Genomic DNA, 72,089 nt, shown 5'->3' on the forward strand with positions numbered 1-72,089 from the left:
ATACACAACTATAAAATTAATAAATAGCCGAACTTTAGTAAATACAGAAAACTTAATTCTTAAATATCACTAAAAAAGTACTAAATATCACTAATAATTTATATAGAACTATAAAAATACTGAACTTATTATCAAACTAATTAACTAATAGGTTGCAAATATGAAATAATGAGAAGTAAGAGGATTACAAATAAGAACTTACAGTTGGTTTTTTAGTAACAATTCCTTCTTTCAGACAAACCTAAATCTTATCTGCAAAACACTAACTCAAGATCTTAAACTCAAAAACACAAACTAAAGACTTATTTTGGCGCTCATAGTTTTTTATGACTATTTTGTCATAAAACAGTCTATCAATACACTATCTTTCTCAAAAGTCTATTTTAGAATTTCTGCTAAGGTTTCCTAAAGCATTTAAGGTCAACTAGAAGTTCGAAATATGCTAGAAAACAAAACTTTAAAACTTAAACTTGTACACTTTCTAAAATAAAGACAAATATCTAAAGCAACATAAAATTCTGAAAACTCCGTACAGCCAATACTTTAAACATAAATAAAATAAAACATAAATATAATCACTAGTACAAAATAAAACGTGCGGTTAAACAACTAATTTGTAGGGAAATGAATGTTAAATAGCAATACACTGCTTTCATGTATAAAAAATGAGCAACAATTTAAGATAAAAATGAATCAAAGCATAAAACTAAATTTTTACATTTGAAATCAAAAAATTAATTCCATAACAAAACAAATGATGCAGTCAATCAATTAAATAGCTAATTGGACTAAAAAAATTCAAATACACTGCTTTCATGTACTAAAAATTAAAGTAACATTTTAACACTAATCTCAAAACAAAAATTTTAACTATACAATATTAGATTTATATGTTTAAACTATAAACTGACTAGTACGTTTTAGAACACATGTAGTATTTAATGCAATTAAAAAACTAAGCTATAATAAAAGTTTAGTTTCAAAATATTCTTCATTGACAGTGAAATCTATATTGAAACAGTTTATTTAAGTGTAACACTAAAATAATATTGTTTTAAACTGGAAATAATTAAATGAATAGCTGTTTACTTTTTTTATGTACCGAAATTTTAAAGTAAAATATTAGGTTTATACTAAAATTAAAGATATTTAAGCACAAACTTTAATTTTATAGATTTGGATTTTAAAATACAACCTAGAAAAAAATTAGTAGTATCATTAATTCACAGTGATAAACTTGCATAATGTCACCATTTCACGATCAGAATTTCCAAAACGCCATTTCACTGACGCTCCTCCTCAGATCAGTGACCCGCTGCCGGCTCCAACATCGTTGCTCCACTACAGGTCATCTCCGATGTCTTAGCCTGGTTATCTCTCACTGTGTTGATATTTTGGAGTACTGGACTGCTGCCATCATCTTGCAGTAGACTGCTTCCTAACACTGCGACTAGTTGATAAAATGCAACTGCAACGTCATCTTACAGTGGCTGTCTGTGACAAAGGACCTTTTCATCACACTGTCGACTCGCTGATGAAATGCGACTGTTACTGTCATCTTGCAGTGGCTGTCTGTGACAACGGACTGTTTCATCACACTGTCGACTCGCTGATGAAATGCGACTGTTACTGTCATCTTGCAGTGGCTGTCTGTGACAACGGACTGTTTCATCACACTGTCGACTCGCTGATAAAATGCAACTATTGCTGTCATCTTGCAGTGAAGTTTTTTTTTTTTAATATGAATGTTATAGCTATAGAATTGAGGCATACTGCTATCTTTTGCCTTGAAAGGTTTGTAGCAGACTGTTAGACACTTTGAAAAATTATAAAAAAATTATAAAATTACTACAAAAAACTAAGAACTTTGATTAACAAACATTATGTTAGTTTTCGATGTGCTCCAGACCATAATAAAATAGAATAGAATAAAATTAGTCGATATTTTGACAAGAAGTATTTTAGGAAAACCAATTACATCATATTTAAATGCTTCATTCTTTACAAAAGTACTAATTACTTCTGATAAATTTAGCATTTCACAGCAAAACACGCCTATCACTTTTGAGTAGACTGCAACAATGAACTATAACATCAAACTAGATTAGTTATAATATAACTATCACATCACGTTAAAACGATGCAACTATAACATTACAGTAGATTGCAACAATATAAATATGCCATCTAGTAGTCCGCAATGATACAACTATTACATTACAATAGAAAGCAATAAAAAAACTATCACATTAGAACAGGTATCAATTATACAACTATCACAGGACAATAGACTGCAATAATACAACTACAACATAACAGTAGATTGCAACAATGTAACTATCAAATCACAGTAGACTGCAAGAATACAATTAACACATCAAAGTAGATTGCAACAATATAACTATCATATCATAAAAAATTGCAACAATATAACTATCACATCACAGCAGATTGTAACATTACAACTATCTTTTACATAAGATTGTAACGATACAACTATAACATCACAGTAGATTACAGTAATACGACTACCACATCACAGTAGAACGCAACAATAAAACTATCACATCACAGTAGACTGCAAGAACACAAGTAACATATCAAATTAGATTGCAACAATATAATTATCAAATCATAATAGATTTCAACAATACAACTATCACATCATAGTAGATCGAAAAAATACAACTATCATAAAACATAAGATAACAATGATGCAACCATCACAAGACAATAGATCGCAACAATGCAACTATCCCATCAAAGTAATTCGCAACTATAAAACTTATAAGCATTTCTAAAAAGACGTAGAGTTTATATAAATGTTATCGAATGTTCTTACAATCTCAAAAATTAAATTTAGAGTAAGTTTAATTTAGTTCATATAGAAAATCCAACAGTTAAATAAGTTAAATAAGTTTTCGACATATCATATATTTTCAAAATAAGATGAAACATTAATTACTATTGACGTTAATTAAATTTAATTTTAAAACTAATCAAGAAATCAAATTTTAGATTATTTTGTATTTAAAATATTACAACAATCTGCATAATCATGACTTAAAACTTTAAATTTTTCAAAAAAGACCTACTATCAGTCTACAAATATTTATAACTGTTGGCTGCAACACAATGGAATTAACTACAATCACACTAAATATGTCCGCAACACTATGGAGCTACATTTATTTATTTAATATTGTTTAATTATTAAAAAGAACGAATTTTGACGCAACTCCTTTGTCTTACGTTAACATAAATGTTTTTCTTAATATGTTTTGTCAATTAAAAGTGACTGTAAACGCTGCAATGCTCTTATATTTTATACATTGATGACTACCAAAACTTAACATTTAATCTTTAGAACACAGAAGTCTTTTACTTTTCGTAATGCTTATCAAAACTTATTAACCACAGTTAATTTATAGTCTATTTTTGAATCTAATTAAATTAACTAATTACCACTAATAACTAATTATCTTTAAATTAAAATTTTGAAATATATTTTTAACAAAACTAATCTTTGAGAAATTATTGAACAATTTTGTTTTAAGTTTACTCAATAAATTTGGATTCTTTATAAATGCTATTAGTAGTTTATCAAAATTTAAACTTATAAACCATTGTTTATTATATAGTTTGATTTCATTAACAGCACCTTTTCTCTGTAAATAAAAATCTGTTTTTCAATATTTGTTTTAGAAATTTATTTGACCTGTATTGCTAATGTGCTTTAGACTTTAGGTTTTAAATTTATTGGTTATTCAATGCACTTAAATTCTAGTATTTTATTTTTAATTGTTTGTTCCTATACTAATAATTAATTTAGTTGTATGGTTTATGCTTTGACAAAGCCACAAAACAGTTTATAAAAAAAATCAGATACCAAACGGTTGCACAAATGTGCAGAAGCTAATTCTTAAAATTAGAATGTGTACATCCGGTAGATGTTTGGATAACAATAAAATTTATTCATAAATTTTTGTAGTTTGTTTAAATTCTGACATTGTAGTATGTTTTAAACGGATTTAATAAAAGTAACCTTGAACCTTATTTAAGTTTAGAAGTACGTGATTTAGACTATTTTGCTAATTTTTGCACTAAAATAAACTAAATAATGTTCCAAATCGTCCTAATATATGTTGCTAAATTTTGAAAATGTTTTTTGTTGAAAAAAAATTTGAAGTTGATTTTAAAATGAAAGATTGTGCAGCTGTATTCATTTTTATTAAAACTCACTGATCGTTGTAAGAGTTGATGTTAAAATTGTTTATTATGAAGTTAAAACAAAATTTGTTAAAAAGCTTCTACTTTAAATCATTAATAACCTAATTAAGTTATTTTTAAGGCTTTTGTTCTTATACTATTCTATATGCATATACTTTATCTATAAAAGCTAGATAAAACTAAAGTTTTTAATTTTAAACTGTATAAATTTTCCTTACTTCGCTATGTGTCATTCAGTTTGAGTGGCCCAGATATTGAAGCCTGGTCCTAGCGTAGGATAACAAACTTTCAATAGCAATAAAATTAAAAATTTTAAGTAAAACTATCCAAACATTAAGTTTTATTTTTAACAAAATAAACTAAATATCCATAAAAAAAAATTTGTTGAGATTATCTGTTTTTCAAAACCTATCCTTAATTTAAAACAGGATTAATAATACAAATTGATACTGTTCAGGTTGAAATTGTCGGGTTAGACTGGGTTAGAAGTGATCAGGTTAGAAGTGATCGGGTTAGAAATGATCGGGTTAAAAGTTATTGAATTAGAAATAATCAGTTTAGAAATAATCGAGTTAGAAGTAATCGGGTTAGAAGTGATCGGGTCAGAAATGATCGGGTTAGAAGTGATCGGGTCAGAAATGATCGGGCTAAAAGTGATCAGGTTAGAAGTTATCTGGTTAGAAGTGATCAGTTAAGAAATAATCGAGTTAGAAGTGATCGGGTCAGAAGTGATCAGGTTAGATATGATCGAGTTAGAAGTAATCAGTTTAAAAATGATCGGGTAAGAAATAATCGTAAGTTAGAAATGATCGTAAACGGATTGTAGTAGACTCCATTGTGTTGCAGACCACAGTTATAAGTATTTGTAGACGAATAGTATGTCCTTTTTAAAAAGTTTCAAGTTTTAGGTTATGATTATACCGTTTGCTGTAATACATGCAATACAAAATAATCTAAAATTTTATTTTTTGATTGTTTTGAATTTAATACTAACTAGTATTAATCAAAATCTAAGTTTCATCTTATTTTAAAAAGCTATGGTTTGTTAAAAACTCATTTAACTGTTAGGTTTTTTATATGAACTAATTTTAAATTACTTTAAATTTAGTATTGGAGGTTAAAAGAACATTTGATAACATTATAATAAATTCTACGTCTTTTTATAACTGAGTAAAAGCTTGATTTTAATTATAAAACACCTATGATAGTTGTATTGTGCGATCTACTGTGATGTGATAGTTGTGTTGTTACAATCTACTGTGATGTGATAGTTGTATGGTTGCAATCTACTGTGATTTGATAGTTGTATAGTTGCGATCTACTGTGATGTGATAGTTGTATGGTTGCAATCTACTGTGATGAAATAGTTGTGTTGTTGCAATCTACTGTGATGAGATAGTTGTATTGTTACAATCTATAAATCTTATAAAGCTATAAAACATGCTTTTTTTAAATTTTAAATTTTAGGGTAGTTTTCGGTCACTAAGGCTGGATTTTTTTGCTTTGTTTAGTGGTAACAAAATTTTATAATCTCTTTTATATTAAATTAACAGTTGTTTAACTTCATGTAAAATTTTAAGCCTTGCATGTACCCTAATTTAAAATAATGTTTTTACTAGTTGTATCAATAAAAGTGTGAACAATGCTCACTGGCTAAAATCATTGGAGTTTAAACATGAAGACCTTTTTTGAGCTGATTTCGATTAAATTAAGCTGACTTAAGCTAGTTTTTAGTCAACAAGACTAGTTTTTCTTTTCTTAAGATATTAGACAAATAATTGAAAGCCTTTGCACTCTGATTAATTTCAATTATTCATTTCAAAAACATAGTTTACAAGATGTATACTTTAAAATTTTATTTTTAAAACAATGTTTCACTCAAAAAAAACGAGATCATTAGTGGATGACAAAATCTGGAAAAAATAAGGCAAACATAAAAAAAAAGGCTTATAAGTTAAAACTGTCAATATGATATGAAACCAAACAAAACAAAAAAAAGATTTTCATTTTGTTATTATCTTAACACTAGGTACAATACCCCGGATTCTTCCGTACGATTTCGTCTTCCAACCAACTACCGCGCAAAAGTTACACCAACTGATTTTTTGATTATTTTTCACTGTAAAATAGTGCTTTACTCTTGTATACTGTGATACTGTTATACTATTAATTCACTTCAAAAGACATAATCAAAGTTTCAAACTTGATTGAAAATTGGAAAATAAAAGTTTATTAGTTCAAAAATTTGTTCGCGAAACAAAGTTTTACTAAACTAATCATTAAGATTAATGAGGTTCTCAGTTACAACTAAATTATTTTAAAGTCAGAAGTTGTTTACTATAAAAACTACTTTAAGATTGTTTTATCAAACTTTATAAATCAACAAACCTTCACTGCTTTCCTTTGCTAAAATTTTTGAATACAATAAATTATTTAAACTTAACCTACAAAGTATTTCGCTTTTAGAGTTATTATTATAGAACATAAGCATTTGAGTAAAGACTATAAGATTGAATCTCGATTGTTTCACAGTAACTTATCACTTTATTTATCTAATGTTTCAATGTTTGCATGAATATATAGATCAACTTAGAATAAAATAAACAAATATAAGTTAGTGTTTTTACTGTACTAAAAACAAATTTTTTCGCTTCCCTTATAAAATATCGAGGACTTTTAACTAAATAAAAGTATTAGGAAATAATATTCATATGTCTGCACATCTTTAAGTATATATAAAGTATAAACTTATGTATTTATGGATAAAAGAGTTATGCAAAAAAAAAATCTTTGTTTACTCTAAAACAAATGTACAAGGTGTAACGTTTTTTTTTTCTAACTTTATAAGTATATATTTAAATTAGTTTTTTTATAAATTTTAAATTTAAAATCTTAATAAAAAGTTCATGAAAATCTATCTTCAGCCATTATCAAACTTTAAAAATTTTACATTATATAAAACAAATTTACAATTACGACTTATTTATTTTGAAAGCAAATTATTTTAAAAAACATATTTTAGTGGGCTTAGTGAAACGTTTATTTTACTAATTTCACTCTGAATTTCACATGTATAATTTTTTATTTGTTTACATATACATGTTCATTTATTTACATATTTATATTCAATTTTCACCTATAGGTGTACATTTGTTTACATATTCATTTGTTTACATATACATGTTCATTTATTTACATGTGTATGTTCATTTATTTACATATACATAATCATTTATTTACATGTTCACTTGTTTATATAAACTTGTTCAATTTTTACCTATATGTGTTCATTTGTTTTCATATATATTTTGATTCTTTACAGATATGTAGACATATGTATACAAGTAAACAACTTATTAAATGAGCGTAAAATTCGCTCAAAAACATCTTTTTTGTTGTACTATATTTAATTTAATTAACAAAATTCATCATATTCAGATAAATATTTACCTGTTTATATAAATATGTAAACGTACAAATAACTAACGGTAGAGTGTAATATCGGGTCTTTTAATACTTCTATTTTTGCGCTTTACATTGGTTCGACCGGCTACAGACCTTCTTTTTCTGTCGGGCGTAGTATCGGAAACACAATGGTTTGGAATGTTGTGAAAAAAATGCATATTTCCTCAATTTCTCTTTCGCAAGCTATCAAATCTAATTTGTTGATTGGGACTTGCCTTAGGGACTTCGCCCATTTCAAATATACATATTATATGGTTATATAATCGTACAGCTTATAATTTTTTTTTAATTAACACATAAATTTTAATAAAACATAATATTTTCAAAACACTTTTGTTACTATTTTAATCGTATTATAATTTATGCTTTGTTTATAAAAAAAAAAATTATATAACTTTTATTACAAAATATTTAGAAATGTTTTTGTGTGACAAAAAAGATATAATCTTTTGAAAGTTTTTCAATATAAAAGTATACTTTAAAGTTAAAAACTATACAATACTGTTATGGTATGTAAAAATTGTTCATAAACATTTAGATAATGTTTGGTAGTTTTTATTCACATATTTTAAAATTCAACGATAAATTCCTTAAAAATTACAAATTACAAAGCCACTTTAACATAACGTTAAACAGCACAACTTATAGTAAGCTCAAAATGTCAAGAAAAACGATCTATATACATATTACTACAACGAGTAAAATAGCGCGATAACGACAACAAACTATTATAAAGCCGGACAAACATAAAATGTTTATATTTTTTCGGAAAAAAACTTTCAGATGATATTTTAGAATATTGTTGATTCTACATGCTTGTTTTTGACATTAATCATCACTTTTTGCATTTCTTTGAAACAAAAAATTATCATATCCACCAGACTAAGTAAAAATCCTGTCGAGTTATTTAATACGTAGCTATTATCTGCTGAAGACTTTAAAAGGTCGTGTTCTCCAAACGGAAAATAACGTACTTTACCAAATAGTTGAATTAAATAGTAAGTTAGTAAAACGCTTTTTACATATTGACATTCAGAACTCAGGAGTTACAAATTTCTTTCCACTATTTTCATCTTAGTCTAGATATTTACTATTACGATGTTCTTAATAAAAATATATTTAAATTATTGTAAAAATATTTATATTAAAGTGTAAAAAAATGTAGCTTCAAATATAATCAATGTTTGTGAAACGTAAATATTTAAATGTCACTATGTATTTCTAATTTAGCAAAAATTTAAAATATAAAGAATAAATAATAATTGTAATAATATTGATTTATATTGATATTAAGTTTCTTTTTATTGTTTTAATAAAAACTGCTCAAAAAATGTTGTAAAATGTATCATGTTAGGCTTAATGATCAAAATGTCTTTTTCAAAACCAATTCATTGACCATAAAAGTGAGCGTTCACATTTTTTTCCTTTCATATACTAATTATTGAAAGATCTTTAAATATATTTTTTTGTCTCGCGACAACTTTATGTGAAATCGCTTAATCTACAAACTGTTTTCATTTCACACAGGTAAAGAAAGTTAATTCAAAGGTTATCGCATTTACTTAATTATTTAACATAATTTATATGATTATCAGTTTATTCATGCTCGTCTGATTCGGTTTTTTAATTGTTCTAATAAACATGAAACCATTTATTTTTCTAAAATTTTAAAGATATATTAAAATATTAAAAAGTGTTGCTTTATTTGTAGTATTAGTTATTTTAAAAGTTTAATCTGTTTGCTTTCATATATTGGTTATATAATTTGTAGATGATAATTTGTATTATTTAATTCAAACTATTCATTTTAAACTTAAGCTAATAATATAGTTTTACATCTTTTAACAATAATGCAAATAAATTTTAAAAAGCTTTACTTAATAATCAATTTACTAAAACAACTTGATATAAGCAGGACAAAATATTTTTAAATGTCCATCTTTTTATATATATTTTTTTAAACTTTTTAGTTTTTTATCTTTACAACTACTATAAAAATTTTTATATATGTTGAATTAAACAATAATAAAAACGTTTAACAAATTTAAAAAGAACTGATTAAACAATAAAACTAAGTATAATTATAACTTATAATAAGACTGATGATTTTTAAAGCAATTTATTAAGCTAGAGTTATAAAGTATTACCTGACAATTCGAAATCATTCTTATATTTAGTATAACAGTATCTATTAATATTATAAATATGTTTATTTTAAAACAAATTTTCATTATTATTTGATTGTTATTAAATTTTTTAAAATCATTTATTTTTTTATGTTTATTTATCTTCTTTTATCAAACTTATAGTTTTTTTAAAACAAAGACTTTTAGTCAAACTAAAATACTTTAATAATCAGCATTTTTATGAAAAATAAATTACAAAAAAAGGAAATTTAAAAAATAAAAAAAAATCAAATAATTTTTTAAATTCAAAGCTTAAATTCTTAATATTTATTAATTACAAAATACAGTTGCTTTATTTTTCTTATTGGTTATTGTCCTTTGTTATGCAACTGTTATTTTTATTGTTTAACTTTTGTCTACTAAACACTTGTTGTTAATTTATAAATTCAAAATTTTTAATCTTTTAATTTGTTTTTTCTTACTAATAATATTTCCACATGCGGTTTATTATACTATTATTTATTTAGGATAAGGATTTATTTTCAAACTTTTTTTTATATTTCAACACAGAACAAAAATAGTCAAGCTACGTATTAATATTGACTTTCTTCTAAATTAGTTTAACTTAAATTAGCTATTGGCTATCTTTGGTTTAACTTACTTTAATTATGAATCAAAATCTATGCTAGAGTTATATAAGATTGTTTTACTAAGAAGTTAATAACCAAATATCAACAAGATATAACTAATGAAATTGTTGTTAAAATTATCATATTTATTTTTATTCCAATAAAAAAACATCACTATAAACAAAAAAATACAATTGTTAACTAAACTCTCAACAAAAAAAGGTTATAGAAAACTTATGTAACGAAGGTTTTTTATTTACTTCAAAAATAAAAGATAATTATTCTTTAGGCATAATGTCTCCCTTCAGACTTTATTGTTTTGGTACTTTGTGAAGCTCTACTCCATGCAAGTTCTCATTATTTATAACTTGATTAAATACCCACTTTTGTACATGTACATTGTACATACATATTCTGCAATATCTACTAGAAAAGCATCCACATAAAACTACTATTTTGTTATTGAAACTCACCATTTTACATCCATCTGAGTAACACGGTAGTTTGAAACTGAACATAGTAAACTTTCTTGATACACTATCGAAAACCTCAGAACTTAATTTCCCAGCTCCACCTATCACAAACAATTTGTTACCAATTGTAACTGAAGAATGTTTGTACCTACTTTCAATCATATCAGGTAAAACTATCCATTTATTTTCATGGTGATCATATGCTTCTACTGATTTTAAATAGTAAGCGTTATAGGAACGGTTATATCCTCCTGTAACCACAATTTTGCCTTCAAAAACTGAACATGTTGTATAGGACTTCTTATCATTCAAGTTTGCTATTTCACACCAATTTTTTTTAAATTTATCATATTTATAACATTTGTTTGAATAGTACGATAACCACCGATTATTATAAAGATAACCACCAATTACATAAACAGAACTCATAAATGAACAAACGCTAAAATTGTTTAGATATCTTTCCATAAACTTCAGTTCTTTACAGACTTTAGTCGTTTCAGAATATACTTTAAAGATATTTGTATTAACTCCTTTCTTGATGTCTCTATTAAAAATGTATACTTCAGAACCAATTAAAACAGTTTTATCAAATTTTGTTTCTAGTGGTATTAAACTGCGTTCGACAGAAAGTTCAAAATTAGTACAGCTTATTTTAACAACATTATTTTTAAGCTTATCGATTTCTTCAAAAACAGCAATATCAAATTCATCTTGTTTGCAACAACGATTTTCATACAAAACTGTATACTTCGCACTAGGAATCATTACTTTATTAGATAATAAAACCTGTAATAATAATATTTTAATAAACATTCCTTTAAAGAATTTTGGCTTAAATTTAATTTTTTTTGGTAAAATCCTTTTAATTTAAACTATTTTTTTTTATTAAACTTACAGTTTTTATAAAACTAGAACATATTCAACAAATTAACAAGTTTTGAATTTATCTTAAATTTTTTCAATCATGCTTTAAAAGGTTTAAAAAAATTAACATCTTCCTTATTTTATAAAATCAAATATAGCAAAAGAAACAATAATCATTTCTTTCTAATATAACAATACTTTTAAACCTAAACTTAAATAATATTTTTATCCTCTCGTCAAAAAGCTTTTGCAGCTGTTTGAAATAAAATATAACTTTTATACTTTCTTATTATAGCTTTTTAAAATAAAAACTACTTTGATATAAACAAAAAACAACAAATTTAATTGTTATAGTTGTTTTGTAATATGAAAAATATCAAGTATATGCCGTATAATAAATATTTCTCAAATAAAACAAAAAAAAATCAAATGTTTTTATATAACAAACCTATTCCATATCATCACAAAAGCTAAACAATTTAGTCTGATTTTATTTTGATTTGACATTTATTAAATAAATTTAGATAACTTATATTTGCTACTTACCATAAAGTTCTTCTTATTGATATCTTAGAATAATAATTAACATTTTTTGCTGTATTATCAACACTTCTAGTTAAATTGAAGTTATAGTTTATATACAAAAGAAATGGAAATGGTAGTTTTGTTTGTAGATATCAACTAACAGAGTTTATTCTATATCTATTAAATACTTGCTGAAAACAATTTATACATAACAATTATATGCGTTCGATAGAAATTTAAAATCAGAACACCTTATTGTAACAATTTTGTTTGTAAGCTTTTTCTTTTCTTCAAAAACAGCAATACCAAAATCATTTTGATTGCAACAACGATTTTTAAACAAAACTGTAGACTTTGAACAAAAATCATTACTTTATTAGATAATAAAACCTATTATAACAATACTAAAATTACAATTCCTCAGTTTTTTTAATTTGAAAAAATTCAACAAATTAAAAAAAAATAAATTTTCCGTAATTTTTTTTATCTTATTCAAAAAGGTTAAAAAAATTAACATCTTTCTTATCTTATAGAAACAAATGTAGCAATAGAAATAAAATCATTTCAATTTGTTATAACATTCGTTTTTAAGCTAAACTTATAAGATATTCGTTAAAAAATTTTTTTTTTGTTTCTACGTTGATTATCAAATTTTCATAAAGGTATTACAGATGTTTAAAATAGAATAAAATTTTTATACTTTTTTATTATACATTTTTTAAAGAAAGACAAATAAAACTAATATGATATAAATAAAAAAATTTAATTATTAATTCAATTTTTAAAGTTTTTTTTAAATAAGAAATATCAAACATCTATTGCCGTATAATAAGTATTTCTCAAGTAATGAAGTATAGCCTAATTCATATCATTACAAAAACTAGCAATTTAGTCCAACTTTATTTTAAAGTGACATTTCATGAAGTATATATAGATAACTTATATTTGCTACTTACCATAAAGTTAGAACTTACATTTTTAGCTGTATGATCAACACTTCTCGGTTAATTGTAATGATAGTTTCAAAAGTAATGAAAATGGTCTTTTTTTTTTGTAGAATTCAACTAACAGAATTTGTTCTAGATCTACTAAATATTTGTTCAAATCAATTGATAGATTAAATAGGTTATTAAAATATATGACTAAATTATCTAGTTGGTATAAGTTAGCAGCACATTTTTATTAAGAATTATTTTTTTACAGTTAAAAAAATATAAAAACTCTATTTCATACACTTACTTATAGAATCGTTACTTTAAAGTGATAAAAACTGCAATATAACATTTTTTATTAATGAGGCCTTATTTTTTCTAAGATTGCTGTTAGGAATTTTTTAATTGTTTGAAACAGGATGTCTTTGTTTTAGTTTTTATTTCTACAAACTAGTATATCAAAAGTGATGGTTCCACGTATGAAGTCTACAATTTTGTATTGAAAATGTTATTGCAGTCAGGAAAAATTTAATATTGCTGTTTTTATAAAACAAAATAAATTAACAAATAAAATTTATACAATAAGCTGTCCTGACTTATAAAAAAGTAACAAATTTAAAAAACTTTAAAGTGGTTTAGCTCAATTTTTTTTTCATTAATTAAAAACAACTTAATGTTTAAAAACCAAACAAATACATGACGTTTTCTAAATACTCATTAAAACAAAAATTTAGTTTTATAACTTTTTAACTTGACTAACATTTTCAAAAAGAAATATTTTAGCTGTTCTTATATTTCTTATTTCATACATTTTCATCTGTTTATTTATTCAGTTTTTTAAATAAGTTTAAATTATGTTTTTAAATAACGTTCTTCGAATAAGCTAAAACATTGTTTTAAAAACCTTCTATCGTTTATACTTTAGTAAACCATTAAAAAAAACGGTTTAAAAAAATATTGTACATTTGTGCAATTACTTTTACCAGTTTATTTAATATACCTTTTTTCTTATTTTATACTAAATAATTATAGTTTTTAACGTTTTGAGTTATGTTTACAGACAACTTCAAAAAGTTTTAACCTCATGTTTAGAAGCCTACTAAGTAGATAAACTATGTAAAGTAATTGTTGACAAACTGTTCACTATCAAGATGAGGACATAGGCCCGCTAAAATTTAAGCAACTCGATAGATACAAAATAGTTTAAAAGTTTCTAGTTAATACGTATTATTCATGGACTCTTAATTTGGGTGCAAGTTAACATAATTAACAAAAATAAGCGAATAATTAAAAACAAAATATATGAAGTTTTATTTAGTCAATGTTTTTTTAATAAGTGTGACAAATTACTTACATATAAGAATTAGTTTGAACTAGATCGCGAAAACACAAACATTAAAAAAAATCTACTTAATATTTTGATGAGTATTGGTATAAAAATAAAACTACCTCTGAAAACTGTATTTTAAAACTAAGTAACTTAAAGTTATAATTTTTTATTTTTTATTAAGAACTTTTTTTTTCTCAAACTTAAAAACATTTTTTATTTTTTTAATTCTAAATAAACATTAAACATAAATAAAGTTTGTTAGTCCAATTTTCAAAAAAAAAAAAAATCTAAACTTTTCTTTAATAAAAATATAATAACTACAATTTATTCAGAAATATCGATTACACAGCTGAAAGTTTAATAGTTAAATTGTAAATAAAAGATCAATAAAAAGAAATTGATGTTAAGTAGTGAATATAAATTATCAAAATATAATTCAAAATGTCACTTTAAATTTAAATTAGAACTTATAAGTTTTTGAATCTATTAAAATTTGATCAAAAGTACTGATTATAGATAAATATATTACAAGTTTAACAACGATTGTTGTAATATACAAATTAAACGTACTTCATTTTTAAACAGAGTGTACAAAAATAGTTAAAGTTTTAAATAAAATATTATTGAAAATTAGTTTAATCTTACTTTAAAATAATAACTTTATATCTCTTATTGTTTTAAATATAACATACTAAAACTTTTGATTACTTGTGTAAAGTATTTAATTTTGTATGACAATCATTATTGAGGTTTTCATTTTACTAAAATGCTAGGTATTTTAGTTTAAAAAATGTCTTAAATGTGTATGGTACTATTTGTAAATAAAGACGTACTTTTTCTAAGGTTCTATGTGCGTACATTATCAATATTATTACTGTGCTTAATTCTTAAAACTTTGTTAAACTTATTCGCAATTAAAAAAAAAAAACTCAAGATTAGGTAACTCTAGCAAACAAAATTAATTTTACAAACTTTTTATTGTAATATTTAGGTCAAATTGGTCTTTAATTAACATCACCAAGTTAAATTTTCGAAAGCCATTCCAATGCAAACCGCATAACACCCAAAATACAATGAAAACAAAGTTTTACAACTAATTAAACTTCAAGTAGTAGAAATTTAAGAAAACATTTTTTTAACCACAATATATCTTTGGTTTTTTTACTGATTATAAGCAATACGTTGCTCTATAAAGTCATATTTTTATTTGTATGTTAGTTTTAAAACTAAAATTTACAAAAATAGCAAACTTTATTTCCTTAAGTATTATTACTGACAATTAGAGATTTTTTTTGTTGTTTAATGTAGAGTTCTATTTTTAAAATTAAGTTACCTTGATTAGCAATTTTTGATCTAAATTACAAGCAGTAAAATGTATTACAGTTTTATACATTATGAAACATATTTCTCTTAGAATTGAAAGTGTAAAAGTTTTGACGACATTTAAAGCAATTTCTAAATTTGATAATTTTTATTTTTAGAAAGTTTTTGAAATTCTTTTTTAATACAACATGTTTATTCTTTGTAACAGTTAAATAAAACCAAGACAGTACCTTAAAGAACTATATTTATTAGCCTATTACCTTTTATTTTTAAAGCATTGTTTTATTTCGTATTATAGAATTTAATTTCTATTATACGACTATAACACCATTCAGATAAGTCTGAAAGTTTTTTCTAAATTAATCCTAATTAATAATTTAAAGATTTTATTACTTGACTAACTGTTTTAAAATGTTATGAGAAAAGCTTGTGAACGCTTTTAAAATGTTTAAAAACCTCTAATTGGCTAAAATTACTAGATAATTTAGCAGAAACGTAAATACAGAAATAGAACAAATTAACTTTATATTATATTTTAACTAAATTTTATACAAAGTCTAAACCCTGTTAATTTTCAACATAACGAAAAAGCATTATCTGTACTGAAGATTTAAGTACAAGCATTAAGATAATTTATTTAACACTTAAAAAATGCTACATTATGTTAATTGATGAAGTATAAGAGTTTTTAAGTAACAGAAAATAATTAAACCAATTTTCAAATAAAATTATTTTATCTCTTTTTTGATATGACGGTTTTTATTACTAATTAGAACTTATCTAATTTATAGTAATTGTATGTTTTAATTAGACTTCTTTCATCTTTAAAAATAATTAGGTGATACTAACTCTGAAAATAAAATGCTTGATAATTTAGTTAACTAAAACAAAAACATCATTTTTGCTACTAAAAATCAAATCTCAAACAATAAAATGAGATTTATCAAGTAAAACAACGTTAGACATTTAAAAAAAATCGACAACATATTCCATATTCAACACGTAATCAAAATTAAGAGTGGAATTTAAATATGGGCCGAAATTTATCAATTCGATTTTCTAAACTTTTTGTTGTATTAATAATCTTAAATAAAAATAACTCTCAATTGTATTACTAGTCAGCTATAGTTACAATTGGTTGTTACAAACTCTAAATATTCAATGCTGAAAAATTTATTAAACTTACGCAAGTTACTAATGTCATTGAATTAACTAAAACAAAAATCTCTAAAATAGCCATGATATTAAGTTTTATTATGATTTGTCAAAAGTTTTTTAAATTATCGGGCAGCCAATAAATATTATTTTACCAGATATTTCTTTTTTAAAAGAGACCGCTGTAAAATATGTCAAATGGTAAATACTTCCTATATTAAATAAAAAGCAACTTTAAATAAAAGTTTTATTTACAAACTACCACTACATCAACACTAACACATATAATCCGGACAAATTATGAAAAATTAACATTAATAAGTTCTTAACAAAACCAGCGTGTTTCTTGTGATTCTTTTGATGTAAATTATTTCATGCTTAAAATAAGAATTTTCTTCTTATCAAAAACAAGAAACCTGAAATTACATGGCAGTTAAACTAGTTTAGCTATGTGTAGTTGTTTAAAATGCTAGACTTTAAGCTATAGGCTTCACTTGATTTGGATAATGTTAAGTATTATTTGTTAAGATTTACGAAGCATTTTTTACAGAAAATTTCTGATATATATTAACTTGTATACAAAATTCTCAAAATAATAATTTTAGATTATCTTATATTCAAAATAAATACAGCAAAAACAAGACACAGATTATAAACTTATTTTATAAAATAAAAATAGTCGTACGAAACATATGTAAATGAAATTGTTCCAACTACTATCATAAAGATCGAATTGTACTCAGTTCAATTGCATCTCTATTTATTTCTACTGTTTAGGTAATTTCCGCAATTGCACACCAGGAAGTTTCATTTCAATTTCTTTTGTTATCCACTTCTGTTCATCTACATTATACACATATAATTGACTAAAACGGTTGGAAGAATATCCATGAAATACCATTTTGTTATCATAACATACCGCTTTGCTATGCACACATATATCAGGATTTAATGGTAGTTTTAGACTAAACATAGTAAAATTCCTAGAAATACTATCATAAACCTCGGAGCATATTCTGTAATATCCACCAATAACAAACAATTTGTCACCAATTGTCACTGAAGAGTGGCTACATATAGTTTTAATCATGTCAGATAAAATACTCCATTTATTTTTATGATAATCAAATGATTCTACTGATTTTAACATTCCTTCTTTATTACCATCAGTGACGAAAATTTTGCCTTCAAAAACTGAGCAAGTTGGTGTACGCTTTTTACTGTGCAAACTCGCTAATTGTCGCCAGTTTTTGTCTATTTTATCATACTTGTAACAATGCTCTGTATAATCATCTCTAAAATAACCTCCAATCACGTAAATAGAACTCATAAACAAACACTAAAATATTTAAGATGATTATCTATAAACTTAAGTTGTTTACAGACTTTTTTCTTTTTAGAATAAACCTCAAAAATGTTTGTGTGAATTCCTTTCTCGCGTATTTTATCAAACATGTAAATATCACGACCTAAAACAATAGTTTTCCTAAAATTTCTTGATGGTGGAATGCAATTGCGTGTCACAGAAATTTTAAAGTCACTACATCTTAATGTAACATTTTCATTAGTACAATTGTTTCTTGAATTAATAACACATAAATCAAATTCATTCTGATTGCAATAACGAATTTCATACAAAACTGACGACTTCACTCTAGGAATCATAACTTTTGACTTGCTAGTTTGTAAAACTGAATAACGTCAACCTGTTTTAATTAGTATTCCTAGTCCTTCAGCGTTACAATTTAATTAAAAAAGAGGCAAAGAGTATTTGAATAAAGTTAAGGTTCTGTTATATTAACAAGTATTTATTCTAATAAGTAAAGCCATTTTTCATTTACTCAAAAACTTAATTTTTAATGAATATTGTACCGCTCGCTTAGATAAAGTATATAGTTTCACTAAACTCATACTATCTCACTTGCTCAAGCTGAAAAAATGGTAGCAAAATTTAAATAAATGTTTTTTAATTATAAGAATGAAAAAAATTAGGCTGTAAATATGTTGGGAACGGGTCAAAATTGCATGAAGACAAAACTGCACCAAGACAAATTTGCTCCAAGGGTCATTTTAGCACGAGTTACAATTTCTACGGGTCACATTTACACAAGAGTAAAATTTAAAGTAAAAGTATTTAAAATAAACAATAAAAAAACTAAAAGATAAAATTAATAAAAAAAAAAAAAAAAGGTTAAAGAACTGAATAAGGTTTAGAGGTAAAAATGATTGTAAAAAAAAATGAAATAAATAAATAAGATACCGACTGAGTGTAAGCTTTAGGAATTACAATGATTGTAAGACAAAAAATTAAAATTAAAAGTTTTAACCCGTGAAAAAGTTTCTTCATGCAAAAGTATCTTAGTACAGTTTTGTGCCATCTTGCAATTTTATTTCCTCGTGCAATTTTGTGCGCTCGTGCAAATTTGACAGCTACCCAAAATTAGTAGTTTATATATTTAACTAACCATTTTATATTATCTTATACTATTGAAAAACGGTAAATTCTAAATCGTAAGAACCCTTGTTTAAGCATATAAATATTCTAATAGAAATGTTTTGAATTTTTCTTATCAATTCCATTTAAGTTGTTAAATTTTATATACGAACAGCTAATTAGAGAAGTCCAAATGCAAATTCATACAAATTTAATCACTACAAATAGTAAACAAAAATTATGCTTAACTCTATTACTGCAGTCTTAAAACACACAAGTCTATAGATACTTTTCAGTTTTATATTGAGTTTAATCACGGAAACACTTTATAGAAAATTAAAATCTCTCCCAACAAATCTTCTCAAAGCTGTTATAGAAGCTCATTTGAAATAAACTTAATTTTAGAATAAATTCTCACTAATTTATACATTTACTTTTGATCCTTGTTTTAAATAAGTATAATTTTAGAGTTGTGTTTAGTTCCAAATACTTTGAATATATAAGTTAGAAGTTACTATTTTATTTATATTGTTAATATAATTTAAATAAGTCAGCTTTACAAGTACAAATGTTATAGTTGACTAGAAATAGTCGTTCCAATAAAATATTCACGTCTTTAAAACCATTTCTCTGGACTAACTATTAAATGATTCTGAAAACAATTTATTTACTTTATATGTAGTTCAGTTTGAATAATGATTGTATTTATGACTTTTACAATTGTTGTTAAAAAAATATTATATTGGTATATTGACGATCTTAATTATTTGAGTAGATGCGCATTTTAAGTTAAAAGTTAAGAAGCAAATTAAATACACACCAACTTATAAATCAAATAAGAAAATCTTATCAACCAATATAGTGTTTTGATTTACGATAGTTATAAAGAGTCTACAATTTAGGTTATGTTTTATTAAATAAAATTTTAGAGCCTTTCGTTTGTTTTATATATGATTAAAAAATTACTTTTTTGTGATAATTGTGTTAGTAATAATAATACTGCATAACTATATTTTTATGAAGTAAGTTTTAGGTTAGTTTATTATTTGAAAAAAAGTTATTATTTTTTAATACAATTTGTTGTTTTTATGTTTTTAGACGTGTAACGCTTCTACTTATATACAAAACTCAAACTTGCTATATATGCAGTTTCAATGAGACTCATTAAAGTATTTAAGTATTTTCTTATATAGAAAATTACATCTTTAGTCCACTCTAGATCTTCCTTTAAAAAAGTTTTGACGACATTTTTTTAAATTACAAGCCGTTTTAATTGATTAAACTACTAAAAACCCAATAAAGTTTATTAAAATAAAAGTATTATCGTTTTATCTATTTCTATTAACCTCGTAAAATAAACTACAACGGTTGTATTTTTACAAAAATTAACTTAATTTGTATGTTAATCAGTGTAAATGTTTGAAATTTGTCACAAAAGGAAATTTGGTAAACTTCAGTTCCTCACAAACTTTTGTTTTTTAGAGTACACCTCAAAAATATTTATGTAAACTCCTATATTAAAGTCTTCATCAAAAATTTAAACATCAGAACCAATTGAAACAGTTTTTCTTAAATTTTAGTGGTGGAATAAAACTGCGTCCTAGTGTCGTTTTAAAACAAGGACAGCAATTGAATATTTTTTTTTTTAACAAAAAGATTTATTTTTTGTTTGAAAACAGAAAAAAAAAAAAGGTTAAAATATTAATTATTTATTACACCACATTTTCGAACTTAAAGCAATTTATTTTTATTCTCATATGGTTTTTTAGTATGATATGCTGATGTTATTTTTACATTTTCACAAAAATATATTTTATCAGTTTATTGTTTCATCTTTTTCTAATAACCAAAATAAAATTTTTATTACTTAACTATTGTAAATCTAGGGTTTAAAAACTCAATAGTACAGTTCTTCGTTTGGAAGAAACATAAAACAATAGTCATTTTAAATATTCGAAGTGGCCATTCACTTATTTAATATTCTACCCTATTTTAAAGCCCCTTGTAGCTAAAATTGTGTATAATGTGGCTATTTACCATTATCGTGATGAAATAGCATATGTAATAAAATAACTAATTGACTGTTTTATTGTAGTATAAAAGCTCAGTAAAACTAAAGTTATGGATAAAAAGATAAATATAAAATTGTTATATATAATCAAAATTTTAAAGTTTCATGTTACAATATAAGTTGTATGCTCGATTAATTTATGGTAAATACGGAATGGGATTCTGAAATACAACTTAAGGCTAATTTATAAAGTTGCTGCATACGAAAAAGTTTAACACGTCCGGATGCTCATCATGATGACGAGTTAGGTAAATTTATTATTTATTAGTCTTATTATATTTGCTTTAATTTGATTTTTAATCTAAAATATTATCAAAAATAATATAAAACTTTTTAATTATTTCTTATTTTAAAACTAATTCTCTATAAAAGAATATCAATTGTAGTGTCAGTTTTGAATACACCTAAGAGAAATTAAAGTTTAATTCAAAAAACGATAGTTTTTAAATGATATTTAAAATTTTTCAATGTTTAAATAAAAACTATTCTTCTATAGGCTATAATACCTAATTAAAATATATTTATCAAATTTATGAAATCAGCAATTCTAAATGATAATTTAATTTTTATATTTATTTTATAACACTTTGCACAAATTCAACTGGTTATTTTAATGTACCTTTTTTACTTTAATCAATTTATAATAGATGTTTAATGTTAAAAATACAATTTTATAAACAAATAATAAAAATGTTTCACAAGAACTGGTATCTACACACTAAACATAAATAACAACTACTTGTAATCAATTTCTTTATTGTTGCAAAATACGTTTTAACAAAACTTATGCCTACATAAAGGACATGTATTGTGTTTAGCAATACATCTGTCTATACACTCCTGGCAAAAATAATGCTGACCATCGCAAGTGAGACGTCTTATTCTTTAATCTTATTTTGTTTTGAACGCAATTTTCGGCAAATGACGCTTTTTTTGACTTAAAAAACTGCTGCTTTCATTTTTTTATAATAAACCTTTAAAATTCTTGTGTAAACTTATTTACTGTAATCTTTTAGTGTTTCTTTATAATATTTTTGTAGTAAATGTATAATTATATATATTTTTATACTTTAGATAATTATTGTAATCAACAATAGCTTTAAAATAATAGCTGTAATAATAAAATTAAAAAAATTATAATCTTAAACTAATTGAAAATAATTATTCTGTTTGTAGTAATTTTTAAATAACTGTTTTTAATTGGAATACATTACAATACAACAAATTATCTTTATGTTTTTGATTTCAACAAATCACAATATTTGAGTTATTATAAGAACTTAAATTATTATTTTAGTTTTTATTTGAATCAAAGTATCTATTTTTTAAATATATGCACTACACACACTTGATTAGAGAGTTAATTTACTGTAAAAGTAACACTCAATAAACAAAACTACTTTTAAGTAACAATACTGATCTGTCATAGAATTTATGACAATCAACAAAATCGGCGAAAGTCTGCAGAACAAGTCCGGACTTTCGTTTGCCGTGAGACAAGCTCAAATTTAACAAAAGCCAAATTGCCAGCAAATGGTTGCTTCATGCGAAAGCATGATAAACCGTTTGTAGATTGAAGACTACAAGTTTTTCGGTTGTGACTGACTGATGAGTCCTAATAAGGACGAAACCGGTCTCAGTCTACCGAAACTTGTGGTCTGATGATTGAATTGGCATGATCAACCCTTTTGTAGAATTTATGACAACTAGAATTTTAATGTTTTGCTAAATAATTCAGTATATGACTAAATCAAAAAACTAAAAGGTGCTTTTTTAGTAGTTAATAGAAAGTTAATTATAGACTAGTAATCATATTACATGATAAAAAATAAACATTTTAATATCTCTATTGTTATGCTTGCTTTTTTCAACTATGTCTATCAAATAAAAGGTTAAACTGGTTTGCTATCAGAAGTTTTCTTAGTTTTACAAATAAGTTATCATAGTAGTTTACCTATATTGACTTAAAAAAATAATGATAAAATCAGTAAGTTTATAAAACAAAAAGGTAAATACGCAAATATCTTTAAGAATCTTATCAAACTAAATAATATAAATAAGATAAGTTATTATTAATATACAAAAAATATATACGATTCAACTAACTAAGGAGCTGTAAACTTTAAGCTACTAGGCTTTTTTGGTTTTGTTGAAACTTGAAGTAATATTTAGGTAAACTTTTAAGATGAAGTTTTCTACCAAAAATAAAATAATTCGATAAATAACAAAAAAATACTTTTGTTTTTTTTTCTAATAATTGTTAAATCAGCATTAAAAAGATACAGATTGTCAATTAATTTTTCTAAAACAAAAATACTACAAAGCTTATATAAATGAGTTATATAAAAAATGAGTCTCAAAACATTAATATGTCTGATTTTATTCTATTTTTCGTACTATATAAATGTATGCTCCAAACAAAATATTTTCTATTATAAATTCTTATGTTATTTTGCACTTATGTTTATCTACACTGTACACACACATTTTTATAGAAGTACTTGAGGACTATCCACAAAAATTTAACATTTTGTTATTAAAACCCACCGGTTTGCACTGGATATACTAAAAGGTAATTGCGGAAATTGAGATTAAACATAATAAGCTTTTTTTGAAACTCTATCACAAACCTCAGAGCATGTTCCGGTATTTCCACTGATCATAAACAACTTGTTACCAATAGTAAGTGAAACTTGCATTTTTCTACTTTAATTCTACCAGGTACTATATTCTATTTGATATCAACATGATCAAATGCTTCTACTGTTTTTAAATACCCGTTATTATCTTTACTCCAGTATTTAGAAATTTGCTATCAATGAACAAGTTGTATCACACCTTTTAGCATTCAAATTGCCGCTATCTGATTATTTATAATTTTTTAAACAATCACCAGTTACATAAACAGAACTCATGAACATACACACAAAAAAGTATTTTAGTTGATTGCCAAAAACTTTCAGATAATTTGACTTTTGTCCTTTTAAAATGCTTATTTAAAAGAATTGAGTCAGTCCTTTTCTTAAATATTCTATCAAAAATGCAAATATTACCACCATTAACAGCAGTTTTTAAATTGCAGTCCGCAGAAATTTTAGAATCAGAAAAACTTATTTAAACTATTAAATGAAGAAATTTATTACTATTTCCAAAAACAGCAATATCAAATTCACCCTGGTTGTAATAGCGATTTTTATACAAATCTGAACACTTAACACTAGGAATCATAATTTTTGATTTGCTAGTTTGTAATAGATTGTAAAACTAAATTAATACTGTCAACCTGTATTAAATAATTTTTCATATTTTTTAAATGTTTGAATACCTTTTAAGTAGTTAGAGGGAAGAAAAAAACAATGTTTGAATATTATATCAATATTATATCGCAACTTTGTAAAAATTTTAAATATTAAAAGGCTTGGTTTTCTGATTATTCAACAATTAAGCTATTCAAACTAAGTTTTGTGTTTACTTGTATCAATTAGATGTTTTTTGAATCACATTACTAGCTAACTTACTCGAAATAGACTAAAATGAACGTATGTTAAAAACAAAAAAGAAAACTTTTAGTTTTATTTTAGTAATTTCTAAGTGAAAATGATTATTTATATGGAATTGCTGATGAGTGTTTTAAAGTTTATGACTTATTGTATGTTTGTTTAAATGTTATGTTTTCTAAATATCACAAATTTATTTGATTGATCAAATAAAGTTTATAAGGTTTATTTAACCTTTATTAAAAATTACTTGTATTCAAATTCAAAACCTCAGATAAATTTAAAGTTTACAAAAAAATATCTTCATTTGTATTTTCTAAGTGGACAGTTTTGGTTAAAACATACTAGATTTTATTTAAACAAAAAATTCCTAAATATTGTAAACGAAAAAGTTACTACATTAGCAGGTAAAAATATTGAATAAATTTCATTCAAACTAGGTTAAAAAGACTTTAAAACTACTAGTTAAACAGACCAAGAAAAGTTACCTTTTATACTTAATTAAGTAATTAAAACAATTTAATCGTAAAAAAATTTGTTGCCAATGTGTGAAGTACAATATGTACCTATAGAACAAACTTTTTCCTGGACTAAATATTTGTAAATTATTAATCTTTTTACTGTACTAACCTTTTTTAAAACTTCATCAACAACTTTATTAAAAAATAAAAAGTTCTAGAAACGTAGATTTGAAAAAAAAAAAAAATAATTAAATATTTTCTAATATTTACAATTGAAACTAGTCTTAAATTGATAAGATAATTGTAACATAATAAGTTGTTGAACAAATAATGCATATAATTAAATAGAACTTAAAATCAGTAAGTTAAAAAAAATAAACTGGCTGTAAAACCGAAAATAATTCCATCACTTAATAAAAATTTTAAGTAATAATTAAAAAAAAAGTCAAAAATACAAAGTTTAAGTAATTAATGAATAAATTACAAATTAAAAGCATTTTAATATACAAAAGAGCTGAATGAATTTGAAACATATGTATTAGTTGTTTTTTACTTAGTTTTTGCAAAAAAAAAAGAACTTTAAAAAGCTAATAAATATATGTTAATTAATCTTAAAATTTATATCTTTAAAATATTATTTTGTAAAAAGATCAAACGTTTAAACGATCGTAGATGGCTTAGTTGTTAGAATAATGTTAAAGATAAAATTTAATAAAGTCTAAGAAAGTAGCAATGCTTTGTCAGATGTACTGTAAACAACGTCACAAAAAAATTATTTTGAGAGTATATTTAGCTCCATAAAAATTCTTAATATGATAGTTTTAAGTTAAATAGGTCACATATTTTTAAATTTTAAACAAAAAATTACTTTATAGAAAACAAACTTTTATTTTCTAATTAAATATGTTTAAATACTTGTATGTCATACAATTATAATATTTTACAGACTATCAATATTTGTTTCCAATGTTTGTTATGAATCGTAAAGCTAGAGCAAGTTGGCCGGAGAAGACAGAATAATAAGCAAATGCAGAAGAAAACATTTTTTGGATAAGCATTTATTTAAGTAAAGTATAGTGTTTAATGTATATGTTGCTACACTAAAACGTTACTTTATAAACACTTTGCAAAAGAACAGTATTCATACATTGCTTAATTAAAGCATGCTTAATACAAAAGATAGTAAGATTAACACAGCGTTTATAACAAAAGAGCTATGTAAATATGTTTTTGTATTTAATTTTCGTTACTATTAGATGAATGTAGTTTGAATAGTTATTTCTATAATAACAAAAAGTTATAAAAATGTGAAGCGCATCTATTGCTAGATATTAAAAGTGTAGCACAAAAGTTTTAAAGTTAAACTAGTATTTGAAACAAAAGTGTTTGTATTGATATATGAATTGTGAAAAAGTATATAAGAATATGTATAAATTTGTTTCTATTATCTTTTTTATAGTTACCAATTCAGTTTTTATAAGTTAATTTTTAAAAACAGACTACTTTATGTATAATAAGTATAGCATAACTAAAATAAATTTTACAGTTGAAATTCAGAGTATAATAATAGAATTTCAAATATATATGACTTAAATAATTAGAAGTAAAAACAAAAATAACTTAGTTATTTATAGCATAAAATTTTATGTTTTTACCAGCATTTTCTTTATTTAGGATTAGTTTCAAAAAATTAGTTTACAACAACTCTACATTTAAAAAACTAATCAACAACGTATAAAAAACGTTATATAAACTATGTTTGATACAAAGTTGTAAACTGTTAAAAAATTAATATTATTTAAAACTTTTAGGCTTTTTAAATTTTCTTGAATTGATAATTATATATCGAAAAATACTTACTTTCAAAACTTTAATCTCAGATTTTTAAGATTTATTTATTGCAAATATGTATAAGAATGGAAGATTTTCTGTTTTGTTTTTTCTTGGCTCAATTATGATAATTCTTTTGGTTGCAAACAAAAACGGAGTTGAAGCTAAAAGAGGAATTAAGTTTTTAATTTATATATATATATTTGTTTTACTTTTTAGTTAATGTACTGCTATAGTTTTAATACCATAAAATTTTTAACAACAACTAAAGCTTACTAAAAAGAACTTTTACTAAATGTCTTTTTATGTGACATGCTTACCAGTCAGACATGTTAAAAAGCTCTGCTTTGTTTACTCGAGCGTGAAATTACTAACTTAAAACAAACCAAAGTTTATAAGCTTCATTGCTGAATTACCATAGTAACTATTAGCATTTTACCAACTCTGTTACCAGTAAATGAAAAAGATCAACTGGTAAGTTACTTGGTCTAAAAATTGAAAAAAAAAAACTTCACATCTAAAAGTGATAAAGTTAACAAAACACAGAAACAACATAAAGTTATAAATTAAAAGAGCTGCAGATCTTCTACCAACTACTAATTCATGCATGCATGTGCACCCAGAAAATATTTAATTATATTAAAACAAAAATTGTAGGGAGTTTAAGAGGAAAGCCAGGATCTTGCCAATTAAATGGACTTTAGAAGCCCTGGACTGTAGGAGAGCGTTCTGGAAAAAGGTGCGACCGTCTTCAAGATTCTTGCAAACCTTATACAATTGAAATTCTTAAAAGAGTATGGGTTGTTGATAAAAAACGTGATCAAAGATCTTCCTACGATAACATTCGATGTTAGTTTTGTAGTTATGTTCTTTTGTATATATTTTTTAAGTTCAAAATATGTAAATGTACAAAACTTAAATAAAATAACATGATGAGAATATTGTCAAACGTCGAGGTATTGATCAACTTATTATCACTGTTAAACATTTATTAAACCAAGCTTCTACAAATGATAAAAAGGAAATAAGTTTTTATGGAGACTAAAATAAAATAAACGAGTCAAAGTAGTATTATTATATACATAATAAACATTTAATTTTAACAGTAAGCTTTTTCAGTCATGAACAACGAAAAGATCGACTGGTGTAATTTTTGCAACATAGTCTGTTGGAAAAAGAAGACTTACAGCCAGTATGTAGCCGAAAAAAGCGATTAAGTATATAAATAATGAAAAAGTTTCAATACAAGCATTTACTTCAAATACTAATAACGCTTTAGATGCTTCTGGTTTATATTTAAACTGAATATATTCTTTATAGTTCTAATTCTTTAAATCTTATCAACAACAGTTAGTTATGTATATAATCAATCCTGTGTTTTTGTGTTCTTTGTTATCAGTTTTTAAAGTATTAAATTTTAACTCTTTAATTTGTTTAGTTTCTGTGAATAATAGTGTTATTAAACTTTAATGTATATGTTATAATTTAGTATTCTAAATAATTTTTTTTTTACATGTCCTTTTGTTTATAGTTTAAGAATTTTTGTTATTACTTATCAGTACACGTATCAGCAGCTGAATTTTTTTATATTTTAATAAGTAAACAATTTAATGACAAGAAAAAGAATCACGTATTTCAAGTTAGACTTTTAAACGGTTAATTAGTATAGTTTTTTTTTATTAAATTTAAAATATTAAAAAAAACTAAAAAATGTAACTAGATTAAACAGTTTATGCGTTTATAGTTAATAGAATAGAATTATAGTACATCTTATAAGTTTTTTTATAACAACGTAGTAATTTGTATTTTAGCTTTTTCTTCAACAAAAATACTAAGTTTAACCTTTGATTAACAATATGCTTATACACTGTTAAATTTAACGTTGTTAGCTTGTAATGTTTTATTGTTTGTACAAAAATTAAAGTAACAATAATGAAAGATTTTATTTACTATTAATGAAAGATTATATTTACTATTGTAAATAACTTATGAGCTATTATACTATCAAAAAAAAAAGCTATTATAGATTTAATATACAAAAAGTTTTATACATTGATTTATCAAAAACAAAACAAGTAATAAAACTGAATATTATTACCAAATGTAAATAGTATATTTATGCCGACGTTTAAGAGTATCATCTTATAAATCTATAAAAATACTCTTTGAAACTTGATTAAGTCAAGTTTTTCAAGATACCTAAATTTTTAATCTAAATTAAAACTTCTTTGCCAAAATCTAAAATGTGACGACCTTTAACCATATAATAATTGAAATTTTTGTTTATATTATCAATTCTATTGCTAAACTAAAAAAAGTTTCGAGACATTGTTTCTGATTATAATAGATTATTTATTGATATTATGAGATTATTTATATACAAGAAATACTGTGAAACGCCAAATCAAAAAGATTATGGATAAATGTATTAAACTATACAAAAAAGTTACATAAACAACTGCAGAATTTTTTTATTGCGTCACTAATCTACATTAAAAGATTAATTTATTGGCTAAGCTGCATGATAGTAGATATTTTTGTTAAATAAAACTGCAGAATATTTTAGGTTGATTAATAGGTTTATTTAAATTAAAAAAATGTTAAAAATTTTGATGAAACAGTTAAAACTTTTTAAATTCGAGCATGTTTAATTTAAACCGTTTTGCACATAAGTTTATATAAAAAGTCCTACATATACAAATAATAAATTAAAGCGACGGAAACTTCACAGTTTTTAAAAGTTATCACAGTTTTTGTAACGTTATCAACCAGAAAAAAAAACTAACAATAAGATTAGAAAAATCTTTAGTTAAACTAACATTACTAACTTGATTTTTCGTCTTAACCTTAACATATTCACTGTCAGTTGACAATACCACTGAAACTAAGTAAGTGTCCTTAACTTCTTCTATAATATGTAAAACATGATATTGTGTACATTATTAAGTTATTTGAACGGCTAACTGAAGTATCACAACAACTTTCACTCCCACTCTGCACTATTCTGTAAATTAATCACTTAAAACTTATTAGCTAACATAATATGAGTCCAATTACAAAAACTAAACAAGAGGACAACTTTTATAACTGCAATGCGGACATAGTTACAGCCGAAGTTGTATTGAGCAATGATTTGAGGAAAGTAAAAATTGATCAGAGTGCTGATTTGACGTAGATCTGTACAAAACTAACAATGAAGTATGTAATTAGGCTCTGTTAAAAACTTTATAATCACTAAAGCTTCTCGATGCTATGCAAATGAAGTTTTTTGACAATTTTAAAAACTTGTTTTTAGTTATTTTATGACTTTACTCTTCAAGGTCTAATATTTTTGTTCAAAAGTACTTTTACTATACTTACATTACTTTAACAAACATGTTTTTTAAAACTATTTTTATACTTACAGTAATAATTGGATTCTCACTTAAATTTTTTTCGAGTCTCTTTGTTTTAACATAAATATATTTAAATTATTTTAACCATTTACTTAGCTTTTACTTATTTACTGATTTAAGTCTATTTATGGTCAAATAATGGTTTTAGCTGCATATAATTTGTTTTAAATTGTGCATCTTAAATATATTTCTCTGTTTATCAATAAGATGTGTATAATTTTTTTTTTGGTGCTAGAATTTTAGACTCTGTTTTTTTAATACTGGTTTATGAAAAAAAATAATGATTTTTTGCTATCAAAATATGATTAGTTTATTTAAATATATACTTTTAAAATTTTAAAAGTATAAGTTTGGTGTTTATCTTGTTGTAAACAAGCTATAACTGTTCATAAAGTTATATTTCGATAAAAACTGTTCCTAGTTACTTCTGGTCATTTTACTTTCATTGATAATTTAGCGGAAATGAAAAGAAACTACACATAACTTTAATTTATTTTATGACTCAAGATACTAATAATTTTAAAAAATTCCTAAAAATATGTTAGTAAATCTTAGTAAAAACTTTTAAGTAAAGAAAATCCAGCAAACAAATATAGCAAGCTACTGACTTAAATATTAATAAACTAAAACAAATTTAGTACAATAATAAGATTGAATGTATTGATTACTTTATAAATAAGTTCCAAAGACTTTTTTTTAAGTGTGTAGCAATTGCGAAGCGTAGTATTTTTGTTAGGAGCTACGGAAAAGTTACTTTTTAAAAGATGGTCTAATTTAACATCTTAGTTTAGCGCTTCGTATTCTTAAAATTTTTGCTTTGTATTGGTTAAGTCCTTTTGTTGCCTCACTTGTAGCTTCAAACGCTAGCGTAGCCTCTGCACACGCGTGCTTACTAGCTATCTCTCTTCACTTACTAGCTAACACGCTTCAACTATCGTGTTGTTTAACTACTGGCCTGCTCCTGTTCCTTTGCTTGCTGGCTTAACCCGCTCGTGTGACCTGCGTATCTTCTTGCAACAAAATTTTGATTTTATCGTATCTTATTAGTAGTTTGTATACTCAGAATTTTTTAACGTAAATTCTTCAAAAACTTTTTTTTTGATTCGCATGGTGCTGAAGTTCAATTAGCTCTATCATTCATCTATTCAAAATCTACTTTATTGAAAGTTTGAATACATTTAAGATGTAGATGACACAGATTGAGTTTTTTACTCCAATGTTACGAAAACTTTAAACATCGAATACAAAAGTTCGGAAAAGAGTTTGAATAGGAAAATTAATGACTGTAAGTACTTTGGTTGTATTTTGTGTACAAATTGATGACTACATAATTTGTTTATTTTTTAAGCTAATATGATAGATGTTTTGATATTTCAAACTTCATTTCCTTAGCTTTACAATTAAGTTAATAGTATTTTTCAAAAGTGAATAAATAAGAAAAAATGTTTGGATTTGTGCAGAGTGGGAATAGATCACAGTTTAGATGGATAAGTATTATCTATCCTAGTAACTATAATTTAATTATCATAAAGCTATGAAATGTGTATATTATGTATATTAGCAAGTATAAAGTCATTGAAATTTAAGTTCATGCCATTTTAGTTTGTTAGATATAAAAGAAAATAAGTTCTTTATAGATTGATACAGAATTTTAACTTTGACTTAAATTTTTATTATATAAACTCAACGTAAACTTATTTTGTATATAGCAATTGTTTAAACTTAAGAACAAAAAACTTTACAACTATGTTATTAAATGTATAATGAATGCCATTATAACCATCTGACCTAGTAGTAATATATTATTGATCTGATCTAAGGTCATTATAAACAAGAGGCTTATTATTGTTACGAGAGGTAAAGGACATATTAGGGGAGAATAACAGGGAGCTTAAACGTTATAATACCATTAATGCGGTACGATAACTGAGTAATTGTATAAATGCACTGAGCTCAAAACTTGTATCTTAACTTAAAATAAAATAATATAAGGTCTTCGTGGTAAAATCGATTTAAGTTAAAGTACCCTAAGAGTAAGTAGTTAATAACTTTAGTAGTATTAGAAAACTCGAAAACTAATAAGTTAATTAGTTAATAAAAAACTAGTTTTAACTCAAACAAATAAATATTTAAATAAATGTCAAATAACAAAATATTTCTTACTATTTAAAACTATGTATATTAATATAGGTTATATACTTACGTTAGAGTAAAGTTTAAACAAGTAACCCACACTACAATTTATTTCTGCTTTTCAAAATTACGGAAATAAGATAGTATTATATTATAGTAACTTTTAAAATGATTAAACAACATACACAATAAGTAAATACTACTATTTAAGTAGCTAAGTAAAAATACAAAAAAATTTAATTTTGACAACAAGTTGAAGTGAATGAAACTCACGATGAGTTTGAAACTGGACAAAAAATTGAGATTATGAATGCCGAATATATATATATATATATATATATATATTTGCTGCTAAGTCAAGCAAGAATTGTGTTTCGACTGAAAATGATTAGGCGACGAACTATGACGTGATAATTAAAACTCCGTAATGAAAATACCATATTAGCTTCTTAGCCCGACGAATTATGGGAACGCGCCAAAATAGGCAAAACTCGTGTTTTATATGGAACTATATTCGAGAGATTATGCTTTTTTTCTGGGAAAATTTCCATTTGCGCGGAAATTTCTTATAACTTAGTTAAGTGCTTTTGTAACACACTTTATAAGGCTAGAAAATGTCATTTTAAATATGATGGTACGTACACGAAAGAATATGAGCTTATCGAATGGACAGGTGGGTACAATGTCCTTACACCATGAAGTACAGAAAGTAGATGCTTATCATCACCATGAAATAGTCATAAAAGCAACTTAAAAATTATAGCTAGTATTGCTTGTAACCCTTAACCTAGAGAATAATTCAAGTTTTTACGACTGGAAACTGGAAAGAACATATTTATGCTAATCATGCTAATTTATTTAGATTTCCAAAAAGTTAAAGGTTTTCCATCTTAATTTACTTTTGAAGAAAATACTTAAGTTGTGTATTAATATTTTATTCACAGTTCCTATTCAATTGGCTTGAAAAATTCTTTTTCTTAGTTACTTGCTTTTATTTTAACAAACTTTATTCATTTGTTTTAAATTTTAACTTGTAAAAGGATGGATTAAAAATGATTAAATATTAATTTTTATATTACTACATTTTAGAACCTAAAACAATTTATTAGTATTCTCATATGATATTTAAGTATTCTGATGTTATTTTTACATTTTCACAAAAATATTTTTGATCGGTTTATTGTTTTATATTTTTGTTATATCCAAACATTTTATTCAATAACTTAATTATTGTAAATCTAGCGTTTGAAAACTCATTAAAACAATTCTTCTTTTGAAAGATACATAAAACAATAGTCTTTTAAACATTCGAGGTGGCCATTTACTTATTTAATATTCTACCCTATTACAAAGCCCCTTGTAGTCTTGTAGTTAAAATCGTATATAAGGTGGCTATTCAGCAATTTTTACAAAACCGTGATGTAGTTTCTATTTCAAACACCTACTTCTATTTAAAGTAAAACTCTAGTTTTGAGTTATTTTTTGACATACTTTTACTTTTCCAGATTATAATAAAAGTATTTTCGTTTTTCAACTAAGTTACGAAAAAAAATTACTCTAAGTTTCTAAACATACCATAACCGTGATGAAGTAGAAGTTGTAATAAAATATTTAATGGATTGTTTTATTGTAGATTAAAACTCAGTAAAACTGAAGTTATGGAAAAAATAACACAAATAAAATTGTTTTATATAACCACATTATTAATTTCTTCACAATATAAATTATATGCTTTATTGTTACATAATTAATTAGGAATAGAATTGTGAAATACAACTTAAGGTTAATTTATACAGTTGCTGCATTAAAAAAAGTTTAACACGTCCGGATGTTCATCAAGATGACAAGTTAAGAAAATCTATTTGTTATTAGTCTTAGTACATTTGCTTTAATATGATTTTTTATCTAAAATCTTATCCAAAACAATATAAAACTTTTTACTTAGTTCTTATTTTAAAACTAATTCTATATAAAAGAATATCAAATGTAGTGTCAGTTTTGAATAAACCTAAGAGAAAATTAAGTTTAATTCAAAAAACGACAGTTTTAAATGTTTTTCGATGTTTATATAAAAACTAGTATTCTATAGGCTATAATACCTAATTGAAAAATATTTATCAAATTTATGAAAACAGGAATTCTTAATGATAATTAAAGTTTATTATTTATTCTATAACACTTTGCACAAATTCAGTTGGTTATTTTCATGTACATTTTTTACTTAAACCAATTTTTAATAAACGTTTATATCAAAAATACAATTTTGTAAACATATACCTAAAATGTTTCAAAAGGACTAGTGTCTACACACTAAACATAAATGACAACTATTTGCAATCTATTTTTTTATTGTTGCGAAATACGCTTTAATTAAACTTATGCCTACATAAAGGACATGTGTTGTGTTTAGCAAGCCATCTGTCTATACATTCCTGGCAGAAATAATGCTGACCATCGCAAGTGAGACGTCTCATTCTTCTACTAACGTATATGTCTTCCATACAAATACTACATTGATCACCAACATGTGTTTCATCAGCTGTGAAAAGACTGAACGCCTCAATAGTTTCCCGAGACAAACCTGGATTTTTCAACTGGAGAAATGTGTTACTTGCTTCATGAACAACCTCCCACAACATATCAACAAACAGTGTTTCTGTTCGAAGTAAACTATTCTGCTTTGCCTTAGCCTGACGTTTTCTTCCTCTACTTTCTTCCGTTTTTATTTGCTGATCTTTAATAGCAAGCTGTTTGATTTGGTCATTCTCGAAACTTTTTCGCTGTAGGCTTTTCAAACGTTCTACGTTCAACTTGTAATCAGCTATAGCTTTACCAGTGCATTGTCTCGAAACTCTTAACAGCTTCACCATTCGTCTTCTAACACAAAATCGTTTTGACTTTGTAAACAGGTCGTGTACGAATCGTGTTAACTCAGCAATGCTGCTGATATTTAGAAGTTGGTTTTGCAGGTTTGCATGAAGTTTTCTTACATCACGTTCCAAATCAGCCGGAGATATCTAAAATATTATTTATTTTTTATCAATATTACCGTTTTTAAAATTTGTAAATAGCTATTTTAGAATGAACTTATTAGCCTTTATTAATATGTATAAATTTTACACCTTTTCATACAATAGGTTTTTTTCAAAATTATTCTTATAGAGATGTTTCTAACCGGAATTTATTACGGCCATAATCCACAAAGTTAAGATGTTTCGCCCCATTAATAATAAATATAGAGTTTACAAAAAGACCATCAACAGCAGCATCTGAGAAAACCAGCGACTAGTTTTGTAGTTTTTAAAACTCAACAGGCAGATATAGCCGCTAGAAACCTTTGATGAAGTATAATCAAGCGGTCTTAAATGCATAAGCACTGGTGCATTCGTTTGTGAGTAGAATTCCAAAAAAGTAATGCTACCAATTCCTTCACTGCCCAACGTCAAAGTAATTGTAAGCTAGTTGTTAGAGTTCTGTCTGCGCTCGTTGATAAGTTGTTTGATGATGACTGAAATAAATAGTTGTCAAAACTGATTAAATTAGCGCAGACTAGAATCTTAAGACATTATATGTGATTGATTTGGCTGATTTTTTCTTTGACTTTACCCACAAACGTTTGCATCAGTGCTCAATAACTGCTTATGCACTTAAGCCCGCTTGATTAGATCTCAACAGCAGTTTTTCGGTTGTGACTGACTGTGACTGACTGATGAGTCCTAATTAGGAAGAAAACGGTCTCAGTCTACCGAAAGCTTGTTGTCTGATGATCGGATTGGTATGATCAAACCTTGTAAACTTGAGTTTTTCACACGGCTTATTAAAGTCCATGTTTTTATTCTGTAGGCTATAGCCAACGTTTTTGTTGACGAAGTCTAGTCATTTGTGCTTTTTTTATAAATAAACTAGTCATACTTTTTTCAATTCATATTTTTGGATAGTTTTTAGTATGGTGAATAAAAAACACTTTAAAAGGTTGTCTTCATATAATTAACATCAAAAAAAATGTAGTGAAGTTCTCACATCTTAGATATTTTCTTTTATTATTGGCTTTTGTTTATGGTTATTGAAAAGATTAAAAAAGTAAACACAAAAAAATATTGATATTATCAAGTTTATATAATGATTTTAAAAATTAGTTAGCTATTGTACTTGATTATAAAAAAACAACAGCTTTTACTAAACACAAATATATTTCAACAAATTTCATCATTCTTATATTTTTTAATTTTCGCTTTTGTTTTTCAACAATTGTTACAAAAAAGAAAATTTCAAACTTATATAGCCTTATAACTGAATTAAAAATAAGTCAATCAAATAAAAAACAAAACAAAAGTAGTTAAAATTCTAAATAAACATAGTTGAACAAAACAAAAGGTGCACTGATTAATTAAACAAGGATAACAAATTTGATATTGAAAATCTTTTCATTGCATTTAAAGTTGCTATACTAGTTGTCTATGGATTTTAAACAGAACTTTTAATTAAAATCATATTTGTGGAAAAAGGTACATTAAAATGAAATTAGAAATATTAAGAAGTTATAAAAATACTTTTGAACTAATCGAAATTAAGGCCAAATGAATTCATTAAAATAAACCAAAGTTATGTAAGCAGAGAGAATTTGATTATTAAGTATTTTTTTTAGTTACTCAGTGCCCTTATGTTATTTTTAATTAAGTTTATTTAGAATCTGAATTACTTTTTGCTTTGTGTTTTGTTTTAATGACTAATTTCTAATGTAGTTATAAGGCTATATAAATTTTAAACTTTTTAAGTTTTATAACAATTGTAACACACTGATGAAAGTGTTGATACATATTTGTGTTAAGTAAAGTACCTTGTTTATCATGAAAAACATAAATTAAAAATAAAGTTCAAAATTTATGCTTATTCTATCACAATTTATCTTGACATTAATGAATGATTAAAGTACATAAAATTAAAATTAGTTTTATAATAAAATTAATTTGTTTAATGGCGGAAAAGTATAAAAAGTAGAGGATGTTTTTATTCAGTTATTTTACTACATAAAAAGTATCTAAGCGCAGTATAATTGATACTCGTAAAGATCATGGTCTTAAACATACAAAGTAACCAGAAAAAAAAAAACATTTTACAAAAACATATTTCATAAAAATACCAAATTAAAATATTTGGGACTACATACTTTCAAAATTTAACTAAAAGAAAGAAGAAACATAAGTACTTATATATTACAAGTGTTTAACAAATATTTTATATTTTACTTTGTATTAAATAAATGCTATACATAATAGTAAGCACAAATCTACTTTTTAAAAGTTTTGTTGTAAAAAACTTCATGAGGAAAGACTTTATTTTATAAAAATTAAAAATTGTTTTACCTTATTTAATTATTAAAACTCCTTCAGATTATACTTACTCATTGTAAACTATATAATAATATAATAATTCAAACATTCAATTTAAAAAAACTGATCGTTTTGTTTAGTTTAATGACCATCAAACTTCAAAGTTTTCCTTGAATACTTTACTACACGTAATACACTTAATCATAATTTTTTAAATGTTGTATTGGTTTTGTTTTTCAATACAGCTATTCAGTTAAAACAGTTTATCATTTTAAATTATGTCAATTATTGCTTTAGTTATTGAAAAAATGAGTGATCGAAATCTTACGTAGTTCAAAAGATTGCACTTTAAAACGTTTAATAAGTAAGCTTAGAATTTTTTAAAAATTCATGTCAATCAAAGTTTGCTTTGAAAATTTATCGTATTGTAAAATACATAAAGATCAGTTTTATATGTACAGACTTTTAAAACACTGTGAAAATTAAGCATAATTAATTTTAACTGCAATTTTTAATTAAAAAATTACACTAGTTTTAATAAAATTAAATAGAATTAATAGGTAATATATTAAATATTATAAACAAAACAAAATAATGTCATTAATGTCATTAACTAAATTAAGAATTTTATAGGACGGTAAACTTCTGCAAATCAGTTTTAGTATAGGTAAATTATCAGTTTATAATCTTTAAAAAAAAATAATCTCTCAGACTATGTGTGATAACAAAACATACTTAAAAGATTACCATAGTATACTAATAATATCAAAATTCATTTAAATAAGTTTTTTTATTACAAAAAAAATTAGTAATATTTTTTTATTTTTGGTCTAAAGATATAAATATTCTACAAGGTAATATGTGTGTAACTGTAAAATATATCAATAAAACTAAGCATTAGAACTATTGTTTAATGAACAATAAAAAAACGCTTAACAAGTTTTGTATATGGACCTGGTGTACAAAGGAAAGTTTAGATTATTGAGTCGTACACCACATGCTTATAACGTTTTTTACGAGCTATTACACATAATTTGTTTTAATATTTAAATATTTCTATCTTTAGTAATAAAACAATGAGTTAAACAAAAGCAGTTTTGAGAATAAAATACTATTTTCACGAAAACTTACACGTTTAACAGGGTTTTCTACCAATAAAGAACCACCGTTACCAGGTTTTGGAATATTCATCATATATTTTATTCCTTTTTATTTATTCAAGCTGGAAAAACCTTTCATTTGTAAAACATTATTTAGTTTAAAGCAACTTTACCTAGAATTAAATAAAAGAAACGAAATAAAAATTAAGTGTAGGAGAAAGTAGAGAAATTAAACAATACAAGAACTTATTCTTCTAAATTATCTTATATGATCTGCTTTAAATTGATAGTTTTGAAGAAACATCGTATTATTAACTAAAACTAAGCGATGCAAGCTAAGCTCTAAAAACTGTGATCGGTTTAAAAGTTATATGATTATAAAAGTAATCAGAAAAAAAGGTTTATAGTTTAATATTTTTAGAACAGATAAAGTTTTCGTTTAAAATATATCTTAACTAAAGTATTTTATTTCTTAAACATTTCAATTTTAATTAGTTAAGTAAACATTTAATTTGCTTTTATAAATCCAGTATTCTTCCTACTGAGTACGCAGTTTTCAGTATGAAAGTTTGTTTTTAAAACGTAGTTTTTTAAATAGAATGGTACTTAATAGGTATCCATATTCTATTAAACACTTTATTAAATAGATATTTTGGGCAGTTTTCAAAAAGCATATTCCAGAGAAAGATTACAATACTGAAAGTTACAAGAGCACAGTAGAAACTTAGTTACTGAAGTCTTAACTATATCTTAACATAAAAATAATTTTCAGACTTATAACTTTTGTGGGCTAGAAATTTTTGCAGAATGTGTCTGAGGGTCATTTTATTATTGTTAATTTATTAATAAGACCTTCAGCTTCATTGTTTTTGCTGTTTTATTTTGAGAAAACATACTTTATAACAGTTCTAAAAACCTTAAATTTATCTAAGTATTCTCAGCAAAATGCACTTATTTCAGGTTTAGTAATTTATCACGAAGCCTATATCATAAGGATAGCAGTAAGACATAATAGTTTTAAATGTCTTTTTGTTTGTAATTTTAATTAATTTAAATATTTATAGTTTTTAATGTATTTATTTAAAAAAAAGGTACTTAAAACTCCAAAAAGACTCATTTTGAATGTTTTATTTATTACTTTACACTATAATGAAAATAACTGCTTTTATGACAGCTTCAAATTTAAAATGCATTTCTCAATTGTTACTTTTTTACTATTAATAACATCGGTTAAATCTACTTAACAACAAAAAATATTAAGTCATAAGTATATAAAAAATACAATATAAAAAAAGTGAAACAAAGTAAAATAACAAGTAGCCTGTACTACACAGTTAACTTACAATCATGAAAAAAATATACTTGTAAAATATTAAACTAGTTTAACCTTGTTTTTAAAGTAGTATCAGTTTTTAGTTTAGAAGTAAATATTTTTCAAAAAATTTGAAGACATTATTTTTTTAACTTTGGAAATTATGAACTGTAACAGAAGCTAAAATCAAAATATAAACCAAAATAAGCTTTTTTGCCTAAAAATTAGTTACAATAGTAAAACAATTTAGATCACAAGTACAAAACTAATCTTCAATAAAAAAAGAATTTAATGCAGAAAACAAGGTTAAAGTACAGAAAAAAATCTTAACTGTCCTTAATAAGCAAACAGATTTATACTAGTTGAGGGTTGCCACATACCTAGCTGAGAAAAATTTCTGGACTTTTCCTGACTTTTCTTAATCAAGCATTTTATTTAAACCCTTTAGAACTTTAAAGTAGTAAAAACTTCAAATATTATTTTAGGTTAAAAGAACAGTTTTTATTGCTGAATTCAATCTAACTAACTTCCGCTAGATCACTTTAACTATATATGTATGATTGATGTATTTGTAATAAACAGCTCTATAATCAAAATAATTGTATTTATAACTTATAAACACAACTTGTCTGAAAAAAGAAACAATATCTTTGCATTTCCTAACATTAATGTACCTAAATAAACTAACAAATATATAAGTATTATTACAATTAAAACCTAAAAACAATAACTAACTTTTAGAACTAAAACCATAAAACAATTAAAAACTGAATCAAACTCTTTTGTTTACTCTATGTACTAAAATTCATTTTCTTTGTTCTTTATTAGCATTTAAATCTTTTCATCAAAAGATATGGTTTCCTTTGTTTTGTCTGCATTCCGCATAACTTCTTTGGTAGTTAAAAACATTTGCCTCATTTTGCTTTATTTCTTATCATCTGCTGTTCCTACACTTGTCGATGTAAATCTTTTACCTAGCCACAGTTTGTTGGCTTGTTTTCTCTTTTTTTGATTTTTGCTAGATGAAGGCATAGGAAATTAGATATTTTTATAAATTTTCAGGAAAGTTTTGCAAATTTGATCTGACTTTAAAGGATTGATTATTTACAATTTAAAGGATTTGAAAAAACAAATATTTTTTCTAGTGTTAGCAAAACATCAGACTTACTCTTCTCATTAGAACTATAAACGTTTTTTAAAGGTAAAGAAAGCAATTTGACATCACTTCTAACTCTACGTCCTGTAAAAAATAACACTAAACTAAACATAAGTTTAGAATAAAAAACTATGTTTTTAATTGAAAACCAAATTCCTTTAGTGACACGTCATTTAGCAAACAATCACAAGGTTAAAATCTTAACACCAAAAATCACAAAATTTAGGAAAATCATAAAGCTCAAATCTTTAAGAGAGTATCCGCTACAGCAAAAAAAAAAACATAAACAATCCAACCATATGTCACTGCCACCTGTGTTTACTGACAATCAGCTGTTGCAAACTCAAATAAATCAATATTTATTTGAAAGTATTGAGTTTTATAAAAAAACTACATTAAAGAAATACAATAAGCATGAAAAAAGAAAAATTGTTTGTATTTAAGTATATACATATCAATAATAAAATCATTAAGTTAATAAATATTATATACATTTGATAGTATTAAATTGACAAAAGATTAAAAAAATGATAAAAAAACCATTTTTATTAACTTTGTACTTCACCTTTAATTTCTTATATAAAAAAAAAAAGTTACTTAAATGAACTACTTTAGATCTAACACAGTAATAAAAAGATAAGACATAAAATAAACTAACAACATTTATAATTTGTTTCAATAGGTTATAACAATCACTTTTTCATTACCAGGAAATTCATAAAATAAAAGACCAAAACATCAGAATACTGCCCATGTAACATATATCAAATTTCAATACAAACAAAGCATACATAAAAAGTAGCCCTTTTTTTCCAGTTATTTAACAGAAATATTTTATAACTTAATTTAAATTAAGCTTGTTTCAGTTTTTAAACGTTTCAGAGAAACTAGACGAAAACTTGGGACCCAAATACCTAAATCAGTTTAGGCAAAATCTTATTCTAAGTGTTTCATTAATAAAAATTACTTTTCTTTGAAAACCTTGTGTTGTGTGAGTAAACAACTCTTGCAAATGTAAATCTATTTTGCTGTACATCAATGATCAAACCCTGTTATAGTATTACGCATTAAGTTACAAGTTTGCAATTTTTACACACTATTAATATTAAGCACAGTAGATTTTTTTAATCAAAGGGTTTGTTGTGGTCACGGCAGGCACACGAGAAACATACCTGGTTATTTATTGTTGCATACAAACAATTGGTTTTATGTCTAAGTCAGCAACACCACCCAAAGCAGATATACAATATTAGATGTGCAGGTAAAGCAAACTATAATATACCATTTGAAGTGTAACTCTGTTGATTTAAAATTATATCTAACTTATAAAAAAGTTAACAACTTAGATATAATTTTGAATTCAGAGAACTCAAGCGAATCTTCCAGTTCAGCGTATCATTCAAAACCACACCAAAGTAAGTTATACTATCACTCTGTTTAATAAGAAAACTATTAGTCTTAACACTAAATTCACAGTTTTCTGAAGCTTTATTGAAAAGCAAACTAAAATGATCTGTTGTTTTTTCAAATTTTGTCAAACTATCAGACATTTCTGTATTTTCCTGACTTTTGTCATTTTCTTAGGTTTTCCTGACTTTTCCTGACTTTCCTGACCTTGTGACAACCCTGCAAGTCTGAGTCAACCTTAGCTTTTTGCTTAGTATATAAACAATTAAATAGTTGTGAACTTTTAATACTTTCAAACTAACCCAAGTAAACATAACAAAGTCTATTCTAACATAAAAAGTAATCTAGTTATAGCTTTAACATAGAATGTTTTCAAATGCCTATGGAAACTAAAACTACCAACAATAGAATTTTAGGTCAAAAAAATTATTAAATTTTGCATTTAAACTACATTTGCTTTGGTTTGGAACTACTTTGACTAGTAATCAATCTATTTGTTTTTAAGATTATGTATATACAAAAAAAAAAGTTACTCAGAAACTCTAAATAAATGAAATTTTATCAAACTTGTGAATTTTTGAGTGAGGTTGTACAGCTTGTTATTTAAACAGTATTTAGTAACATTTTAAAATTCTTATAAGATTTAAAGGAACACAAAAAACTAAAACTAAGAGTAAAAATTAAGCTAAAGGATAATTAAGTATAAATTTATATAAGCATTAGAAAATTGAATTTAAAAATTTTCTTGTTTGGAAAACATTATTGCAAACAAAGTACCTTATCTATTTATAAAATAAATATAAACTAATACTTTATTTCTGATATATTTTTTAGAACTAATGTATAAGAGCTACTTTTAAGTGGGCTGAATTTCATAACTTTAAATGTAAGAGCATGGCCTAGCGGATATATATTCAGACAGTAAACAACAGATTTCAATAAATTTAAAAAATAACTCATTTTTATATCGTTTTTAAATAAACTTAAATACTATCTAACTACAAATATATTTAAAACGTGTAAACCTTTTTGATGCTTACTATGCAAACGAGCAAAAAGTAATCGCTAGATTAAACTAAAAAGCTCATACAATTAATGAGTGTTTTTGTTTTTATTTATATCTGAAGCATAAAATGTAAAAAGTAAACTGAAAATGTTTAAAAAAAAAATTTATTACGAAAATCTTAAAGCGTATTTAATAGACGTTTAGGTTATTAGAGTTAAGAATAGTTTTATTTTATTGTTGGCAATACATTTGAGCTCAACAACAAACTTTTTTTTTAACTATATAAACTAATAATTCTCGTGCCAAAATTATGTCTAACTATTAGTTTGATTTATTATTAAAGACGTATATGCGGCATTAAACTAAAAGTTTCACAAGTTGAGTGCTTTTATGTCATTGACATTTTAAAGTTTAAATTTTCATGAATTGTCATTTGTTTTTCGTAGTTTTATTTACTGATAATTAATAACGTCTAAAAGTGTTATTAGTTTAAAAAAAATAAAAGAAATATGCAATCAAGTTTACATTCATTTTCTTTTAATAAAAGTACGAAAACTTTTGTAAAATAATTAAAATGTTTTTTATTTTGTATTTTATAACTACAATTATTAAAATTTAAGTATACTACTATTTCAAAACTGCTAAAGTGGTAACTATTTTTATGGTTACAAAAAAATTATCCTATTGACCTTTTCTTTCTAATAAAGATTTAATTCAATCTTTTAGCAAGATACTGTTAATATTTTTTATAGTATAACGACGAAATTTTGGTATAAACTAGTTTGTTAGCGTAAAACTTTAATAATAACAATAGCTATTTAAATAACTTCCAGTACAACTTAAAACTTTTTTGTTAAAATTTATTTTTATCATTTTAAATACCAAAGTTAACATGTGTAAATAAATTTTGTTGTGCCTTTTTGCTAACTTTTAAATAATGAATGTTGAACTTATAAATGTAAAACATTAGCTTCATTATTTGTTGTGCTATCTTTTCACTTAGCAGAAAAAAGCTTAAAATTTATATTTGAAGTTATAGTCAATTTAAATTCTATGATGGCATAGTTGTACTGAGACTCTTTACTAAGTTACATAAAGTTTGTGAGTGCTAGTATACTTGTAAACTCAAAAATACAATTTATAAATTTAATCTGCACTTCGTATATGTAAGTTACAATAAATTATGTAACTCAAATCGGTATACTGACAATTCCCACCCGATAAATTCCCACACATGTTTGCAAACTTTTTTAATCTGTTTCTTTATTTTTCATTAGTTATTTATTTACTATTTATTTATTACGTTACCCTAAACCCTTACCCTTGGTCGGTCAGCGGTCTCGGATTTGACCAGGTTGGAAATGATCGCTGGTTGGAAATGATCGGTTCCCTTCAAACTTACCTTACGTTATTTAGAAAAAGAAGCATAAATCAATGACATTTTGATATTACTTTTAATGGTTGTAAAATGAAAGTTGAAATGAAATTAATACCTTATGAAACGATGAAAAAACCACTCAAAAGTATTTGTTCCAATGACCTAGTGTACAATAAAACTTTTTAGTTAATGTTATCGAGTTGCACACCACGGATACCTTTTAACGTCTTGCTCGGGGCATTAGACACTTACATTGTATAAAAATATTCCATTTAAAGCTACTTTAAAAAAAAACTTATTGTGTAAAACATTGTTTTTTTTAAACCTTGGAGTTAATAAATCTGTCGGTATGGTTTTCTGAAGTAAAGGTTTATTTACTCTGAATGGTATCTAACTTAAAAATTATATTTTTATTGTTTTAACCTTTTTTCAGTTAAAGTCTAATTTCAAAGTATGTAGTTTGATCAGTTATTTTTTAGATAGTTTCTATAAACATATAACAAAAAAAAAACGTGTTTGTAAAAAAATAAAACTAAAAGCTTTTTTTTATATATTAATTTTCTTTATAAATAAACTAAATTTTTAGTGAGTTTTTTTTTAATGATATCTTGTGCATACTTTATTCAGTTAAGCTTTACAAACTTATTTACAGGAAATAAAACCGTTCTGACCTTTATAGTACTTCTTTATCTAGCACTAGAATACAACAAAAAAAAAATCACATTACAAAAGTTTCCGGAAATAAATTTAGTTTCGGATATTTGACACAGTGATAATAACTTTCCAGCTCGTATCGCCCGAGACTAACTTCCTTCTCCCATTTTAATCCTTCTGAATCCAAAACAACATACTCATAGTTGCTAGAAACCACTATTATCTTGCTGCCAATCACCACCAATTTTAATACCGATATCTTCTTAACCCACGGAGGTCGAAGAAGAGCAAACTTCCCGCTGAAGAGATCAAAAACCTCACAACCTTCATTTCCACTGATCACGTACATTTTGCTCCCGATGCTCACCAAGGCGTGATAAAGTTTTTTCGTCAGCATGTCGGGCATGTCACGTGACCACTCACCTGCGCAGTGATCATACGCTTCAACGGATGTCGGACGAACTCGACCTCCTGAGGTGACAATTCTCCCGTTGAATACGGTTGACTTGGTTTCCTTCCTGTAGTGTTTGGTGTCTTCCAGTTTCCTGAAACTTTTAGTGCTGGGATCAAAAAGGACAAAGTTGGTTCCTATTAAGTTATGTTGAAGACGGCTCCTGTAGCTTCTTGACGCTTTAGGTAGCGACTTTCCCCCAAAAATGTAAATCTTTCCCGCCAAACTGCAAGTTGAAAAGTTATCGCAGTCTATCAAAGAATCGGGAAACCTTACATGCTCCCAGGATCCAGTCAAAACTGAGTAAGACCGCACCCACAAACTATCATATTCGTAATCCAAGAAGTATATGATCCCGTTCACGAACTCAACGGAGGTAACTTCGATCCATTCATCTATGTGCGCGATCTCAGTGACAGACGAGCAGTTCTTATTTTCAAGCCTGAAAACGTGATAGTATTTGCTAGCATTAGCGCAAAGAGCCACATCAAAGTTATCTTGAGCACAATGTCTCACTTGACAGTCCACAGAGCTCGGGTCAAGATTCTGAGTAGTTTTATCGCTGATAGCTTTTACTATAGCTCCAGTACTCTCAGTACATTTTAAAAATGTTTCAGCATCTAACAACGTGTTTAAGGCAGCAGTTGAGAGCAGAGGTAGACGAATTGTTTTTACTAAACCTATTGTAAACTTGCTTCTTGATTTCGGATCGCGTTCAATCCAACTTTTCACAGCTTTTGCTACCTCAAGTTCCGAGGTGATTTTCAAACCTGAACTGTACAAGATCCTCAGAAAGAGATCAAAGCTCAAACCGTCCAGCTTTTTGTTCTCGGCCAAATAGCAGAACCACCTTGTTATGAAGTCGAAAGTGCACTTTTGAATTTGCTTGTTGTTGGCAACATTGAAAAACTGATGGTAGAAACAAACATTATCAATGTTCAGGTCGATCTGGAATGAGTCGAGCAAATGTTGCTTGGCATTGGCGAAATTGAGTAGTTTAGCGACTTTGAAAAGTTTGAAGAAATGGTTGTTGGTTAATATCGCATTACCTACAAAAGTTTGTTTAATTCTAATTTTATTAGTTAAAAAAAGCAGAAGTCAATGAAAACAGATAGAGATGCTAACTATTAAAAATATATTTTTTTTATTCTACAAAAAAAACATCACAGAACTTTACAGAGAGCAAAAAACTCTTTACCTGTACGAAAAGAATCAGAGAAACTTTTCAATACACTTTCATCGAAACCTAAAAGTGCATTTCTTTTGAAACTTTTCAACAGTTCAACTTCGGAATTTTCGTTTTCATCGAAGTTTATGAGAAACTCTTCACAAAATTCACGGTTCTCAGAGTTCGTAGTTCTTAATTTTTTATTACCAGGTGCGCTCGAGGCTTTAATGTTGCCAGTTGTGTTTTCAAAAGTTGACATTTTTATATATTTATTTTAGCTCACTGTCGATGATAAGTTAGTTTTAAGTCATTTGTAAACTTTTATATTGCAAGTTAAATATAAAAACAAATATTGAAAATAGAAACTATAGTGGTAAGCTTGATGACCACTGATCTAAAAAATAAATATAAACTATTCTAATTATTCATAGCCTAAACCGTCAAGCTAATTAAAATCTGTGCACACTTAATTGCAAAATAGAAATTTTGTGCTAATTTTAAACTTACTTTTTGTTGTATAACAAATATAGTTAAAGTTTATTTAGATTTTACTAATTCTCAGAACTACATACATAACAAGTATGTTGTTTATGATACTAAGTAAAATTCGTTTCGTTATAACTTAAGTTTAACTAAATTAAGTTGGAAACTTGCTTAAATTTGCTTAACAATTACTTGACACATATAGTTAATAGCTCAAACTAAATATAATTTTTTTTTTGAATGAAACTTTTAAATTGCGTTTTATTTTGGTTGTAAAAGACTGTAACTTCTTCCTGTTAAAAAATTTTAAAATGACAATTAAGTTATTTCAAGCATAAAAATGTTTTATGATAAATTGCCATAAATGAAACAAAATATTGAACTAAATCAACTAAATATCATTCAAAACATTCATCTTGAAGTAAAAAGCCAGTCTGAGATTTATTAAGTTAGCAGATATTTAAAACAATGTTGTTTGCCATTTATTGAAAGTTAATAAAACTAAATGTAAAACAACTTAAACAACTAAAAATTAAAAAAACTTTAAAAATACGAAACTGAGAGTGTTTTAAGTTTAATAATTGTCACAAATTAAGCAGAAACATGAAAAATAGTCTAAATTCATATTTAAAACCTATGTCACAATAATGTTTCGAAAAAGTTCTTACATTGCTTTAGTTTAAAATAGACATGTATATGTGTAATATAACTAGCCTTAAAGTTATTATGAATAGTTAAGTGTTTGACAATCCTGTTTTTTTTAGAATAAGCTTTCATTACCTGCTTTTAATCTAAAAGCATTTAAAAATATTTAGATCAAGTTGGGCTAAATTTTAATTAATCTTTTAAATTTGCATTAAAAATATAAATAACTACATTTAAAGTTAGAAGTAATTTTGGAAGGTATTATACACTAAAATTGGGAACGAGTCTAAATTACACGAAAATCAAATTGCACGAGGGGACAAAATTGCACGAGAAAAAAATTGCAAGAAGCCAAACTTGCACGAGGGTACAAAATTGCACTAAGACGATTATGCACCAAAGTCAATTTTGCACGAGAGTAAATAAATACAAAAAATTAAATAAAAAACAAAAAATATATTGAAAAAACCTAAAACAAATTAAAATAAAAAGGTACCGATCGTAGGTAAGGGTAGGGGTAACAAAGAAAGTAAAAAAAATAAAATAAAGTTTAAAACAAAATTACTACAAGTATTAAAAAAATATATATAACCCGTGCAAAAAAGTCTGCATATGCAAAAGTATCTTCGAGTAATTTTGTCCTCTCTTGCAAATAAGACAGCTACCTACTAAAATTAAACATAATTCTGTAATTGTTTGAAGCTTGTTATTGCTTTTAAATATTTTGAAATTGTTGCATAACAAAATAAATTAAGTAAAATAAAATTCTAGTTGCAGAATGATTTAAGTAAAAATGACATTTTTGACAAATTTGCAACAAAAAGTAAGTTATTTTGTATCAATACTAGGAAGGAATGCTACTTTTTGAGACAATTTACCTTTTTTCTAAAATAGTAGTGAGGGCCAAATACTGAAAGAAGACATTATTGTTTAAGATGAAACATCTAAAATATAATAGAATTATAAGAGACATCATATAAACAAATTCAAACATTATTTTTAAGGCGAAAAGGCTTTCATTTCAAAAATTTAGGCTTGAAGTAAAGAAAAAAAGTCTGAACTTGATCAGACTAATATATAATCCTTTTACAGTTTGAATTTTATATAAAATCTCAAAATACCTCAAACTAACTTATATTATTCAAATTACAGAATAGAAATTTACATAAATTTTTGAAATGAATAACAATTATCAATTTTTTGTTTTAAATATTTAGGTTAAGTAAAAATTTGAAGACATATTTGGATTAATTTAATTTAAAAATTAGAATTTAATCGTTTTAAAATAAACTTTAAAAAAACACTAACATTTAATTTTATATTTTACAGGATATTGAATTTTTAATACATATTTTCTAAATTACATATCATTATAGTACAAAACACAAAAAAGAAAATTTCTAAGTAGATTTCAAGAATTTTCTCATAATAGGAACATTAAATTTTTTATTTATTTATAAATATTCTGATGAAACTAATGATATTGAAACATTATAACCATGAAGAATAAAAACTAAGATTGCTAGTTGATAGTTTAAGTGAAATTCGAAATAATTCATGATTTGTTATAAGGAGTATTAATATAAGTTGTTGCTTTCTTGAATCCAAAACAAAGTCATTCTGAAAAACTAATAACAATTTTTGAGGTATAGCCCATCAAAGTTGGAGGCAACAATAGGTTTCTTATGGGAGGCTATTTCTCAAAAATTAATTTGAATTTTAAAATCTGTAAACTCTGATCTGATCAAAAACCAAAAAAGGATGTTTTCCCCCTTATGCCCTTAATTGCTTTTTTTTTTTTGACAATACAGTAACCTCTCGCTTATTTACGCACATTGTGTTCACAGAAAAAGTGCGTAAAGATATGAGAAATCGTAAAGAAACGAGAGGTATCAAATATACTCACTATAATGGCTGTTTTTTGATATTGCTTCTAGTTGAAAGCAGACTGGGCACTTTCCCACTTTTAATTATTTGTTTACTTCATTTATAAATATGAAAACAACAGATAAAACTATACATACATAAAAAAAAAGGATTTGAATTTCTATAAAATAATAATAATACGAGTAAAATAATTTTACTATTTTAATAATAAGTAGAAATTATCTTTATCTTTATTTATATGTGACATTTATATTTTATTCTACTTAGCAAATTCAATTTATAATTAAGCATTTCTTTAAAATTATAAAATGGTGTTTATTAATATATAGGGCAAGACTGCTGTATTATTTCTTTCTGTTTTAAACTCTCTCTATTTCATTATAGTTTCATTATTAAACACAGTCATGTTTATTTCAGAATTTTGATTTAATCTCTTATTGTTAACAAAATTTCTGATATACTGAGGTATAACTAAATTTTAATCAATTAGTCAAGGAATATAAATTTACAAAGTCTAAAGATATAGAGAGGTGTGTTAGCATTCAAAAACATATTTTAATTTAAAAATATACATTAGACCTAATTTGTGCATTATAAAAAAAAAAGTCTTTATTTTCTGAACTTTATAGAATTCTGAATTGCGTAACTAAACGAGAAAGCGTAACGTCACGAGTGCGTAAAGATCCGAGAGGTTACTGTATTAAGCAATTATATTGTTTACAATATTATAAAATAAAGTCAAATTATATAGATATAGATTTTTTAAGAGTATTTTTTTAGATTAAACATACTAGGCTAAAAACATTGATTTTTAAATTATAATTAAGTTTTAAAAACATGTAAAATAATATTTTTCAGTTAGATATTGGTTGCAAAGTTGAAGGCAATAATAGGTTCTTTATTGGAGGATATTTCTCAAAAATTAATTTGAATTTTTTAAATCTGTAATCCCTGATCTGATCAAAAACTAAAAAAAATGTGTTTTCCCCCTTTGCCCTTAATTGCTTATTTTTGACAATATAAATCAATTATGTAATTACAGTAATTTATATTGTTTACAATATTGTAAAATAAAGTCAAATTATATAGATATTGATTGTTTTAGAGTATTTTTTTGGATTTTACATATTAGGCTTAAAACATTGATTTTTAAATTATAATTATGTTTTAAAAACATGGAAAATAATATTTCTTCAGTTAACTATTGGTGCAACATCACCTTAAGTAAATACCAAAATGTTTATAATAATATCATTGCCACTCTATGAATCTAAAAATTGTTCTACATTTGGCAGAAAAATGTCTTGAGTCATCTTTATTTTTTTCAAATCTAAAAGAAAGTTTTTTTTACTCTTTAAAACATTAAAAATTACAAAAAAACAAGTTATAAAGATAATAGGTTATAATAATTGTAAACCCTATGGAAAGCATACATTTTTGCAGAGGGGAGAGTGAATTCAGATGTTTTTCTATTTTTACAAAATATCAAATGACACTAAATAAACTAAATCACATTCAAAATACAGAAAAAAAGTGTTCTAAAATTATAATAAATACTTGAAATATTTTGTGTTTTTCTTATAAAAACAAAACATCCTGAGTTACCCTAGGTTTAAAAATAAAATTTTTATACCCTGAGAAGTCCTAATTAATACTGAGATTTCAAAAACTTCAATATATCCTCAATTATCATATTAATATTTCAAAATTGTATGGTTATATTTAATTACTGGTTCAATAAAAATTAAACACATATTTAACTTTGATACATAGATTATCATACATGAATTTAGTCTTTTTATTAACTTATTAATATACTTGAATATATTAATATCTAGCTTGTAAAATTTTCCCAGTAAATTGTGTAATTATGTTTGTTTTTCAACAAAACTAAAATGGCTTCTGTAGGTTCATTTTTTGTTTAAGGGATTTTATCAATAAGGTAATATTGACAAAAATAAGGGACAAATATTTTTATGAATTAATTAAAAGAAAAGCTTTAAAGTCTTTCAAGAACATAAAGCCAAGTTTTGAAACCACTAAAAAAGTTTATTTTAAGTAAATAAGCTAGTGTATAACACTTTATTAATTAATACATTTTACGTTTAAAAAAAAAAATAGTGCTGGTTTTGTTTAGCAAAGATACTCTTTTATAAAAAACAACAAAATTAAAATATAATAAGAATCTTTTTGAAATTTTTTCTGAAATTTTCTTAAGTTTTTTTTCGACAATATTTGTGGTGTAAGATACTGAAAGAAGACATTTTTATTTAAGATCAAACATCTAAAATATAAAAGAATTATAAGAGGCATCATATAAACAAATTTAAACATTATTTTAAAGGCAAAAAAGGCTTTTATTTCAAAAATCTAGGCTTGAAGTAAAGAAAAAAAGTCTAAAATTGATTAGACTAATATATAATCCTTTTACAGTCTGAATTTTAATTAAAATCTCAAAATACCTCAAACTAACTTATATCATTCAAATTACAGAATAGAAATTTACATAAATTATTGAAATGAATAACAATTATCAATTTTTTGTTTTAAATATTTAGGTTAAGTAAAAATTTGAAGACATATTTGGATTAATTTAATTTAAAAATTAAAATTTAATCGTTTTAAAATAAACTTTAAAAAAGCACAAACAATTAATTTTACATTTTACAGTATATTGAATTTTTAATACATATTTTCTAAATTACATATCATTATAGTACAAAACACAAAAAAGAAAATTTTTAAGTAGATTTCAAGAATTTTCTCAAAATAGGAACATTAATTTTTTTATTTATTTATAAATATTCTGATGAAACTTATGATATTAATACATTATAACCATAAAGAATAAAAACTAAGATTGCTAGTTGATAGTTTAAGTAAATATCGAAATAATTCATGATTTGTTATAAGGAGTATTAATATAAGTTGTGGCTTTCTTGAATCCAAAACAAAGTCATTCTGAAAAACTAATAACAATTTTTGAGGTATAACCCGTCAAAGTTGGAGGCAACAATAGGTTTCTTATGGGAGGCTATTTTTCAAAAATTAATTTGAATTTTAAATTTTGTAAACACTGATCTGATTAAAAACCAAAAAAGGGTGTTTTCCCCCATATGCCCTTAATTGCTTTTTTTTTTGACAATATTAAGCAATTATATTGTTTACAATATTGTAAAATAAAGTCAAATTATATAGATTGTTTAAGAGTATTTTTTCAGATTAAACATACTAGGCTAAAAACATTGATTTTTAAATTATAATTAAGTTTTAAAAACATGTAAAATATTATTTTTCAGTTAGATATTGGTTAGAAAGTTGAAGGCAATAATAGGTTCTTTATTGGACGATATTTCTCAAAAATTAATTTGAATTTTTAAAATCTGTAATCCATGATTTGATCAAAAATTAAAAAAGGGTGTTTTCCCCCATTTGCCCTTAATTGCTTATTTTTGACAATATAAAGCAATTATGTCATTACTGTAATTTATATTGTTTACAATATTGTAAAATAAAGTCAAATTATATAGATATTGATTTTTTTAGAGTATTTTTTTTGATTTTACATATTAGGCTTAAAACATTGATTTTTAAATTATAATTATGTTTTAAAAACATGAAAAATAATATTTCTTCAGTTAACTATTGGTGCAACATCACCTTAAGTAAATACCAAAATGTTTATAATAATATCATTGCCACTCTTTGAATCTAAAAATTGTTCTACATTTGGCAAAAAAATGTCTTGAGTCATCTTTATTTTTTTCAAATCTAAAAGAAAGTTTTTTTTACTCTTTAAAACATTAAAAATTACAAAAAAAAAAGTTATAAAGATAATAGGTTATAATAATTGTAAACCCTATGGAAAGCATACATTTTTGCAGAGGGGAGAGTGAATTCAGATGTTTTTCTATTTTTACAAAATATCAAATGACACTTACTCAAATGATATCTTGATACTTAAAAAATCAACTGTCAGAAATTTATTATTTACTTAATAAACTAAACTTTTTTTAAGAAACACTTTAGTTTATATTGGGTCTACTATAAGATTTTCGATAAAATAGATTTTGATATAAAGTTTTAAATATTCAGTGTTTTACGAAATCTCTAAATCTATCAATGGTATATATATTAAATATTAAAAAATAATACTCACATATTGTGATAATAAAGTTTAAGTATTAAAATCTATATCTGTATATTCGTGATTGCATATGTTTTATTTTAATAGATTAGAGTTTCAATAGAGGTTTAACTAATAAGATATCAAAATTGTCTTGGTTTTAGAACAAAATTTACTTTACCTTAAGAATTATCTTATAATAACCGGAATTCTTTAAAAAAATAATAACATTAGGTAAATAATCTTTTTCTAAAAACTATTAAGTAATCAAGGAAACTTAATTTAATAGTATTGAAAAACCACTGATTTTTGAAAAAAAATGTTTAAAAAACATAATATACTTTTATTGATAGTGCGCCGTTAAAACTTCAAATAATTTATAACATAACTATTCTATGAAATGATGATGTTTGGATGAGATTCATTTGATATCCTAACTTATTAGTATTTAGTTAAGAATTGAAGTTATTTTTTAAGTTGGTTATAATATAAAGCAACAAGTGTGGCTTAAGTTTTATAATGAAGTTTTATAAAGACATTATTTCCTATAAACTATTTAGATCAAAAATAAAAATTTTGCGTTTTTTATTTGTCTTATAATTAACATAATATCAACCTTAACGAAGAAAAAAAAAACGGTAAATTAATTTTGTAACATCAAAAAATCTCTAAAAATAATTGTGTAAATAAAGTTTTTTAATCTACTTCCAAAAGAAATCATACTTAAAGTTTTTATATATCTGTTTTCAAACTAATTTTTTTTGTACTTTATGAACATCTGCTCTACGGAAATTCTTTTTAAACATTTAATTTATCATCTACTTTTTTACATTAATATTGTACTCGTATATTTTGTTTGAAGTGTTTGAAGAGAATTCACAAAAATAACTAGTTTGATATTAATGATCAATGTTTTGCAATGATTTAATCTACATGGCTCAAACGATAGCTTAACTACTGTTACAAGCAAACTTTATTTTAAAGTGAAAACAAAATAAAATATTTTAATTGAAAAGTAAATTTTTACAGTAGACTTCGTGAAATTTTATCATTTAAGATGAGATTTAATTTTCAACAAGCAGTATTTATATTTGTTATGTAACCTATTTAAAATTCCAAAAAAGTCACAAGTAGTTTTGCAAAGATATAATTCCGAAAAGTCACAGTCTACTAACTAAATATAAGTTTAACTAATCATTTCAATTATATGTAATATTATGGAGTCTATAATTATCAAATCTTAGTAGACCGCAGCAATACAACAATAACATCACAGTAGATCGCAATGATACAATTATCACATCAAAATATATCGATATGATATCATTATCACATCACAGTATATCGCAAAGTTAAAGTATATTGCAAAGGTGCATCTATCACATCAGAGTAGATCGCAAAGATCCAACTAACACATTACAGAATACCACAATGATATAACTTTCACATCACAACAGAATATAACTTGAACACTAGATATTATTCTAACAATATCCTTCAAAAAAATTAACAAAAATAGTTAACATATTGCAAAATTTTAAATCAAACTGTTTTAATACTTTTTATTAACAGTTTTTCAATATTACATTAAAAATCTAAAATTTTAATACAATTTAATTCCAATACACAATTTTATTCATGTAGTCTCAAACGTATAATAATTGCTGTATAAACTAAACCTAAAACTTATTTTTTTTAAATTTTGCATAGGCCTGATAAAAGGCCGATAATCTAGCAAAGTAGACGGCTTATTTCTTGAAGTTCAATTAAGCTCACTAGTGTTGGCTAAGTAATAATGTTACTAATACCAATCAACCAGCGGTAGCAAACAAACAAGTGTTAATACAGAAAGTAGTTAGCTGAACAAACATTCTTTAAGAAAGTAACACGAAAAAAAACAACAAAAAAGTAATTCCTTTATTATAATTTACCACTGGTCACCAACTTCTGCTTACAAATTTGTTTGTTAGAACATATATATCACTGATTAGAAATATTCTAAGTTATAAATTTCAGCAATGATACAACTATCACATTTCAGTTGATGTCAACAATATAATTATGACATCAAAGTAGACAACGATGTTACAATTATCACATAACAGTAGACAACAATGTTACAACTATCACAGCACAGTAGACAACAATGTTACAACTACCACATCACAGTACACAACAATGTTACAACTATCACATCACAGTAGAAGACAATGCTAGAACTATCACATCACAGTAGATCTTAACAGTACCATTACGTAGATAACACCTATTTGAAAATGCTACTGAGAGTGATGGTTTTCCCACAGTCAAATTTTTTTGCCAAGATGTTTAGGAAAAACATTAAATGCGTTGACGATTGTTTAGTTATATCCAAAACCCAAGTAAAAATGAAGCTTTATTTTTAAAATTAAACACTTTACATGAAAAAATATTTTTCACTTGAGAAATAGAAGAGAACAACCAACTGCCATTTTTAGATATATTAATAGAAAAAAATAAACAAGCATTTTAACAAATGTCTATAGAAAAACAACTTTCACTGGGCAACACTTGCACTACCAATCTATTTGTAGCAAAAAACGAAAAGTAAACTTAATCAAAACACCTTATCATGTAACAAAATATGCATTTTGTTGTATTTTAAATGACCGCCAGGGGGCGTTAGACGATTTTATATCAAATTACACTATAAAACTTTAAAAATGTTTGTGATAATGCTCATTAGGCCCTAGCTTGCGCACTACGCGCAGATCGATATGTTGTTCGTTATTTTTGTTTTTGGCTCAGTTAGCCATAAGATCGTGCAAAAAGCACACTAATTTTAAGAACTTAAGACACTGATTGAATTTAAGAACTTTGTTATGATTGTCATTTTATAAGAACTTTATCTTTATTTGTATAACTGTATTGTAATGTGCTCAGTTAGGCCATAAGACCGTGCGATATGCACATTAACTGATTATAAGAACTGTTATATTATTTTATAAGATCTTGATGTTTATTTGCATGATTGTATTGTATTGTGCTTAGTTTAGCCATCGTTGTGCATGAAGCACGACATATATTAAGACTCTGTATTATTAGTAGTATTTTTAGTAAGACCTATTTTGTGCTTAAGATTGTGTCATTAAGACACTTTAAGAACATTGTTAAGACATTTTAGTTTGTAGAATTTGGTGTTTACTTGTTGTGTTTATATTCGCAGTTTTATTCTACTGATAAATTGGCTGCTTTATTATTTCTACTTCCTAATTTTCACATTAACATCACGTTTTCAATAAACTCACTTCATTAAAGAAATTGTATATATTAAGTTTATTACATACTTATTAATTACTAAGTTAAACCTAATGAGTAAGGTAAATTCAGTAAAAACATTAAGAGCTAAACGCGCTAAGCGTTTAGCACAAAAAAGGGGACTTCCTCCAATTAAAGGTAGTTTTTACCTCAGGCCCTTTAGGACTACAATCATAGATCATACAAAACCTGTTCTATAGAATTACTTCATTTTAAGGTTACTAGTGTAAAAGAAATTTTAATAAAAAATGGATACTCACCAGATTTGATTAAGAGGGGTATAATGTCACACCACAATAGCCTAAAACAACCTAAGATTTACATACTGGAAAAGTTTCCAGCAATTTTAAAACTACCTTATATTGGAGAAAATCACGTGTATTTAAAAGCAAAGTAAAATACTTAACAAAAACATCTTACAATTAAGTGTGTCCAGGAGTTATAATTCTTTAAAAACCTTTATAAAACTTGCAGTTGAAGGATCCGATACCAGACCAAGACAAAATTTGTATAGCGTCCAAGTTTAATTGCTCTTGCGAAAAGAGCTATATCGGTCAGACTTCGAGGCATTAAAAACCAGTGTAAAAGAACACCTATCTGCTTGTGTATTGAAATTCATTGAAAAACAACCTTAATTTAAGTCAACGGCGACAAAAAACGCAGCAAAAAGATCTTTAGTTGCAGAACATTTAATAAATAATAGAGATAGTCCTAGGAATTATGACATTTCCAGGTTTAGAATAATCCGTCATTGCAATAGTGTATTTGATCTCGTGACGTTAGAGGCTATCTTCATATTTTTAGAGAAACTAGATTTGTTCCAACAAAAGAAATTCGATTACAAAGTGCCTTTATATAGTTAAATTATCCATTCTTTTTGTTAGTAGTGTTTGAGTTTGATTATTTCTTACTTTACTGTGATCATTTATTGCGCTTATTACTTTGTTAGTTTTAACTTTTTATGCTTTTATTTAAAAACTATTCATGATTTACAATTTGTTCTGCAGTTAGGTTCTGACGAAAATTAGTGAAACAAGTATAAACTATCACAAAAAAACTTTAGTGAGTGTTTTATATATATTTATGCATTTAAATAAATAAGCTAATAATGTTTGAAGTTTAAAAAAAATATTTACGTACACGTAAAACAAAAGAGTTGCATATAAGTTTATTTCTTAATGACTAAAGAACACTAATGTAAAAAATTGTAGTTCCATAGTGTTGCGGAAAAATTCGGTGTGATTATGTAAGACTTCATTGAGATGCAGACAACAGTTATAAATATTTGTAGACAAGTAGAAGTTTGTTTTGAAAAGCTTTAAGTTTTAGGTTATTACTATACCAATTGTCGTAATATGTTCGATATTACAAAATCTAAAACTCGATTTGTGACTTATTTTGAAATTTAAAATGATTAATATTGATTACAATCAAAGTTTTACCTAATTTTTAAAAGCTATGACTTGTCAACACTAATTAAAATTAAAGATTCACTTTAGATTTAATTTTGCAGACTATAAAAACGTTTGTTGAGATTTAAATAAATTCTACGTCATTTAAAAAATGTGTTAAAGCTTGAATATGATTATAAAACACTTTTGATGACATTGTAGTATCGTTGCAATCTAATGTCATGCCATAGTTGTATTGTTGCAATCTAAAGTGATGTGATAGTTGCGTAATTGCAATCTACTGTGATGTAATAGTTGTATCTTTGCAATCTACTGTGATGTAATAGTTGTATAGTTGCAGTCTGTTGTGATGTGATAGTTATATTAATGCAATCGACTGTAATATGATAGTTGGATCATTGCGGTCTACTAAATGGAATAACTGTATTTTTGCAATCTACTGTGAGGTGAAATTTGTAAATTTTCAATCTACTTTGACGTAAAAGTTGGATTATTGCGGTCTAATGTGATGTAATAGTTGTATTGTTGCAATCTTTTGTCTTAAGATAATTGTATCATTGCTACCTATTGTGATGTCATAGTTGTATTATTGCTATCTATTGTGATGTTAAAGTTGTGTCATTGCAGTCTACTAGATAGATCATTTCTATTGTCGCAATCCTATGTGATGTGCTATATTTATTAGTACTAATAATTACTTTCCTAAAAAATGTGAAAGCTGTATAATTTGTTTCTCTAAAATATTAGTTGTCAAAAAAACGACAAGTTTTTCTCGAATTTTTATCATTACTAGTTTTAATAAGATCTTAACAACTTAAATTTTTAGAATTTTTTATCAAAACTATGCATAATTTACAATGATCAAATAAAGCTTTCTTTTACTTATAGAATGATTTTTTTTTAAACCTACTAGCAGTTTAAACTAGATAGTAAAATGTATAAAGAAGCTATCTAGTTGAAACTAAATAGCAGCACTTTTTTACTAAGAATTAGCTGTGTTTATAATTTAGAAGGGTAAAAAACTTATTTCATATGCGTATAATTGAAATAATTAATCGCTATCTTAAAATAAAAGAAAAACATCAAATTTTGAAAGAATACTTATCAGCAGTTGACCTTGTAGTAGTGAAATTGATAAGAAAAGTACTTTTAATTTTCTAGATCTAAAAGTAGAGTCATTCTAGATGTAATACTATTAGTTTGTATTATTTTCTCCAACAAAACTTTTAATCTAAAGTCTATTGGCATAGATATTATTGTTGTAGAAACTGTTTTATGGTTATAAAACAATTCTTACAACCAATGGTCAAAATTCTTTAGTAAATTACAAACTTTTTCTACAGTTTGTAAAAACTTGATAACCAAATCATTAATTTTAAACCACCGATTTACTGAATCATTGCGTACATTATTGTTAAATTATCATTCTTATGTTGTTTTTGTATTTACTAATGTTTTCCTTTATACAGTTTCTAGAAAAAATTGTTCTATAATAATTGCCAACAGAATGCTTTAGTTTTTCTTATAACTTTTTGTACTTAATTTTTTTAATAGTACTATAAATTGATACAAATATTTTAAAATCTAACCGAACTTCTAAATATAGTATTTAAGACGTGTTTTTAGTTTATTTAAGATAATTAAGATATGATATAAAGATATGAAATAAAATAGTATAAAGTTATTTTTCTTTAGAAATAATTAAATTTTTAGGACTCTAGATTAACTTTATTTCGAAAATTTAATAATTCTAAAATAGATAGCTTAAGTTAGGTACTCTATGTAAGGTTTATACTGTACAAAGACTTTTATAAATTACTAACGTCAATGGTATTTTATATTGATTATTTATCATTAAAGGAAAGTGATATAGGATATTTTCTTTTTTAGTTTTAAAAAAGTTTCAATACTTGCTTAAGTTTATGTACTCAGTATTTTAAGCAAGAACGTAAGAGTGAGCTTCATTTTTTTGCTTAAAATAACGAAATATTCATAGCTAGTTATACTTCGGCGGTATGCAAAGCCAACAATGAACATAATTAAATCTGCAAAAGTTTTGTCTCTTTAAACATCACACTTTAATCAAAACTAAAATTAGATCAAGAATAATTTAACACAAAATTTAATATTCAGGACTTAGTTCTCATTTTTGATTTCTAAGCAATGTAAATTAAAACAAGTTGTTTGTAGAATAATTAGACTATAGCTTGTTTTAGTGTTTATACTTATACTTGTTTTCGTTTCAGATTTACATTGTTAATAAATTACCAAACTAAATTTACAAGGAGTTATTCTTCATGTAAGTTTTTATCAACAATTTGAGAAAAGTAAAATGGTTGTAGTAAAGTGCTCAATCCGTGGATGCGAGTTTCAGACGCCAGATCTTTCCGGTGATGTAGTGAGTAGCCTTCGCAACCTCCACAAAGTGGAGCATCAGCAAGATTCTGGGTTATACAATAATTGAGTAATGCCAAACGCACCTCAATTGATTCGACCAAAGGTTGACCGGGGGATCAGCCAAGAGACATGGCTTGCTTTCATTCGGAGGTGGGAGGCATTCAAGATTTGTTCGAATATAAGCAACCAAAATGCAAGCAAACAGCTTTTTTTTTGTGCACAGGACAAGCTTGGCGATCTTATGTTAGCAAGTGATCCTCGACTGATGGCCAAATCAGAAAGTTACGTTGCTAAACTGATGGAGTCGATTGCTGTTATAAAAGTTGCTATTGGTGTAAAAAGAGCAGAACTTATGAACCTACATCAGGATCATGATGAACCATTTAGAACGTTTGTCACACGTGTACGAAGCAAAGCAGAAACCTGCAATTTCACAACAGTCAGTGAGTGTGACTGTGGGAAAAGCAATGCGACGAGCTACATAGAAGAAGCAATAAAAGACGTGATGCTCGCTGGCGTTGGAGACGGTGACATAAGAAGAGAAGTTCTCAGTACTGAAGATATCTTATCAAGATCATCATTTGATATAGTTTCCTTTATTGAAAGTATATAAATGGGACGCCATGCAAGTGAAAATTTGCGGACTATATCTGCAGTCTCTTCCTTTCAACGTCAGAAGAAGAAACGTGTCAACATAGGAGATAAGTCCTAACATGTTCCTTGCCAGAACTGTAAGAGCTTTCTATCCTTTCAACGAAAAATGTAACCGAAATAAAAAATTTTTCAGATATTATCTATCTAGTTGGCGTAGTCGATCAAAAAAGGTTAATTCTGTTTAAATCCAAGCTGATCATTCTGATTTTATGCAACAAGATACCCAATTAATGTCACTACACGCAAGTAAAAAAATCATGTTGAATAACATCATATTCAGCAAGAACTCATTGCGTAAAGCCAAGGCAACGACTGATCATCCTCGTGCATCAGTCAAGATTGCTAGAAATGGCACAAACAAGTTTGCATGGGTAAGTGCTTTAGCTAATACTGGAGCACAATCGAACCTTTGGGGGTGGAAAAACTTTCAGGAGGCTGGTTTCTGTAAGAAGGATTTAATGCCTGTATCCATCACACTTCGGGCTGCCAAGAAAATTCCTATTAAAATTCTAGTGGCTTTCAAAGCTACTTTAAGCGGAATGTTTCCAAAGAAGGAGGTTATCAGATGTGATGGAATTGTTTATGTAAGCGATTCAGTGACTGGGTTCTTTCTCTCGTATGAAACCATGGTTTATATCCTGATTATTAAAAAGGATTTTTCCACCATTGGATCTCAACTGCATCATCAGAATTCTGAAGTTGCTGTAAGTTCAAGTGAAAATGATCCGATTAGACTGGACTCGTATAAAGATGTGACCTGTGATTGCCCGCCAAGGAGTAAAGTGCCAGACCGACCAAACAAACTTCCGTTTGAGGCAACAACTACAAACGTGAGCAAAATGTGTGATTGGCTCTTACAAAGGTACGCAGCTTCAACGTTTAATGTATTTCCACATAAATTACTCCAGCAAGTGAGTGGGCCTCCACTTGAGATACATTTGGAGAATGATGCTAAACCACGTGCTTGTCATACACCAGCTCACGTGCCAATTCATTGGTAGAAACAGGTTGAAGCAGATCTCATTCGAGATCTGAGGTTGGGTGTTTTGTAAATAATGTATTTAAATGACATATAATACATATATTGATAGTCTGTTTCAAAGATTACCACGAATCGATTACTAAAATTTTAAACAGTTAAAAATTTAACCCGCTCAGGAAATAAACAAGAAAAGTACTTTTATTCAAATTATCAAAATTTTCTTCACGTAGTTCTCATTGTAAGTAACAACTTGCTGTATAACCAAAAGCTAATGCTTGAAATTCTCTTAAACTTTTAATAAGCCTAATAAAGAGCAGCTATTTCGCCTATTACATGGTCTGTTTCTTAGAGTACTATATACTAATTAGTGGTGGTTAAATAATAACGTCACTGATAAAAATCAAACAGCTGTAGAAAATAATTAAGTATTAATACATAGAGTAGTTAGCTGAACAAACATTCTTTAAGAAAAAAAGAGTTAATAAAAATTACAAGATAGTAATCATTTTATATCATTTCATCAATAGTCACCATTTTCTGCTAATAAAGTTATATTATATTATCTATGTATATTACTGATTAATTATATTCTAAGATATAAATTTCAGCAATATTATAACTATCAAGTTACAATAGATAGCAACATAAATAACTATAACATCACAGAATATTATTCATTCAGTATATTATTTATTTAACGACAAAAGTATTCAAATTATTTAGTTATAGGACCTATTGCACAAATAAACATTTTGGTTACCGAGTCGCACACAGCTCAGATATCTTTAACAAATAATCAGTGACAAATATTTAACAATACAGTTATTACATCACAGTAGACAGCGGTGTTACAACTATCACATCACGGTAGATTGCAACAATGGAACTATCACATAACAGTAGACAGCAGTGTTACAACTATCACATCACGGTAGATTGCAACAATGGAACTATCACATAACAGTAGAACGCAGCAATACGAATACGTATATAATAATTATTCGTAAACGTTGTTAAGAGTGATGGCTTTCAAACGGCCTAAACAAAATGTCAAAGAAATTTAGGAAAAACACTTATGGAATATAAGAAAACTTAAAAATAATGAAATTTTCTAAAACTCATTCTTTTAAAATATTGCGTCAAAGTTTAATTTCTTAAATAGTTAAAATAGAGTTGTGATAGTTGTAGACTTCATAGTGTGCGGACAACATTTATAAATGGGAACAGATTAAATATGTTTGAAGACACTTTTGAACGAACGGTCAATTATGCACTAAAGATCATTTTTGCATGCTGACATTTTTGTACTAAGGGTAGTTTTTTATAAAAGCAAAAAAAAAAGTTATTGAAACAAAAAGAAAAAAAAACTAAGGGATATATAATTAAAAAACTAAAATGAAAAATAAAAACAAGTTACTGCCCGAGGGTAAATATTAAAGATAACAGTGATATTAAAAGTAAAGAAAAAACATTTAATTGTTAAAACGATTTCAAAAAAAAAAAAAATTAAAATAAAATAGCATAAAACTTTTAAGAAGAAGAAGAAAAAAAAAATAGCTACTAACGGTGAGGGTTAGAGGTAACAGCAGTAGTAAAATAAAATTGAACAAAAATTATAAAAAAAAAAGAAAAGTAAGTTAAAAAAAAATTTCAATCTGTGAAAAATATCTTCGTGCAAAAGTGACCCTTTGAGCATAATTGTCTATGTGCGAAATTGAACCCTCGTGCAATAGTTTTTATTTTCGTATTTATTTGACGCTCACCCGTTATAACTATTATAAAATTATATTTACTCTATTTAGTCTATGCATATTTTTAAATTGTTTTCAAGGTTTAGGTCATGATAATACCGAATGTTAAAGTATGTTTAATACTACAAACATAAAATAATAAAGTTAAAATAAAATTATAGTCTTCATATTATATTAAAAAGCCATGATTTGTCAAACACTAACTGGAGTTTTAGACTTTTCTTTTAGCAATAAATTTAGTTTACTTTAAATTTTATTTTTGATACTATAAGAATATTTTTTTTATTTTTTATGTTAATACCGATTGTTGAATCATGTTTAACACTACATGAAGAAATTCTCGGTTTTTTTTTTGATTAATTATGAAATTGAAGTTAATCAAAATTAATTCAAATTATAGTTTTTATGTTGTATTAAAAAGCCATGATTTGTCAACCACTAACTTAAATATTAGATTTTTCTTTTTGCACTAAATCAAATTTACTTTAAATCTTATTTTTGAGATTATAAGAAATTTTTTTATAAATGCTACGTCTTTTTATAGAACTGTGTCAAAAATTTATTTAAATTATAAAACCCCTTTGATGTGATAGTTGTTTTGTTACGATCTACTGTGATGTTATAGTTGTATCGATACTATCTACTGTGATGTGATAGTAGTATCTTTACGATCTACTGTGATGTGATAGGTGTGTTGTTGCAATCTACTATGATGTGATATTTGTATTGTTGCAATCTACTGTGATGTGATAGTTGTGTTGTTACTATCTACTGTGATGTGATAGTTGTATTGTTGCAATCTACTGTGATGTGATAGTTGTGTTGTTATTATCTACTGTGATGTGATAGTTGTGTGTTGCTATCAACTGTGATGAGATAGTTGTATCTTTGTAATCTACTGCAACGTGATAGTTGTAGTGTTGCGATCTACTGTGGTGTAATAATCGTGTTGTTGAAAAATGAAGTAAATGTTAACAGACGCGCATCTAATTGCATATCTTAAACAATTGTTTAAATAGCTAAGAACTACACCAAATATTAAAATTTTTGTTTGGAGCGAGCAATCAATCACATTTTTAATCACTATATTTCATAACTTGACAACTAAAAGTGTTTACAAATCAAGATTTGAATAATTGGAAATATATTTTCAGTGTGTTGTTATTGTTTTGTTTTAGTTTATTTTTAATCGTTTACTTTTTAGTATAGTTTTAAAAAAGTTTTCCATAATCTTTAATGCTTTTAGTTAAATAATTCCAATTTAATTTTTTACTTTAGTCTGTAAAAAACAGTTTTATTTTCAAAATAAAGTCTTAACACAGTATTGTTTTACTTTTGACTCTTTATATCGTATATAATTTTTAACAAACTTAAAATTTTTCTATATTTCACTTAGATGTAAGTCACCTCTATATTCTTAGCATCTTAAAGGACTTTATATGGACTTTTTAAGTATTCATAAATTAGTCTGATATGTGTAATTTTTAAATAAATATTATTAGCAAGAAAAACATCGATAGTAGTTTCCGTTTTTATTGAAAAACAATATTTCGCAGCTCAATTATAGAAAATTATATTTGTATATGTTTACTCATTAAAAAATAAATCAAAAAAATAGAACAACTTTTTATCAACAATTAAAATTCTGAATATAAAGTATGAACATCGATATGGTAAAGCATATAATCAACAAAAATCACTAATACATAAAAGTCAACAAAAACATTGGCAAAAGTCTACATAACCGAAACCTAGACTTTTATAGGCCGTGAAACAAGCTCAAGTTTACATGGTTTGATCATACCAATTCGATCATCACAAAACATGCTTTCGGTAGACTGATACCGTTATATCATAACATAGACATGATAGTCCAGATTAGGACTCACCAGTCACAACTAAAAAAACAGCTAGATGTCCTGCCTAGTGGAAAATGTATTGAACGCTGCAAGGCAAAAAACCTTGCAGTTTCTTTTAATAACTTAATAAAAATAAAAATACATTTTCTAATATTTTTTATTGATTGTTTATTGATTGTTTATAGTTTAATTTTATCATTCGAATTAAAAAATTAAAAATGATGTCAAAAATATTTTTGAAAAAACAGCTAGGTTCACTTAAGAAGTTTTTATAGATATATAAATGCTCAAAAAACTTGATAAGATTCTTATTTTAACTGCAGATTTAACAAGTCTGTTTATTAGTATTGTTAAATTATTAAAATTTAACCCTTAAACGTCTAAAATATAAAAACAAAGAAGCAGATTAATTTTTCTAAGATTTTGATTTTATGAAAAAATAACCTGAAAGCTTTTTTTGTTTAGAAAATAGTTCGCAGAATAATTATTAATAACACAACTAAAGTAAATAAGTTATTTATGAAACAATATTAAAACAAACGTAATGTTCTAAAGAAACATAACCAAAAATGTAGATTTATAATATTAATCGTAAATTAAAACAGTATTTTCATTATAATGATTTTCTTATTTGTTTAACAAGTAGATGTATTATTAATTAGCTACTTAAATTTTTATAACTGTTTAAATTTATATCTTAAAATTACCACCTACTTCGATGCTTAGTATAATATATATATAATGTTTATCTGTATAAATTTTATTAGTGAGTTATTGTGAAAGTCACATGTAAATTTTTTATTAGAACTGAAGAACAGTACAACATTATATAAAAATTGTTTTTAAAAACTTTTGAAAGTTGTAACTTCAAAGTACATGTATAGTCGAGTGAATACTTTTTTAATATTAAGTTAGTTTAAGTGGAACTTCTTCCACAATTATATTTGTTCGGAGAATTTTAATTTTCTATAAAGAGTTTACGTGTTCAAAATCACTGTAAAATAAAATAAACTATAGACTGGTGTGTTTTTAGACTGCGAGTATAGATTAAACCAAACTTCTTAACTATCTTCAGTGGATTAAATTTAGATGAATTTGCAGTTGAACATCTCTAATTAATTTGTCGTTAATAAAATTTAGCAGTTTAAATGTGGTACTTAAATAAGTATGCATTTAAGTAAGGATGCATGTATTATAGATATATCTCACCTAAATCATATAAGACTCTATCAATTGATTTACTTAAAAAATAAACTACTAAATTTACGACTTAAAGTCTTTTTCTTAAATTTAAACAAAGAAGTGTTCAAAGCTGGCATAATGGTTTTTACTAGTTTTAGCAGGTGAAATAGCTATGAATTTAGTAAAAATATCTATTTTGTATAAGCATGCACTTAACTATTAATTTAAAATTCAACTTGAGTGCAAATAAAAAAATGTCTATACTTATTAAATTAAATGCTGGTGAAGTATAAGATAACCTTATAATTATTCAAATTATCTTTGATTCTTCTTAATAATATAGTAATGCTGTAATAAGTGAAATAATTTTCACAACAGGTTGACGTAATTTGTTTTACATACTAACAAATCGACAGTGATGATTCCTAATATAAAACATTTAGTTATGTATGAAAATCGTTATTGCAATCAGTATGAAATTGATATTGATGATGTTGGAGTAAGTAACAAGTTCTGCACTACAAACGGAATTTTAACAATAATTTTTCCCGATCTTAAAACTTCTGTTAAATGTAGTTTGATACCATTACTAATTAACCTAAATAAATTGTTTTAATTGGCTCTAACATTTATCATCTTGAAAGAGACAATAAAAACAAATTTAATGTGTATTCTATAAAGACAAATAATTTAAGAAAGCTTAAATCATTAAATAAACGAAAAAAATGTTTTAGTGTTTGTTCGTTTATAAGTTCTGTCTATGTCATCGGACATTGTTCTTATCGAAGTTTCGGACCTACAGAACAATGTTACAAGTAAGATAGAATAAAAAGTTGTTGGCGGTAAATAGCAAAATTAAATGAGGAAAGAGGTGATACAACTTGTTCAGTTTTTGATGGCAAAATTGTCGTTACTGAAGGAACTGGTAGTAAAGGATATTTGAAATCAGTAGAAGCATATAATCACAGTGAAAACAAATGGAATGTTTTACCTGAAATGAATAAAGGTAGATTTCATTCAATTACAATTTGTAGCAAGTTGTTTGCGATTGGTTGATGTTACAGAATATGCTCTGAGGTTTATGACATTGTTTTTGAAAGGTTTACCATGTTTAATCTTCAGCTATTGTGTAGTAATATAGATCAATGTCAATGTAAGAAGTGAGTTTTAATAACAAAATAGTATTATATTGTGGGTGCTCTGTACAAACTCTAGCAAAATCAACGTGTACAAAGTAAAAGAAATAAAAAGGTGGATAAAAGTTAGAGAAATTATGATAAAAAAACAACTGTGAGATTTTGGTTTATATTTTCATAAAGTATTGAAACATTAAAAAAATGCGAATTTATTTTTGATTAAATTGTACTCCATTCTTTACCAATACAGCTAAAAATATATTATCTAAGTTTAATTTAGTTTGGTATGTACCTTCTTACGTTTAAAATTTTGATAACAACGGCCGCAAAGTATATATAGGACTAACATAAAACGAAATCAATAAAAAACAACGTTTAAAATAGACACAAACAAGAAGAACCATCTAAAATATAAGATCTCAACTGAACTATATAAAGAAATTCATGAAATAAAAGAAAAAAAAACCAAGAATATTAAGTTCTTTGGAAAATAATTAAACAAAAACGAGAAACAATAAGCTACATTTTTTTGTAATTGTAGAGGATTTATTAATTTTATATGGAACTCTTTTGCATGCTGCTAGAAAAAAAAAAATTAAAAAAGTATAAAATTTGTATACCGAGTATTTAAACAAATAATTCGTTTTAACTAAAACGGACTTTAAATTAAAACTATAATTCAACTAAACAAACTAATAAAAAACTTACAGTTTTTTGCATGCTTTGAAAACTTGTAGATGAAATTAATTTTATTACAAAATTTTCATCGTTTGCAAGTAAGTTCTTTTCGATATATTCGCAAAGATATCAAGCTAACATTTTTATTTCACTTGGAAGAATTAAAAACCACTGTCAAATGTTTTTAGTCATATTCAAACACACAAACTTCTCATAGTTGGTTTTCATATTCTTGTAAAATATAAAATAAATATTTTTGTAACGCAAATTTTTACTATATAAATTTGGAACAACTTTAAAGTAATCTACATAAGCTATTTTTCTCTCAATCAAAAGTTCATAAAAGTCATTTAAACTGGCCATATTTTCAGTTGTAGTTTTTGTCAAAACCAACTATGTGATAGTAATATTAAACAGCAACATCTTTAGAATGTCTTGTTTTATAAAGTAAGAAAACATAATTGTACTTGAGCACAAATATTAATCTTATAAAATAATTAATCTCAAACACTTTTGAAGTATGTGTTACTAATTGGTAAAAACTGTTACAAAAAAAAGTTTAGTTTTTGATATTTTTAGTTCCTGAATATTAGTTTTCTTTTTGGACTTATTACTTAAGGTTTTTAAATTATTTTATACTTTTATAAGTCTTTTTTCTTTATTTATTACAAAATTGGAAAAATTCGAACTTTTTAGTTTGAGTTTTCATTATATAAATAATAATATATTTATTGACATCGTTAAATTATTTTAACTAAGTAACTTTTAAGTATCATATACATTGATAATTAAATTTAAAAAAAACTTTGAAAATTACTTAATTTAAGAAAGGTGTATTTATTTACCTCAGTTAAAAATTTAAATTATTTCGTTTGTTATATAGCTTAAAAAACTTTTATGATTTAATTTAAAAAGTACAAAATTAAAGTTTTTAAACATATTAATCTATATATCTTGTGTTTATTTACACTATAAATACTATTTATTAGCGTTTTATTTATGAACTAAATCACAATTAAACATATCTAAAACATGCTAATTTACAGCTCAACCACATAAAAAAATATTTTAGTATGTAGTTGTCGTTCATATTCAATATAAGCGATTAATATTAGTTCTATTTTCGGAAAAGGACTTAAAAATATTTTTGCACGTTTTTTTTGCACGAAGTAATTTATTAGCTGTTCACATAGTATTTGAACAAAGTAAATAATATTTATTTCAAGTATTTTGCATGTTACGTCACTATTGTTGTTTTAAGGCAGCACGTAAGTAGATTAGCATCTAATTAGAAAATTTTAAATATTTTTTTTAGAAAAGGTTTTATTTAAAAAGCAAACTTCGTCAAAATTAAATAGTAAGGATAAAGTAATTTTAGAGTACAGCATCGTATTAGTTTTAAAAAGTATTTTAAGTAAAAAAACAAAAACATCTAACAAAATTATAATTCAAAATGCATTAATATTTAGTTAATTTTGTAAACGTTTATTTAAAAACAGAAATAAAAAGTAAATTTATATTTTAAAGATATGTATGACAAGTATCAACTATTTAAAGTATATGATTTAACATTTTTTTTGTATACTGTTTAGTTGTAACGAAAGAATTATGACATCTTTCATTGTTACATATTTATAAATGCACTTTTTACTACAAAAACTTTTATGTTGTTAAGAAGACAGTTAAAAGATATCTTTATTAGTTTAGAAAACTATTTTATAGAAAAATAAAAAAAAATTCACTAAAATTTACGTGATAAGCA

Source organism: Thalia democratica, chromosome 1 (genome assembly GCF_965202585.1).
Source record: "Thalia democratica chromosome 1, ktThaDemo2.hap1.1, whole genome shotgun sequence".
Lineage (NCBI taxonomy): Eukaryota > Metazoa > Chordata > Thaliacea > Salpida > Salpidae > Thalia > Thalia democratica.